The following is a 72089-nucleotide window of genomic DNA, read 5'->3' as shown; positions in this document are numbered from 1 at the left end:
CACGATCCGCTGTGGAACTTTTCTTTGGCTGTCAGAATATGTGTGGACATGCGTCTTCCCAACGTTGCCATCAAGAGAGAACACCACATCACACCCACCATCGATGACCTCATAGGGGAAATGGCAGGAGCATGCTGGTTCTCAAAACTAGACCTCCGATCAGGATACCACCAACTGGTCCTCGACGAGGAGTCGCGGAATATAACAATATTTGGAAATTGTATTATTTATATGTGTATATAATGTTGTAACTATGAAATATTTACTGAATTCACAAGTAAAAATGTATGAAGCATAAATGCAAATGTAATATTCTCGTGATACTGAGATATTGATGAAAATAAACATAACGGTAAAAAGGAGAAACATAATTTGTAGAGTAGTGCGTACTAGAGTCCTGGTGATTCATTGCACTAGGCCTTATTCATATTGTATACAAGTGGGCAGGCACTAATCTAGTACAGCACACGTATCGGAACAATAGGTCTAAGCAAGTTAAAACTGAGTGCAGTACCCTTCCTCATTCATTACATCAAGAGAGAACGCCACATCACACCCACCATCGATGACCTCATAGGGGAAATGGCAGGAACATGCTGGTTCTCAAAACTAGACCTCCGATCAGGATACCACCAACTGGTCCTCGACGAGGAGTCGCGGAATATAACAATATTCTCGACACATGTAGGGCTCCGAAGATACACCCAACTCAGTTTTGGCGTGTCCAGTGCAGCGGAAGTATTTCAGAACGTGATCCAAGAACTGATTGCTGACATCCCAGGTGTCATCAACATCAGTGACAACAACATGGTTCACGCCCGCACCATACCCGAACACAACCAGAGAATGGCCCAAGTATTTCGAAAACTGAGAGACGCGGGTCTCACCTTGCACCGGGAGAAATGTGAATTCCTGAAGCAAAAAATAGGATTCTTTGGGTACACGTTCTCCGCTGATGGAGTCAATACGGACCCCGAAAAGGTGAGAGACGTCAAAGAAGAGGCTCCCCCCACCTCAGTCACCGAAGTTCGCAGTTTCTTAGGAATGGGAATCTACTGCGGACGATTCATTAGGGATCTGGCCAACTTGACATTGCCACTGCGAGAACTCACGAAAGAGTCCATGCCCTGGTCATGGGGACCCGAGCAAGTAAAAGCTTTCAAGGACATCAAGGCGGTGCTCTCAGACAACACCACCCTGGCATTCTTCGACCCCCGGAAGCAGACCCTCGTGGCAGTGGACGCTGGGCCAGCAGGATTAGGGGCGGTCCTCATGCAGAAACAGCGAGATGAGATAGACTGGATCCCCGTTGCATTTGCCAGCCACTCACTTACGGACACGGAACAACGCTACTCACAAATTGAAAAAGAAGCCATCGGCATACACTGGGGGTGTAGGCACTTTCATCTGTACTTGTATGGGAAACCATTTACAGTAGTCACGGATCACAAACCGCTGGTCGCCCTATTCTCAGGGACCTCAACAAAGCCCCCTCCGCGCATAGAAAAATGGATGCTCAAGCTACAGGACTACAACTGCCAGATAGAGTATCAGCCAGGGTCCAGAAACCCAGCAGACTACCTTTCACGACACCCAAGAGCAGCCACCCCGGAGGAAATGGAAGAGGCTGACGGCAGGGAAGCCTATGTCAGGTGCGTCATCGCACGATCCTGCCCGCGGCCCATATCCATTAGCCAAATTGCAGAGGCTACCCTGAAAGATGACTGTCTACAGAGAGCGAGGAGAGCCCTTCAAGGCGGGAACTGGCGCAGGGCCAAGGAGGAGTGGAAGCTATTGACACCACACGCACAACGCATCATGGAAAGCCTCTACCATGTGAGGGAAGAACTGAATGATGATCAATCTGGATGCTTGCTAAGGGGTCACCGGCTGGTGATACCCTCTGCCCTGACTGATCAGGTGGTGCAACTGCCCCATGTCGGCCACCAGGGGATGGTGAAAATGAAGGCAAGACTGAGGACCAAGGTATGGTTCCCACTGATGGATGATCTAGTGGAGGAGACTGTAAGATCCTGTGCGGCCTGCCAAGTCGCTGGAGACGTCCCGCGAGAAGCACCCATCGCAGTTGAACCTCGACCTCAGAAACCATGGGAGTGTGTTAGCATGGACTTCGGAAGCCTTCCCGACGGGCGACACACCATGGTTGTGATAGATGATCACTCCAAGTACCCAGAGGTGGAACTAATAACTACCACTCGCGCCTCGGAAGTCATACCCAAACTAGAAAAGACCATAGCAGCTCACGGAGTAATGCTGGAGCTAAGAACGGACAATGGTCCTCTGTTCCAAGGCCAAGAATTGGCCAACTACTTACAAGCCCTAGGAACGCGGCATCGCCGCATCACTCCTCGCTGGCCACAAGCGAACAGGGAAGCGGAGCGATTCATGCGAACTCTCAATAAGGTCATCCAGATCGCACATGACAAGGGACAATCACTAGAGATGGCGATATCCACATTCCTGCGAAGCTATCGCCAAACACCCCATACCACCACCGGAGTGGCCCCGGCACATGTTCTTATGGGACGAGTAGTGGCGGACTCCATTCCACATCATCCCCAGTGGACTCCCGAAAGGGCCAATGAAAGCCGAATCGAGGCAAGGCGACAAAAGCTATATGCCCAGGCCAGCCGGCGGAGGAGAGCTAGCCACGCCTGAATCCAACGGGGCGATCTGGTGCTACTAAAGAACCGAGTAACCAGTGGGAAATTCAAACTAACATACGAAAAGAAGCCGTGGAAGGTCATCAGTGTGAAAGGCACCCGCATCAGTGCCACCCGAGGCCGAGAAACAATAACCAGAAACATATCACTCTTCAAACGATTTCACCAGGAGGTGCCAATGACCCCCAGTGCGGAGTGTATAGCCCCGCGAATGGTTGCGAGCTCAGCAGCTGAAAACCTCCAGGAGCTGAGCACTGACCCCGTAAGAGAGGCTCCATCCCCCACGGCAAACGGACATCCAGCCGAAGATGAAACACATGGCGCAGACCTTGAGGTTCCAGAGGATGAGCCGGTCAGCAGCCTTCCTGCTTCCCCGACTGTAGGAGAGAGTCCCTGTACTCGTGGGACCGCCAACTACAAACTGAGAAGTAATCCAGCACCTTCCTGCCGCCTACGGGACCACGTCATGTAAGACTGTTCCAGTATGTTATACACATGTTTTACAGTGCCTTAGTCTCTGTTCTTCGTCATGAACCTGATCAGTGCTACAAGTAACCAAGAACAGTATGGTACAGCCAAAGACTATCATGATGCTACTGAAATTTGTTGATCTTATTTTTCTTCATGTTTTAGGAGGAATGTTGTGTTCTAGTGTCTGCACGCCTGTGACGCAACAGGCGTGCAGCGCGAGGAACACGTGACCGGTTTCCTAATAAAGGGGCCCCGCACGTACGTCGTCACTTGGCGGCGACGTGCAGAGCAACACAGTCATCCCAGTGTCCGAGTGTTATTTATGGTAGGGCCCACTGAAGGCCATCACGTGCAATCCAGGTGCCCCTTTGAGAGTAGGCCCCCAGAGTCTAGCCCTAGCTATCCCTGGCCCCCGGACACAACAGGCACCCACGCAATAAAGTTATCCGAATCAAAGTCCCAGCTTGCATTGGTATGGCAGACATTTCTGAACACATGTGCAGTACATATGCCAAGCATGCGCAGTATTTACTCTGTCTGCAGTATCCAGGCACTGTTAGTAGTAGTTCCTACGGGTCCTGATATCGAAGCGCGATAGAGACTCACTCTGTACGAATATTTTATTTTAAATGGCTGCCCTTTCCTCGGGTCGGTACTACGACGGGGTATCGACGGAGAGGTAAGGGAGAGTGTTTGCCATGGGGTCATGGGCGGTAATCTTAAAGGAAGTGAGGCCCGTTTTTTCCATACTTTAAATGGGATCTTTAGTTGGACTCTGTGAACTATCGCTAGCCATCGTAGATATAAATAGACTGGTCACATCTTTTTTTATAGGTATATTTGTGAACGACAGAGTTTTCCTCGAATCTGCCACTGGTTCCAATATTTCCCGATTATAGAGATACATCCGTTATAGTGAAAGCGACGTTGATGCAGTTTGGTGGTCCAGTTTGACAATTGAGTTGTATTTTGGCTACAGATATTGATGCCACTAGACTCTGGCATTCCATAATCGAGCAGCGCAACGTCTTCCGGCTATTCTTGAAACCGCTACATGTCAGACCACATGGCCACTTAGATAAGTTATCCCTCCACAGGGGCCATTTGTATATCGCGTCTTTGACCTTATTTTCTGTCTAATAATGCATTGCACCTCCTTCTTGCTACCGTTCAGATGGGTAAATGCACAATTTAAGTATGATCCCTTTGTCCATGATTTGGTCATAATGTAACCCTGTTTAGTTAAGATCTCTGTGTGCTTTAAGATGACATATCAGCCACATGCACTGGTTTTTAGCGATATATTTGTCTGCTCAGGTATACAGTCTCCCTACACTTGTTATCCTGAATGGTCGTTTTCCACACACATATTAGTTCTTAGATCAGTGCCCAGATATGTATTTGCAAGGTGTGACACTAGGTCTTATTTTTTACAGAGCGGGGCCACCTTCCCTGAGCTGTCACCAGGTAGAGGTGTGGCTACTTATCCTAAAGTTCTGGGTAAGTGTATTCTTCTCTAACGAACGAATGAGCACCTGCTAATGAGGATAAGGCTTATCCTTATAGCACTATCTGCAACACATTATAACTGAAGGATTGTTATTTGACTTGTCACACTTTTGTCTCTTGTCTCACCCTTACAGATAGCTTCCAGTAATACCCGTGAGCAACTTATATGATTTCTGGTTCGCTATTGTTTTCTTTGTTTTTCACATTTTTGCACTAGCAGCAGCAACTTTTTGGTTCATCCTGGTCCTGAAGAAAGCCTAGATACAATTGTTAATCATTAAGGCTGAAACATTTTGACCTTTTTTATAGAGTAGTTTTAAATCATTACTACTCTTTGCACTGTGTTTTAATCCTACCAGTGCAAGCAATATTAATAAAGGTTTTTTTGACTCCACTAGGTAGTTTTAACCTCACCACTGCAATTTCACTCAATCACACCCAATTGCGCTGCACTCTCACCACACCTATTATTCACATATGGGATTTTAGCATCCTAGTATAGGTCTTTACCATCTTGAAAACATCCCAGAGCTCCTACCTCACAGTCAGGGAGTTGTAGCACTCAGTGAGACTAGGTCTCCCACTGGGAGGAGAAACCCATATGATGAAACATGCCATCCATGGTGGGTGAGGGTTTTCGTCCTGAATGGGGTTGTCCCCCTGTTTCTATGGGACATTTTGTGAGACCCCAATCCTTCAAATCTTTTGATGCACATTGGTTTTGATGCATTTTTGTGTGCAAGCATAGACCAGAGGATTTCTTGCGTTACAATAATCATATCCTTCACAGGAGTAAAACTACAATTGAGTTGTACTGATAACAGTAATCGAAATACCATCAGTATTCAAGTTCGTTCTTAAAGTCTCATAGAACTCCACTATGTCTATCTTACAGTGTTAACCAGGTAGCGTCCGCTAATGTCACTGTCTGTGTGGATTGTGGGTTTTCTCGCACTCCAGAGCTATCTACGGATATCATGACTACTGCCTCATGCACTCAGGGTATCATTAACGCCTGCCTCATTAATGCAAGATCTATGAGGATGCATTATGTTGATATTGCAGACTTGGTCTCCGATAATCAGCTAGAACTATTGTTTATCACAGAGACCTAGCTTGATATGTTTTCAAACCCCATTGTAGCATTGGCCACCCCTACAGGCTAAAAAATCCATCGGTTGGACCACCCAGTTGGCAGAGGTGGGGGCTTGGCCATCCTTTATAGAGACGGCTGGTCCCTGCATAGTGAAACATCCACCATCTGGGGGGGTTGTGAGGCTCTGGACTTCAGTCTACAACTATCGGCACATTTTACACTGGGCGGGTCTTTATTATATCAACCATCGGGGCCAGTTGGTGCATTTTTATAATCCTGTGGGGACGCTCTGGCAGACAGATCATTATGTTTCTCGAACTATTTGCTTCTTGGGGACCTTAATATCTATCTTGATCTTAGAGTCGGCGGACTCAGCTGCCTTTCTGGATATTCTCCAATTGGCCCTGCTATCTCAACGGGTCAAGGATTTGACCCATCAAGGGGGACACACTCTTGACCCTATCTGTGCCAATTTCCCAATATCAGTGATGAAGCCACTACCTGTCGCTTGGTCGGACCACTTACCCATATTCTTCTCTTGGGTTGTTAAGCGTCCACCCCGATCAGTTAGTTGCCATCGTTCTCCCACTTCCACGAAAGTGGATGCCGGGCAACTTAGTGGTCATCTGGCAGCATCGCGTCCTCTCCTTCTCGGGGACCTGGAGGATAATGTGTCTAGGTTTGCCGATTGGATCACTGATTCTGTCAGCGCCCTTTCTGCTCCAGGTCACTATAAGCTTAGGAGAGAGTCTCCTTCTAAGCCAATGTTTACTTAGGAGCTGAAGCTGCTGAAACATGCCTGTAAGGTTTTGGAGAGAGCTTGGCATTCCAGTGGTTATTGTTCCACTGCTAAACAGGCCCTTAGACCCAAACAGAAACTTTATTATTCAGCCATTGGGATAGCCTAGGGCCGATATTTCTCTGCTCGCATTGACCGGGCTAACCATAATTCTAAAGAAATATTCGCTACTGTGCTGAGTTGTGTGGCTCCCAGTGCCCAGGCTGCGGTGATACCCTCCTCAGATACCCGGTGTAATACCTTGGAAAAATTCTTTAGGGATAACATTATCAGTAAACAGGACTCTTTTTCGAATATATCCAGGTGGGCCATGGCCGCCCGTTGGGGATACAGGAGAAAGAAATGGGTTGCTCCCTCTCTGCATTTAGCCCTGTGGACCCGCCTACTTGGCTTAGAATTCTTAAAGCACATAAATCTGGTTTGCCTAATGACCCATGTGCTGCTAGGCTTCTGGCGGAAGTGGCTGACACGATTAATACTGAAGTAAATCTAGTGGTCAATCAGTCACTTTGCGAGGCTTATGTCCCTCTGCCATGGAAGCAGGCATTGATCCTGCCTCTCCTTAAGAAGCCGTCTCTTGATCCTTTACTCCCTGTCAATTACCGGCCCATCTCGCTCTTGCCAAGTTTGGCTAAAGTTTGTGAGAAGATTGTGACGACTCAGCTTACTAACTTTGTAGATATGTCTGATTTGCTACACCCAGCGCAATCTGGGTTCCGTGCATCTTATAGTACGAAGTCAGCACTATTGGAGGTGGAAGAGGTGATCCAGGATTGTCTGGATGCCGGCGGGAAAGCAGCTTTGATTATGCTTGATCTCTCTGCGGCATTCGACACGGTGCCTCACTCTCGACTCCTTGATCGCCTAATGTAAATTTGTATTTCAGGCTCGGCACTGAGATGAATTAGGTCCTTCTTGGAGGATAGGTCAGAGCAGGTCTGGCCTCCCCCCTGTGCTTCTGCGCCGATGCAGTTGTCAACTGACGTTCCGCAGGGGTCATCGCTTAGCCCTCTCTTTTTTAACATCTACTTGACTCCGCTGGTTCATCTTGCGGAGTCACTGGGGGCTAAGGTGATGACCTATGCGGATGATACGCAGCTCCTGTTTTCTTGGAGGAGGGGTGATGACTCGGTCGGTGCTGAGCAGCAATGTTTTTCCTCTGTGTTCCATTGGCTAGCAAACGCACAGCTGAAGTGCAATGAAGAATAAGTGCTAATGTATTGTTCGTTTCCAATGAACTTCAGAGATAGGCTGAGGCCTCCTGATTTCCCCCGCCCCAATGCGGGTAAGGGCACCGCCAAAAATCTTGGGGTCTGGTTCGATGAAAACTTGAACTTCTCGACGCAGGTGAAGAAGCTGACAGGGACCTGCTTTGGCACCCTGAAAAACTTGAGAATTTTTTTTTCCCTTTTGCCAGCTAGCGCCAAAGGGACTGTGGTCCGGGCTCTGATCTTGTCCCGATTAGACTACGCCAATGCTCTCTTGGTGGGCAGTCCTGAATACTTGACTAGGAAACTGCAAGTAGTCCAAAATGCAGCAGCCAGACTGCTTATGGGACTCTCATCCAGACAGAGTGTTTGTAACCATCTATGTAACTTGCACTGGCACCCAGTCGAGTTTCGCCTAAAATTCAAAATGTTGACCATTCTTCATCAGGCCCTCTATGGGCTAGGCCCTATCTATCTACAGAAGAGATTTGTCTTCTACAAACCCACTAAACAACTTCGATCGTCTGATCAGCTACTAATTCAGACCCCTCAGTTTAATCGCCGTAGGCTGGGTGGGAGCTCTTTTGTTCGTAAATCAGGCTTGGCTTGGAATATGCTTCTGCTGGCTCTTCGGAGTATCCATGATCCTTTGCTCTTCAAGAAAAAATTAAAAACGCTGCTTTTTTAGCTTTTGATCTGAGTGTGGACTAACCTCCTGGAGCAAGCGCCGGGACACTTTGAGTAGCCGTGCGCTGCACAAATTTAATATAATATAACATAACAATTGACGGTACAAATGTGCCTACCATACATGTGTGTTTATCTCAAAACATGCGCATGAACCTTTTTTGGCTGATGTACCTACACTGAAATATAAGATTTGCTTATATGGAGCATTTAGCCACATTGTTATAGTGTTTTCAGAGAAAATCCACATTTTGTGAATCACTTTAGTAAATTTGAACTCTAAAATCATGGTATTAGAGCACATAACCTGAACACTGATTAGTATATCCCGTCCAGATTTACAAATCTTTGCATCAGGTTTGTGTTACCTTTTCAATGAAACCCGCCGCAAATATGTTAGTGGTGCTGATGTTAAGCTGTAGAATGTCTCGCCTTGTGTTACCTTGCATCAAGGGGCTGTTCCATGGGTAGTGCATGGAACCTTTAAGGCAATTCCATCATCACTGTTGTCCAAGAAAATGTACTGACAATCTACATGTCAATGTGAATAAACAGGGGAAATTGCATTTACACTTGGTCTGACAATAGTTTCTTCCAATCTTGTGAGATGTAATCTATAACCCCTCTAATCGACAAAAGCAGGTTACCAACCACTCTAATCCGCAAAAGCTGCCAGATTGCTTCAGTCTTTCCAATTTACTTTGTGGTCATTTGCACTACATGCTATGTGTCTTCATAAATATCTGTCACATCTGTCAATTTCAAAACTGTCATTTGTGCATTTTATTTAGTGTATGTTGTATTACTCTGTTGTGCTAACATGCCTTGCAGATCTGCCTGGACAGCACTCTTTGGGGCCTAATTAATTCTTAGTAATACACTAGGAAATACAGGTTATAGTGTGGTGATTGTAGAATATGCATAGTGTTGATACGTGCTTGGGTACCTGCGTGAGTCATGAATTGCTACTTCTGCAAGGACACAGTGATTGTAACACAAGACAGGGGTTCGCGTTCGGTTTTCTTCAGCCTGATGGACCATGAAATCTGCGAGTAGCTTCACCCTTGTAGGGTTCTGTATTACATCCGGTAGAGTTGGGGGATCCACAGACACATCCTACCGGTCAAAGAGATCTGCAGCTGAACAAAGTACTGGTTCTGCCCAGTAGTAGCTCACCCCTGTTCAAGATGTCTTGCATGTGCCTGTCCCACAGTCCATCCTAGTAACCAAGAGGGCTTCCACTGGGAAAACAAGTGGAGAGAGTCGTCAGATTGTAAGGACTGTGGCTCTTCATTAGACTTTCTTATGACCTATATAGCCTAAGTGGCAACCAATAGATTTCACCCCATACCAAATGCTAATTCATTTAATCATTCCTATTCATTCCCCATCCTAGTTCTGCCCTGCCCAGCAGCTTTTCGCAGTATGCGTGTGCTCCCTAGCTTGGTTGAAGTAAAAATAATTAGGTGCCAGATTTACCATACTTTCATTCAACACGAGGCAGCAAAACACCTTGCTGTGCTGCATGAAAGGGAGAGGGCCTGAGCGCACCATATTTAACACTATATAGCACATTTCTAGGCTCTCTTTCTGCTGGTGCCCAATGTGTTGTCTTGCACCATAGCAGGCATTCTTGCGCTGTGGGTACAAGGATACCTGCGTTGCAAGCAGGATTGATTTTGTGCAGGAAGGTGCACCTTCCTGCACAACAACGATCCTCAGAGGCATTTTCTTTTTCACAGTGGGATGTTGAAAGCAGCACAATTTGAAAGAGGAAACAACGAGGAGAAATAAAGATATTTTTTTCTTGTTGCGCCTCAGAAGAACTTTCCTCTTTCAAAGTGTGCTGCAACAATTCCAGGGTCACCTGTGTTAGTAAATCTTCAAATGTGGGAAAATCCATAGGTGGATGCGTGGGTAGACCCACGCCTCACCCAATGAACGCCTTCCCAGGGCAAAGTAATGCAAGGTAGAACTTGCATTGTCTTGCATTACTCCATATTTACCAAGTAATGCAGGGCCAGGCAGGGTGGCCTTACGTTGCTTGGTAATTCCGACTTAGGGTTTGCGTGGACCTTGCAATACCCTACATTAGGTAAGGACAAACAATCCCTTGATGAATCTGGCCCTACGTACACCTCTTGCATTTTGCCATCTGCTCAAACAAGCAGCATTCTACTTTTACAGAGAGATTGAGTCCTTAGACTTTTTCCTCCCGTCCCTGGCCACGCTACTCAACCTCTCCTTTTCCTCGGCTGTGGTCCCTACATGCTGGAAACAAGCATGGGTCACCCCTATTATCAAAAAGTCTACTTTAGACCCTACAAAGTTGGAAAACTTTAGACCCATCTCACTGCTCCCCTGGGTATCTAAACTAGCTTAAGCTCACGTGAATAATGTCTTGTCCCACCACATGGTCCAAAATAACATCTTGGACCCATCTCAGAATGGGTTTAGGCCAGGTCATAGTACCGAGTCTGCCCTTCTGTCCACCACCGAATAGCTCCGGAAGATACTGGATGCCGGTCAGAGTGCTGCGCTGATTCTGCTTGATCTCAGCGCAGCCTTTGATACGGTCTCCCATAACATATAGGCTATAGGGATTAGTGACCTCGCCTCTGACTGGTTCCGTTCATTCTTGAAGGACAGATCCTTTTGAGTCTCAGCCCCTCCGTTTATCTCCCAATCCCATACCATCGGCCAAGGAGTCCCCCAGGGCTCTGCACTCAGTCCATCCCTTTTTAACCTTTTTAACCTTTATGTGCAGCCTCTCTCGACAGTGGCCAAAGAGTGGGATCTCACGCTGGTGTCGTACGCTGACGAAACACAGCTGGTCATCACCCTCACTGAGGCCCCCTCAATTTCGGCCACAAGATTTAGGGAGGGCCTGGCTGCAGTTGCCCAGTGGATGACGGGCAACTGCTTACAGCTGAACGCAGGGAAAACGGAGGTGCTGCTCCTCGGAAAAAACTTGAGCTACTGGAGTGATCACTGGTGGCCTTCCTTGCTAGGCCCCAACCCATCACCGAAATCGCTGGTTAAGAACCTGGGCGTCTGGCTGGACTCCTCGCTCAGTTTTCAGACCCACACAAAGAAAGTGACTGCTACTTGTGTGGGCCTGCTGAGAAGCCTCAACCCAACACTCGGCTTCTTTGATTCCAAAACACGCCAGCTAATAATCCAATCCATGATTCTCTCTCGGTTGGATTACGCCAGTGTCCTACTTCTAGGCGCCAATAAAGCAGAAATAGCACGGCTGCAATGGGTACAGAACTCAGCGGCAAGGGCCGTGGTGGGCCTCCCCCGTAGGTGCTCCGCCAGAGCCACTATCCAAAGACTTCACTGGCTCCCTATTGAATCTAGAATTCAATTCAAGTCCCTCACTATTGTTTTTAAAATTCTTAACTCAGAATGTCCTGAAATTCTACCCCCACTCTTAGTACCTTACATCCCTCAACGCAACCTGCGTTCCTTAGGTCAACATCTTGCGATTGTCCCTCAAACGAAACTCTGTTGTGTTGGAGGCCGCTCCTTCAGAGTTCTGGGGGCAAAACTTTGGAACTCCCTGCCACCGAACATCCGCTCCCTGACTAACTTGTCCGCCTTTCGGAAGGCAATTAAAACTCATTTGTTCCCACTGTCTTAGGCCTTCTGTCTCTCCCTCTCCATCCCCCTCAGCAGATATTTTTTGGTTCTTAGCGCCGGGACACCTTGTTGCTGGGGCAGCTGTTCGCTCTTAATCAAACTTGTGACATAACATAACATAACATAACATAACATAACATAAGTTTGCAAGGTGTCCCAGGCCAGTGTGAGTACCTTGTTCAGTTCTGTTTTTTCTTTGCATCCGGTCACGAGAAGTCCTACTTATATTATGGGGGGGGAAATCTACCAGAACTTGTAAGAGCTGGATAGCTAACTTTATATTTTCTGGAATGAGTTATTCCACTGAAAATATATGCAGAGGTTTACAGTATTTTCCTTCAGGCTTTCTCATCGGTACTGCCGCCAAACGTTCAGTATGACATAAACAATGGGCAGGTATGGCAGGTTCAACCACAGCCGACACCCCTATGAAGCAGCCAAGAAAAATGTCAGGAGTAATTGGACAATGAAAGCAGGGAATTACTGAATATAATTACTGCATTGAATAAAAGAGAATTGTCCCGGGCGTGAGGTTTCAATCCAAAGCATAGTAGGTAACAAAGACCTCTGTGCTTTTCCTCCCATTGCCTGGTCACTCATGTCAGAGGATAAATCTAGATATTTTAACTTCACAGTAGGTTCTTCGGAGCAGCCTGTGAGATCCAGGGCTGCAGAATGCTGTGATTGATTGATTGAGAAGTACCTTCCTTGTGGCTCAGGCAGGAGTTGCCCTCAGATCATTGTCCATGGAGATCCAGGTGTAGAGGCGGCCACAACCCATTCTGCAGCAGTGGTGAAAGAAGGAGGGCAAAGAAACGACATTAAGGGGAAGCCAGAGTACTGATCAGAGTACAAGCGAGAAAGGTATTGCACGATTTTGGGGGTAGCAATGCTATTGTCTATTATCTGTTATTTTGACTGGCAATATGTGTATAATATGTTAGATTGTGTGTTTTTTGTCTCTTTGTGTTTTTCTGTATGTGTGTTTCTGTGTGAGTGTGTATTTCTTTGTGTGTGTGTGTGTGTTTGTTTTTCCATGCGTCCATGTGAGTGTGTATGAGAGACAGAGATAGAGACTTCACATTTTCCAAGGCGAACACTGACTCTCATAAAGCCTATCCCTTGAGCTCAGCAGACAACACCTCAGCAACATCTATATAGGTCAAAAGCACATCCTTCACAGGACCACGCTCAAACGTTGCTCCCCTGCATACCTGGAACTGCACAACGTCATAGCAGCATCAGAAAATCCACCATGACCAATCTAGAGCAGTGCCTGATAATTGAATGACAGACGTTTATTTTGACATCTGTTTACCCTTCCCCCCTCCCTCCGGTGAGCATGCAGGCCTTGAATGCTAGACCCCTTGCAGGTTCAAATCATGTACACTGCCCAAATAATATTGTAGAAGAAGCCACGAGGACACGATAATGGTATGATTTGCAGAGGTGCATGGGGATTACTGTTGGGCTTCTCTCTTTTTTAAAAGCGCAGACCCATCAGGTATTTAGGAAATATACGGTTCACTCTATCTGTATGTCACAGAAAAAATAAGAAATTTGGGGCCAGATGTAGGTCGCCAATTACCGGTCTGTAACGGCCGATTTCGTTACAGGTAATTGGTTTTTGAGATGCAGGGGCCATTACTTTACAGAATTGGTAAATTTACCGATTCTGTAAAATACTGAATCGGTAATTTTACCGATTCGGTAAATCCCAGATGTAGGTAGCACTGTTAACAGTGCTACAGGCCTTCAGAATTCTGTATTTTACCACCCAATACAATTGGGTGGTAAAATACCGAATTCAGGTGTACATGCATATCTGTGCATGTACACCTGTGCCATGTGACACACAGACATGCCCTTAGGGCATGTATGAGTGCCACATGTGACACAAGCCTGTACTTGGGGTGCTAGACGGTGTCAAAGTGACACCCCCTGCACCCTTGCAGGATTCGGTATTTACTGATTCGGTAAATACCGTATCAGTATTTCCCATTGATTCCTATGGGCTTCAAGGCCCATAGGAATCAATGGGCAATACCGATTCGGTATTTACCGAATCTGTAAATACCGAATCATACCGATTCGGTAATTCTAAAATAAGAATTACCTACATCTGCCCCCTTCCTATTTACCGAATCTTAAATACCGAATCGGTAAAATTCGGTATTTAAGAGTAGGTAAATCGGAATTACCTACATCTAGCCCCAAATATCTAATGTTTACATTTACTGACATTATGCAATGCACATGCAAATCCTTTTTTTTTTTTTTTTTTTAACAGTGAAGAAAAGTTGTTTAATTGGCAGAAAAAGGTATACTGATAAGTGGGGTATATCTCCTCAACAATAAACCAGCTCTACAAAGCTGCACTATCTCTGCATCAACTGAAGTCAACAACATTTTTTTTTCTTTTTTTTTTTTAAACCTTTATTTATGGAGCAATCAGGAAAAGTACATCCCTTACATATGAAACACATACATACATGGTACACATCTGCGATGATTGGTCAATACTGGGCGACTTTTCTAACGGGCTAGGCATCAATGACAATTCACATTATCACATCAATATTCACAATGCGCGATGTGCATTAATACATCCATTTTAAAAACTGGTAGGGGCTAGCAATTATAACATTGTAGTCATACCAGGTGCATCATGTATCATAGCAGAGCAACTAGTCCATGTGATATCACCATGTCGCTCAGGAACACAAAACAGTCCTCATCGGATATTCTTACATATTCAGATCGGAAGCGGCTCAGTTCTCAGCAGGGCAAGCAGAGCCCCCAATCCCCATTATATGAAGGGCCCAGCTATATCTCCCAATGGTATGTAGTGAGCACAGTGTAGTACACCCAACCATGTACGGTATGGGGATCAGTCAATGTGCGTGATTATGACACCCCTGTACCATCTTAAAACGCCCGCAAGGGGTATCCCGCCCGTGCTCTGCCCCACAGCGTCTAAGGAACCTTCATTTCGCAGCCGCGCAGTGGAGTGTGTTGTCAGTAGACCTCTTAGTGATCTCAGGACAGCCGTATAGCAGTGTTATGACTATTCCCGGGGTGCATCAGTAGGACGGGCGGAGCCCCGCCCGCATCCCCAGTGAACTATAACCTAATCCTTAGACATCTCCCTGCTCAGGACCCTCCTCTCAGACTATCATCATCAGAGCTCCCACTCTGGTTCGCTTGAGACAGCCAATAGAGCTGTAGCGGACTCCAGATATCCTTAGGCCGACAACGCACAGGCATGAGCTCAGCATAGATATTGTGTTGTTCCTGACAGTACGTCATATCATCAATCCATTCCTTAAACTTCGGAGCCCTGCCCCTCCCCCATCTGCAAGCCACTCTCCTTTTTGCCAATAAGAGCGCTACATCCACAAATCTACGAGATGCCTTAGGGACATCTTTAGTATAGCCCAGTAACATCGTGATGGGGTCCAATGGAACCACTCCGTCAGTCATGACCTGAAGCGCCGCGTGCACCTGGGTCCAATACTCTTGAACCGCTCCACATTCTAAAGCAAGGTGGAGAAATCCTGCTCCCTCTGCGCGGCACCGAGCACATCTGTCGTTATCCGCTAAGTGTAGCTTTAGCTTCCTGACCGGTGTAAAATAAAATCTCTGTACAAATTTGTAGTGGATAATTTTAAGTCTGCAGCTAGACGAGACGTTTGCTGTGACGGAGCAGCAATATAGCCACTGTTCGTCAGTTACTTCAGTGCCTAGGTCTGAACTCCAACTGGCACGCGCTCGGGGTGTAACAGACACTTTGTGCGATCTGATGTTGGTGTACAGCTTCGACACCAAGTGTCGGCCATCCGATATCAGCAGCACATGAAGGGGCAAGACCACACCCGGCTCATCCGGAAAGTGTGGAAGGATCTCTCGCATCCCATGTCTAAGTCTAATGAAATAGAAAGTCTCCAGCGGCGTCGGGGAGCCACTCTGAAATATCTGGTCTATAGTGCGGAACTGCCCATTGATGAACATATCACCCCACGTGTTCAATTTGATGCGTTTGCACATTGAACGGAATCCAGGTTCCTGTAACAGGGACAGTTGCGGATGATACGTGAGTGGCATATCCGGTGAGTATAGCAAAGGGGCGTCAAGTGCCCTTACCACTCTCCGCCAGGCGTCCACAGTACACATAACTGTGGTAGCTGGTGTCTCAATGTCTCCTGTTCTGCCCTGTAGCATACCATTGAGCGGGAGGGGGTGCACAATCCATTCCTCAGCCGCAACCTGTGGCATGAAGGGCTCAGGGTGAATCCAGTGGTAGCGCATGTTGCGCCTGCGCGCTCAAGTAATAGGTTTCAAAATCTGGCACATCAAACCCGCCTTTGTCATATGGCTGCATCAGGGTGGACCAGGGCAGCCGTGGTTGTTTACCCCCCCAGAACAGTCGCAGTAGTTCTGACCGCAGTCTCTTAAAAAATATGAGCCCGGGTAGTAGGGGACAATTTGAAAGATGTATAAAAAGCGGGGGAGCACCACCATCTTTATCAATGAGGTCCTGCCCGCCATTGAGAGCGGCAGGGCCATCCATCATGTTACATTATCGGCCAGTTGAGAGATAGCCACACCATAGTTAAGTCTAATCGTTTCCTCTCTATTGAGCGAGATCGTGATGCCCAGATAGCGTAGGTCTGAACTCCACCACTCCAGGGGGAAGTCTAATTGGAAGTGCTGCACCGCCGCCGTGAGGGGGAAGAGTTGCGATTTCTTCCAATTAATGTGTATTCCGGAAAGCCTGCCAAATACAAGGAATTCCCTCAGCAACGGGTTGAGATTCTGTTGTGGGTCTTTCACATAGAGCGTTACATCATCAGCGTAAAGCGATATCCCTATCTGCCTCCGGAAGCAGTTGAACGCGCTAAGTTTATGCAACTGCCGAATCCGACACGCCAATGGCTCAATTGATATGGCAAACAGGAGGGGGGACAACGGGCATCCCTGCCTGGTTCCCCTCGTGATCGGCATTTGGGAGGACAGCACCCCATTAATGACAACTCTGGCCACAGGCGCGGTATACAACAGCTCCACCCATGCGATAAATATCTTGGGAAACCCCATCCTGCATAATATGGCCATGAGGTATTTCCATTCCACCGAGTCAAATGCCTTAGTGGCATCAAGAAATATCGCAGCCACCGGTATCTCAGGGGCTATGGTGGGGATGAGCGAAAATAGAGTGCGTAGATTGTGCGATGTGGCCCGTCCCGGCACAAAGCCAGCCTGGTCCGGGAGCACTATTGTGGTCATGAGTAGCGACAACCTAGCCGCCAACACTTTCGCCAGTATCTTCGCATCACAGTTAAGGAGAGATAGCGGTCTGTAAGAATCAGTGTCTAGAGGGTCCTTGCCGGGTTTCAAAAGCGAAGTTATCCCCACCTCTCTCATCGATCCCGGCAGTCTCCCCACCTCCATCGATTCTTCAAAAACTTCCTTGAGTACTGACGCCATCGTGTCCACATAACATTTATAAAATTCGACCGGAAGGCCGTCTAGCCCTGCCGCTTTGCCATTGCTCAAGGACAGTATGGCATCCCGTATTTCCTCCACCTCTAGAGGACCTCCAAGGAAGGCTCGGTGGCCGTCTGTGAGCCAGCAAAGTGCAATGTCATTCAGAAAGTCCCCGAAATCCACTTCGCCCTCTTGCTGTGTGGAGTACAGTTGCTGGTAGTGTTGTAGGAAAGCCTCCTGTATCCCCCCAGTGTCCTGACATCTCTTGCCCTCCTTAGTGGTGATTTCTAGAATATGAGTGCTGAATCGCTGGTGTCGTGTGATGGCAGCTAGAACTTTACCTGGTCGCTCCCCTTCACAATACCTCCTGGCCGTCCAGTATTTTCCCCTGAATTTCACTTCCCTAGCTGCCTCCTCCTCAAACTCCGACAACTTCTCCCTGAAGGCCTGCCTCAGTGCCGGGTCATTACCCCCAACCATTCTATCCTCAAGTGCCTTAAGTTCCGACTCCAATCTGGCCAGTGTGCGTACTATGTCCCTCAGTATCCCACAGCTTTTGGCGATTGTGACCCCTCTTATAGTGACCTTAAATGCCTCCCAGATCACCTCCACGCTATCCACCGATCCCTTGTTTCTTGGAAAAAAGGCCTCTATATCTTTGCCAAGCTCCGTCTTAAAGACCGGATCAAGTAGCGCCGATGGAAACAGACGCCAAGGCGGACGAACCCTATTCAACCCTGGCACAGCTAGTGTAAGCAGAACCGGGCAGTGGTCCGAGTAAGTCCTGGGCAAGTGTTCCACCTTGTGTAGTCCACCCCCAAGCCCCCGCGATATAAAGCAATAATCAAGACGTGCCCATGTTTGCGCATGTGCTGTGAAATGTGTGCCCTCTCTGCTCTCAGGATTTGTAAACCTCCAGCTGTCTAGTAGGCCCGCCTCAAGGAGTATCCCCTGTAGTGTATCGCGCGCTTGGACATTGTACTGACCGCTCCCGTCTGATCTGTCTGCGCCCGGCCTAAGTGCAAGGTTGAAATCTCCACCCCAGATAATATGTGTGGCATCAATTTCCAGTATGTGCCTCCAAAGTGTCGTGAAAAACCCTGGCGTATCTACGTTGGGTGCAAAGCAGTTTACAATTATCACAACATCCGTAACCCAACCGCCCCCACAAAACAACGTATCTCCCCTCGACATCCAACTTCGCCCCTAGTTCCTGAAATGCAAGCGATTTCTTAATCAATACTGCTGTCCCTCTAGCATATGTAGAGTACGATGAGAATTTCCTAATGAGGGCCCATTTACTGGCAAACCGGGGTTCGCTCCGTGGACGGAGATGGGTGTCTTGCAATAAGGCTATTTGCACCTGATGACGATCCAGATACGCAAGTACATTCCTACATTTCCTCGCGTCATTGAGGCCCCGCACATTCCAAGATATCACTGATATTCTACTCAAGGCACTATCACCCATTACACAAGATGAGACTCAAGTTAGCCAGCCCTCGTAGGCGCCCAGCCCACCAGTCACCCACAGCACCCACCAGTAGCATATATCTCTTGCAATTTCCATTCTGTACCCCAGCATGATCCTTGAAAAACATCCCCCCCAGACTCTCCATGTTCAACTCTCGTAAGCCAACAGAACCGGAGCAAACGTGCCCCACTAAGAGACAGCTCCCTTGCCTCCCCCCCCAAGAACAGTCCAACATCCCCATACCCAGGCCTCCCACCTCCCACTGAAGCAACCCCAACTTGCCAGCATTCCATCTCCACCCTCCGCCCTCAGACCCCACTTTCGGAAATAACAACAAACAATGAGGGGAACTCCCTTCGAGGGACAATCAAGGTGCGCACCGACTCACCCCCACATCTCCATCCTGCCCCCCATACCTCATAAGGGAACAGTTAGAGAGGAGAGGCGGTGCCTGGCTGGTATCACCACCTGCAGTGTCATACCCGTCAGTAGCATTTCGGTCTCTCATGGCTCCCCCTGACAGAGAAGAGCCACAGTATGGTCTAACTGAGTGTGCCGCTGCATCACCACTCTAGTACAGTCTGTTATTAGAAATCAGCTATCTTCTTGTTCCGCCGGATGACCCTCAGCTACATCCTCGTCAGCATTGCGCCGCCCCCCTCCAGCTCTCCTAAGTTTCTTTATATAGTCCTCCACTTGTTGCGGAGTCGTGAAAAAGTGTTGCGTGCCCTGATGAGTGACCCTGAGTTTGGCCGGATAGAGGAGGGCATAGTCTATCTGCATATCTCTAAGCTTTCTTTTGACGTCGAGGAACTTTCTACGTTGCTCCTGCACAACGGGGGTGAAATCCGGGTATATCGAAAAATTCACTCCATCACATGACAAGTGTCTATTTGCCCGCGCCGCTCGAAGTGCAGTGTCGCGATCTCGGTAATTGAGAAGGCGGGCAATTATAGGCCGCGGTGTGGCTCCTGGCTTGGGGAGCGGACCGAGGGACCGATGTGCTCTCTCAACAATGAATTGGGAAGGCGTCCTTCCCAACCGCCGCCAAAAGGATTTTCTCAACGTAGTCCTCCATACGACCAGTGTTGGTCGAATCCGGCACACCAAGGACTCGTATGTTGTTGCGCCGACTGCGCGCTTCCAACTCCTCATTTTTTGCCGCGATTACCCTCAGTACGTTGTCCATCCGTGACAGTCGTGTTTCATGAGACGCAGTTGTGTTTTCAGTCCCCGAGATGCGCCTCTCCGCCTCAACCAGGCGTTCCTCATGTACTTCTATCTTTTGAGCGACGGCATCCATCCTAGATGACAGGCGGTCTACCTTATCGACAATAGTGGCGAAGCCTTGTCTCATCTCCTCCATCATTAACCGCATCTCCGGGGATGGCGACGTGGTAGAGCTGGCTGGAGTGGCGGGGCCACGCTCTCCCCCGCTCTCAGCAGTGTTACGCGTGACTTTCTTTACAGCGGCAGGTTCAAAGGACAGTTTCGGCTGCTTATTATCTTGTTTCCCCATGGCGCTCCTTTTAGAGGGACTAGAGGCCGCCGGTGAGACACGACTGTTGCAATCCACCCTACTAGATGAAGGTCCCTTGTGTGGTCCCAGGTCCAAGCACAGTGTCGAGTAAAGCAGCGGGCCAAAGGCTCCTGTGTAAAGGGCTGAATTGTGTGCGGTGTTCCCAAAGCGCACCACCAATGGCCAGCTCTACGGCTCTACGAGCAGTCTCTTCTGTGGCCACAAGCCTCGTCGCAGGATGCTTGAAGGAACCCAACGTGTGTAGTGCCTCCAGGGTCAGGAAGGGATCAGTGGCAGGCCCCCGATGCGCACATTCACTATCGGTCGTTCCTGCAACGTGGACCCACCGCGTGTGGTCAAGAGGGGCGTAGGGAAGTGGTAGCACCCTCTCCAGCCCCAGCCCGTCACCAATGTCAGGTCTGCGTGCGGAGGTCACTCAACTCGCACTGCGCCGGTGGTCCGTGGTGGTCCGCAGGTCCCTCTCGCCAATAGGCCCAGCGTATCTCTCTGCGGCAGTCACGATCCCCCTGCTACGCCATGCGCTCCGATATGCCACATCCCAAGCGATCTCTCACCAGCCTCAATATGTTAGTCCACTCCTCGCTATGCAAGCGGCCGGCTCCTTCCAGTGCGCCCACAGTTAACGGCAGGGCACAGCAGCCTGCTCCACACGCGAATGCGGCCCTCCAGCGAGCAGCTCGATCATCGCCCGTACAATCAGCGCGGGCCCGCCTCACCAGCGCTGCAGCGTGTGTCCTCCCTCCTTTCGCGGCTCTATCTGGGAGGAGCGGGTCTCACTCCCTGGGTCCGCTCCCCGCCCAGACCCCCGGTGGAATGAAGGCCGGTAGGTTCCGGTCCGCAGCGCTGCATCGACAGGCCGGCAATGTAGGTCTGCAAGCCAATCTCTCCCCCCCCCCCCGGGAGGCTCAGGCTAGGTGTCCACTCCCCGCGTGTTGAGGGGGTGCTGGATGTGCTAGTAGCGGGGGTGGGGGGGTGCGCCATACCTCTCGGCAATGTACAGTCTCTCGGGCGGCCGCAGCTGTGCGGTATTTCTGCGGGCGCCTTCACGGCCTTTCACCTCGTGGCACGCCCCGGCCTCTCGTGAATGTCCGCCCGGCCAGGCGCAGCAGCAGGCTCCAGAGGTAGGGTGCGGTCAAATTTCAAGCGGCTCTAATTCCGCCATACAGCAGCGCTGAACCTCAAAATTCACACCGAGGCTGCTACTTATCTCGGTGCACACTCGTGCAAATTTTAAGACGGGTAGCTACAGGTTAGGAGGATACATTTAGGATGTTAACAGCCAGGCGGCTGGTGCCTCACAGGAGTGCGGCCATTCAGCTCGTGCGCCCTCTAGCGCCCCCTTGCACATGCAAATCCTTTCCGTTCATTAATAACTTTATATATTTTACAATGGAAGGAGTGTATTGTATAGGCTTAGGCAGAATTTTAAAAAAAAAGAATATGATGAGCTCTTCAGAGAGATTTGATCGCTTTCTCGCCTGGAATAACAGCCAGAACAAATGACTTCTCAGGACAGTTTATAAAACTGGGTTAGCTTGAGGTGTGAAATGGCCTGGTGCCTCTAATATCTGCTGCCAATCAGATTATATTCAGGACTTTCTGGAGCTCTAGACTGTTACACTGTAATATGTAATTTTAGAGCAGCGATTACCCGTTGATAGTGCATCACACGTATTTTTCACAATATTTAATTTCCCAATTAAAAGACCACAATAGTGAGAGTACTGTGAAATATATGTTGTATTTTGCATATATGTATAGTATGACTATTAAGTTTTTACAGATAAACGATTTACACCGGATCAACAACTATGCAGCGAAATCTGGGAATTATGGCTTGCCCGTGAAGGCAATCAATCCTCATATATGGCTAATAATTCTATTATTATAATGAATTTACAACAAATGTAAGCAGTAATGAAAACATACTGGTGGTATGTAATAATGATGTGAGTAGCTATGCATGTCCTACTGTGTATTCGAGTGGCGATGATAAATCTAAACCTGCCTGCAGTCTATGACCAGATACTGTATATACTTTAATTTTTCCCTGCTTAAAGAAGTCAGTAGATTATTTTCATATTACCCTAAACGGCTGTCCAGGATCGCACTACGCAAAATCGTGAAACTTTAGCATAACTTAATCTACGTTAGTGTAATATTTCGATTCATTCCGATACATTGTTGCTTTATTGGTACTGATTACCTATGAAAAGAATATCATAGAAAGCATCTTTTACATTATTTACTTTCCCTGTTCACTCGGGAACCCTGAGCATTCACTGGCATTTAGCACTGACTGGCCCTCAACGCCCCTTAAAAAAACACTGGTATTACTATTCCTGCGCTAGGTATTTTTTTGAAAGGCTTAACTTTTTACCCTTTTCGAAGTAAATGCGCAGCCTACGCTGCATAGTCTAGAAAAAGCGCTGCATCTTCTGTTTGTGTTTCCTCGCCTCGGAATAATTTATTGTGGAGATGATCCGAGCAGTCTTGGAGGGAGAGGCGAGGCACCTATGTGGTATGTTCGCCCACACACACCTATCTGATTGCTTTCAGCAGAACTGGCAGGGGCAGAGTGCATTTTTTACTGGAAATAAGAGCTGCCTGTGATTGAGAGTTGTGTACGTTAGAACTGAACAGCAAACATTAGGCTTAATTTTAATATTTAACATTATTCAAATCAATAACAGATGAGGGCTATAATATTTAAGCAGGCACCCGAGAGACAGAAGCGTTATCGCAAGAATAGAGGGGCATATTATCAAGGACCGGTGTTAAAATTATCGCCGTTTTATCGGCAGGAAACTGTCGATAAACGGCAATAATGGGCTTGATAATACGCCCTTGTTAATTCCCATAGAAGCCCATGTTCTTGTGTGAATATGGGCTCTGTGGGAATTCTCAAGGGCATATTATCAAGCCCATTGTCGCCGTTTTATCAGCAGTTTTCTGCCGAAAAAAGCGGCAATAATGTATCGCCTCTTGTTGTTAATATGCCCTCACGTTCACTCCTATCAGCCGTTCTTCAGTGCATTTTTATAGGGTACTAGCAGCCCGTCCCGACGTTGTCCGGGTATGAACTGCTGCCGGCCAGTAGTATATTGTTTCGTAGGATTTCATTTTGATAGCATTTCTTATCTGTGACAGGCCTGTGAAACTCTCCGATTCACAGTGCACTGCTGATGCACTTAAGAGTGCGCGTTCAGTAGTGTGTGAACTCGAGTTTCCCTATTTTATTTCCCTTGCAATATTATATAGCGCAAACTCGGCAACATGGCATGAGCACAATTTACATTACAGAAGAACACATTGATTTGTGGTAGGCACGGGGAGACAAAGCGATTTGCCTGGAATCACAGGATGTTGAGCTGATGCCGAGATTCTAACGTAGCTCCCCATCTCTAAAGTTCGCAATTCTAGAACTTGTGGTGGGAGGTGTGTCTAAAAGTGTATGTCGGTGCTGGGCATCAATGAGAGAGACCTGTGCATTTTTCCAATTGGTGGTGAAAAAATATGAGTATGTTGCTGGAAATGTGGGCCGCCGTGCCACCAATGTACTTACGGGGGAGGGTAAACACCCATTATTCCGTAAATTTCTTACCGCATACCATCACTCTGCATACTTTCATTACGAAAGTACCATGACTCCGCAATGCCATTATAACGCATGGCATTACATTTTATATGCTTTTACCACGCATACATTTACAACGAAATTCGTTGTAAATAAATGAATGGTAAAAGCATGTTTTTAAAAAATGTTTGGATAAGGCAAGTATGGGTATAGGGGTATATGTTTTGGGGTACTGAGGTATATGTTTTGGGGTGTTTGGGTATTTTAATGGTTCAGATATAGTTTTGGGTTATGGGGTACAGGGGTATTTTTAGGGTTCAGGGCTAGGTTTGGGTTTTGGGGTATAGGGGTATTTTTAGGGTTCAGGGGTAGGTTTGGGTTTTGGGGGACAGGGGTATTTTAAGGGTTCAGGGCTAGGTTTGGGTTTTGGGGTACAGGGGTATTTTTAGGGTTCAGGGCTAGGTTTGGGTTTTGGGATACAGGGGTATTTTAGGGTTCTGGGCTAGGTTTGGGTTTTGGGGTACAGGGGTATTTATAGGGTTCAGGGGTAGGTTTGGGTTTTGGGGTTCAGGGGTATTTTAAGGGTTATGGGCTAGGTTTAGGTTTTGGGGTACAGGGGTATTTTAGGGTTCAGGGGTAGCTTTGGGTTTTGGGGTACAGGGGTATTTTTAGGGTTCAGGGATATGTTTGGGTTTTGAGGCACAGGGGTATTTATAGGGTTCAGGGCTAAGTTTTGTTTTTGGGGTACAGGGGTATTTTTAGGGTTTAGGGATAGGTTTGGGTTTTGGGGTACAGGGTAGATTTATAGGGATAAGATGGGTTAGTGTTTAAGGGTGTTGGGGTATTTTATAGAGTAAGGGTGGGTTATGATTATGGGGTGCAGGGGCATTTAAAGTAGGGGTGGGCGGAATTGGCGCAAACTTGGTACAATAAATCCGCAATATTTCGTTCTGTCAGATTTCCAATTATTAAAACAGAAACCTCATATATTCAAGGTAAAATAACAAGTATTTCTACATGCTAAAATGCATATAGTCAATTCACAAAAGTGAAATTAGCTTCCAGCAAGCAGTGAGAGAGGTGATGATTTTGAGATCAAGCCCCTGCAAACCATTATGGGACGAGATTAGCAGTGGGAAGTGAATATTATAGTATCCAAATAATTCTACAAAGAGCTACAGTTCACCTCGTTCTCCCCAGTTGTCCCCAAGAGGCAAATGCAATAGCATTTAAAATATTATACATCAAGCTGCAGTTCACCTCATGGTCCCTAGATGTCCCTGATGAGGCAAATGCAATAGCATTTAAAATATTACACATCAAGCTGCAGTTCACCTCATGTCCCTAGATGTCCCTGATGATGCAAATGCAATAGCATTTAAAATAGTATATATCAAGCTGCAGTTCATCTCGCCGTCCCTAGATGTCCCTGATGAGGCAAATGCAATAGCATTTAAAATATTATACATCAAACTGCAGTTTACCTCGTCGTCCCCAATGAGTAAAATTCAAAAACATTGAAACCCTTTCATGAATGCTAAAAATTATGCTAAGCTTATACCATAATGCTTTGCAGGGCCTTTTAGTTGTATTTTTGCCCATAACTGTGCTTGGGGTGGTTCTAAGAGAATGGGACCTCCACTGAATTACTATTTAAAGGGAGCAGGAATTTATAGAACCTGGGAAGAAAAAACAACACTCGTGACGGAATGCCCCCAGCGATTGTCACGCCCCCAGCACACACCCACAGCACAATGCAGACACGCCCACAAGGGACTACTTTGCTGGCATGGTTCTTTTACATTTTAATTGTATATGGTGGGCGTCTGCATAGCCTATGTCCTTCTGTTGCAACTGTCCTTTCCAACGCTGTATTGGGTGTTGTGATTGGTGCTGTGGTTCCCGAGTTTACCTGGCCAAAAGGTTCCCGAGTTTACCTGGCCAAAAGGTGCAAGTTCTCTCTTTATAATAGTAGTAAAGATAGATCAAGCTGCAGTTCACCTCACCGTCCCTAGATGTCCCTGATGAGGCAAATGCAATAGCATTTAAAATATTATACATCACGCTGCAGTTCACCTCGTCGTCCCAAGATGTCCCTGATGAGTAAAATTCCAAAACATTGAAACCCTTTCATGAATGCTAAACATTATGCTAAGCTTATCCCATAATGCTTTGCAGGGCCTTTTAGTTGTATTTTTGCCCATAACTGTGCTTGGGGTGGTTCTAAGAGAATGGGACCTCCACTGAATTACTATTTAAAGGGAGCAGGAATGTATAGAACCTGGGAAGAAAAAATAACACTTGTGACGGAAAGCCCCCCAGCGATTGTCACGCCCCCAGCACACACCCACAGCACAATGCAGACACGTCCACAAGGGACTACTTTGCTGGCACGGTTCTTTTACATTTTAAATGTATATGGTGGGCATCTGCATAGCCTATGTCCTTCTGCTGCAACTGCCCTTTCCAACGCTGTATTGGGTGTTGTGATTGGTGCTGTGGTTCCCGAGTTTACCTGGCCAAAAGGTGCAAGTTCTCTCTTTATAATAGTAGTATAGATAACATCAATCAATCAATCAATCAAGACATTTGTAGAGCGCACTACTTACCCGGAGGGTCTCAAGGCGCTTGGGGGAGGGGGGGTGCTGCTACTGCTCGAACAGCCAGGTCTTGAGCTTCTTCCTGAAGGAGAGGTGGTCTTGGGTCAGGCGCAGGTCGGGAGGGAGGGTGTTCCAGGTCTTGGCGGCCAGGTAGGAGAAGGGCCTTCCTCCTGTTGTCGTTCTTCGGATGCGGGGGACGGCGGCGAGGGCGTGACTGGCTGATCGGAGATGGCATTTGGGTGCGTAGAAGTTGATGCGGTTGTTGAGGTAGCTCGGGCCTTGATCGTGTAGGGCTTTGTGTGCGTGGGTGAGGAGACGGAAGGTGATTCTTTTGTTGACGGGGAGCCAATGCAGGTTTCTCAGATGTCCGGAGATGTGGCTGTGTCGTGGGATGTCGAGGATGAGTCTGGCTGAGGTGTTCTGGATCCGCTGGAGTCTCTTCTGGAGCTTGGCGGTGGTTCCGGCGTAGAGGGCGTTGCCGTAGTCCAGTCGGCTGGTGACGAGGGCCTGGGTGACCGTCTTCCTGGTCTCGGTGGGGATCCACCGGAAGATCTTCCGTAGCATGCGCAGGATGTTGAAGCACGACGAGGAGACGGCGTTGACTTGTCTGGTCATGGAGAGGGAGGAGTCCAGGATGAAGCCCAGGTTGCGTGCGTGGTCTGTCGGTTTGGGTGCGGTGCCCAGGGCGGGGGGCCACCAGGTGTCGTCCCAGGCGGAGGGCGAGGAGCCCAGGATGAGGACTTCCGTCTTGTCTGAGTTCAGTTTCAGGCGGCTAGTCGTCATCCACTCGGCTACGTTTTTCATCCCTTCGTGAAGGTCGGCTCTGGCGGCGGCGGGGTCGTTGGTCAGGGAGAGGATCAGCTGGGTGTCTTCAGCATAGGAGATGATGTTGAGGTTGTGTTGGCGTGCGATGGCCGCGAGGGGGCTCATGTAGACGTTGAAGAGGGTGGGGCTCAGTGAGGATCCTTGAGGGACGCCGCAGATGACTCCGGTGGCCTCTGACTTGTACGGTGGTAGACGGACTCTCTGTATTCTTCCGTCGAGGAAGGAGATGATCCACTCCAGTGCCTTCTCCTGGATTCCGGTGTTGCTGAGGCGCTGCACTAGGGTGCGGTGGCAGACAGTGTCGAATGCCGCGGAGAGGTCTAGGAGGATGAGGGCCGCTGTTTCTCCGTTGTCCATCAGGGCTCGGATGTCATCAGTGGCAGCGATGAGGGCGGTCTCGGTGCTGTGGTTGGCTCGGAAGCCAGACTGTGAGCGGTCGAGGGATCCATTCGTCTCGAGGAAGGCGGCTAGCTGTTTGTTGACGGTCTTCTCGATGACTTTGGCTGGAAACGGGAGGAGCGAGATGGGGCGGTAATTCTTGAGTTCGGTGGGGTACGCTGTAGGTTTCTTGAGTAGGGCGCTGAGTTCAGCGTGTTTCCAGCTCTCCGGGAAGGTGGCGGTGTCGAAGGAGGTGTTGATGATGTCCCGCAGGTGGGGTGCGATGACAGCGTCGGCCTTGTTGAAGACGTGGTGAGGGCAGGGGTCGGTTGGAGATCCGGAGTGGATGGAGTTCATCATGCGGACGGTGTCTTCGGTGCTGATCGGAGTCCAGGCGCGGAGGGTGGTGGTGGGGGGCGGTGGTTCGGTCGTGGCGTGCGTCGGTTGAGTGCTGAAGCTGTTGTGTATGTCCGCGATCTTGTTGTGGAAGTAGGAGGCGAGGGAGTTGCAGAGGTCTTGCGATGGGGTGATGTCGTTGTTTCCGGCATTGGGGTTGGAGAACACCTTCACGATGTTGAAGAGTTCCTTGCAGTTGTGTGCGTTGTTGTCCAGCCGGTCCTTGAATGCAGTTTTCTTGGTGGCGCAGATCAGTTGGTGGTGCTTCCGGGTGGCAAGCTTGAGGGTGGTCATGTTGTCCGGTGTTGGATCCCTTCTCCAGGCCTTCTCGAGGGCTCAGCAGTTCTTCTTGGAGCTCTTGAGTTCGTCGGTGAACCATGGGGCCTTCTTGCTGCCGGGTCTGCTGGGCGGGGTCCTCAGTGGGGCGAGTTCGTCCGCGCAGTTGCTGATCCACTTCGTGAGGTTGTCGGCGGCCTGGCTGGGGTTCGCTGAGCTGGCGGGAGGGTGCTGGCTCAGGGAAGCAGCGAGCTGGTCGGCTGTGATCTTGTTCCAGCTTCTTCGAGCAACCTGTTGCTGGTGGTGGTGGATCGTCGTTCTTTTGAAGGTGAAGTGGACGCAGCTGTGGTTCGTCCAGTGGAGTCCGGTGGCGTGGCTGAAGGCGATGTCTTTGCTGGATGAGAAGACGGCGTCGAGTGTGTGTCCGGCGAGGTGGGTGGGGGTGGACACCAGCTGCTTGAGACCTAGGTTGGCGAGGTTGTCGAGCAGGGTGATGGTGTTGCGGTCGTTGTTGTTCTCCAGGTGGAAGTTGATGTCCCCCAGGAAGATGTAGTCAGCGGAGGGTAGGGCATGCGGGCTGATGAAGTCGGCAATGTCCTCGCTGAATTGTGTGCGTGGTCCCGGGGGTCGGTAGATCAGGGTGCCTCTGAGGGTGGTTTTGGGGTCCGGGTGGATCTGGAAGTGCAGGTATTCGGCTGTTGTCAGGGTGTCGGCGGTGTTGGTCTTGATGCGGATGGTGTCCCTGTAGATGATGGCGATGCCTCCTCCAGTCTGGTTGTCGCGGTCTCTTAGGGTGGTCTTGTAGCCCTCTGGGATGGTGATGGCGATGTCGGGCGCTGAGGAGTCGTTCATCCAGGTTTCCGTGAGGAAGGCGACGTCAGGAGCTGTGGTGTCGAGGAGGTTCCAGAGTTCGATGGCGTGTCTGTGGACGGAGCGGGTGTTGAGGAGGATGCACTTCAGGTGGTTGCTGCTGGTGTTCGGCTTGGCGGGTGCTGGTGCGGGGCAGGTCCGGATGCAGGTGAACTTGCAGGCGCGGCAGCTGAAGGGTCCGTGGGTTCGTCTCGGGGTGGCTCGGTAGCATTCCGGGATTCGGCCGGTGTTGAGTGCATTGAGGGTGGTGGCGTCGTAGGTCCGGCGGGTGGGCTGGGGTCTGCGAGGGCCAGGGGTTCTGGCACTGGGCGCGGTCCAGGCACGGACGGGCGCAGACGGGCTTACCTTTGGCGCGCCTTCGGCGCTTCCGCTGCGTGTGACCGCTGCGCGTTCGCACGGTCGCCATATATGGCGAAGTGCGAGGGAGGGCGGAGCAGCTGGGAATGGGGAGGGCACAGAAAAGAAAAGGGGGCGTGGTTAGCGGCTGAGGCGGGAAGCGGGGAGCGAGAGCAGGGGGACAGCCAATAGCAATACAACAAAGCATAAGACAATCTAACTAAAAGTAAAGGGGCACACAGCAAGGAGAAACGGGGCACAGGACCCTAGAATCACAGATGACACAGCACTCGACCGTAGGAGACCACGCCGCTCGGTGGCAGGGGGCGTGGTCAGACGGCGGCGGCAGGGTCAGCGAGGCAGGCGGGTGGCGGGAGGCACACGCAGCAGCTGGTGGCCGTGCGGCGCTGGGGTGTCCCAGGCTGGGTCACACTCACCTGCGTCGCACGGTCGCCATATATGGCCAAGTGCGAGGGAGGGCGGAGCAGCTGGGAGCGGGGAGGGCACAGAAAAGAAAAGGGGGCGTGGTTAGCGGCGGAGGCGGGAAGCGGGGAGCGAGAGCAGGGGGACAGGCAATAGCAATACAACAAAGCAAAAGACAATCTAACTAAAAGTAAAGGGGCACTCAGCAAGGAGAAACGGGGCATAGGACCCTAGAATCACAGATGACACAGCACTCGACCGTAGGAGACCACGCCGCTCGGTGGCAGGGGGCGTGGTCAGACAGCGGCGGCAGGGTCAGCGAGGCAGGCGGGTGGCGGGAGGCACACGCAGCAGCTGGTGGCCGTGCGGCGCGGGGGTGTCCCAGGCTGGGTGCATCGGCAGCACATTATTTTGTATGTGTCTACATTAGTCTATTCAAGAGAGTTAGTAGAAACTAGGGGACATATTATCAAGCACGGTGTTAAAATTATCGCCATTTAGCAGCAGAAAACTGCAGCTAAAGCGGCGATAATCGGCTTGATAATATGCTTGAGAATTCCAATAGAAGCCCATGTTGACGCCAGCACATGGGCTTCTATTGGAATTCTCAAGGGCATATTATCAAGCCCATTATCGCCGCTTTAGCGGCAGTTTTCTGCCGCTACAACGGCGATAATTGTAACTCCGTTTCTTGATAATGTGCCCATAATATTTAAATAATTGGAACTCCGGAGATAGTGAACATATTGTGCTGGCATGGGTTGAAGATAACGGCCAAGAAGACGCGGGTAGAGTCTTTAAGATGTCGTAAGTATCACTGATTATAAGATTTCACACCCTGAGATAAGGCCCCAGTTCACTTTATGTTTCAGGCTTTTATAAAATGTTGGCTTATCCCTTCTATAGGGTCTTGGCGCTAATTGGACTGTTAGGGAAAAACGCCAAATATGCAGAAATTAGCCAGGTCCTCATTGCTTCATGACAATAATACAGACCTTGACGATCACAATTCATGTTGCGCCTAGATTTCTACTGCATGTGGATAATACAGAATAAGCAGCTACCTATGTTATATGACCTCTCTTTATTAATGTAATAACTGCACTTTCACAATTGCTTTATTAACCTTCCTGCTTTCTCAAATTTGCGTGAAAATGCACCATTTGCCACTCTTTTTTTAAACTTTTCTCCCCGTATGTTGTTCCGGCTTGCTCGCTACGCACACCACTTTCAAATGTCACCAGCCGCCACTATGCAATTGACTTCATTGTGTCAGAATAAAAAATGGATACTGGGCAATTAGAGGTTATTGAATGCCACCGGAACAACTGGAGTAGATCAGATCAGATCAAATTGTTGTTTATTTAGACCATAGTCTATAAACATTACCATAAAGACATCCGGAAATCATGCATTTAAAAGGTATTTAAAAGAAGATGGCCAACAATATACATACAGCAAAGTAACAAAAAAAAATGGTGGAGGTCTTATACAAGACCCATGAATTCCCTGACAAATTAATCGAGTCTTTTTAAACCCACATGTATTCCATTTAAAAATCTCCCAATTGCACATACAACAAGGGCTTGATCCTGATGAGTGATTCCAGAGGTGAAAAATATAGGTTTAGAAACTCTTTCCATTCGAAACATAGACAATGAAATGAAATGTGTGCCTTTTACATTTTGCGTTCAACCCACATGTGCACATACCCTGCTTGTTTCTCATTATTTCTTTTATCTCTTGGGGTGGAGCTTGCCTGAGCCCAAGATGGGGGTGTAAGCCAAGAGCTCAGTCTGACCACCAAATGATACAACATTTATCCTGCATCAATCCTGGCAACTCAGCACAAAAAAGTGGCTTCCCTGGTCGCTGACACCTCACTGACCACTTTGTGCTATTTTAGGGTGGCCCACATTGCCCTGAGATGACGCTTGGTGGAGGAAAGAGTTCTGGCCGTACGTCACGGATCTAAGGCTGGACTGGTGATGTAGCCTGTGGAGGCGCCATACACGGACTCATCGAGGCCTCTACCAGCCCACGTGGTGGGTGCTTCGGGGCAGACATGACTTGCAGTGCAGCGGACCCTCGTGAGGACCCTGGAGCGATGCGGTGCGCAGATCGAAGGAAGTGTCCGACGGTGCCCGGGTGAGCGGCGTTCCCAGCAAGGCGGAGGTTAGCACGAAGCCCCCAGTTTAGCCCCTTCTACGGATGGGTTACGAGAGCCGCAAGCCTGGGCTCATTATCTTTGTTGGTCACCAGCCCTCCTTTTGTTGGCATTTGGACATGCGTGAGCTGCGGGGGACAGTTTGCAGCAATCGGCGCTGGGCCTAACTGCGCCATTTTTTACCTGGGCCACAAGAAGCTCCACATTGTGCGAAACTTGAAGCACTGCAAGGGATAGAGTCATAGTGCAGCGGCGCTGTGGTGCGGAGACTGCTCTTTGAGATCATGTTAGCAGGGTTGTCTTCGTGGCGAGGGTGAACATTGCAACTACACTTGTGCCCCTTTTGCTGATGGAATACGTCAGACTCCTGAGGCGTGAGCCGGGAGCATTGATAGCGCTATATTAGAAATTATTCGCGCTAATTTTACTTGTGCTCTTACTGTGTGGGGAATTTATTTTAATTACCTCTACCTCATCGCATCGTTTTTATAAGTTGTTGGTGCGGTTGCTGCCCTTGGGGATCCACTGCTCGGGGAAAGGGAGGGAGTGTGTCCGCCATCTTGGGTGAGGAACGACGAGGTCGCAGGCTAGCGTTTGCTGACTTGCCTGCCTGGCCACCTCCGGGGTTCCTATAAATGACGACACTTAGGTGCCCACGCAGCGGACGCGTGCACCGGGCGCGCCGCTGGCGCGCCAAAGGCAAGCCCATTTGCGCCCGTCCACGCCAGGACGACGCCAGACGCCAGGACACCCGCGATGAACTTTTGGGTCTGGCCACTAGGTGCCCAGCAGCACTGTGGGCCTTTCAAGAGCCATACGTTGTGTGTAAACTCTGCGCCTTTAAGGTCAACTCTGAGGTGCAGGCTATTTGTCCATCTAGTTACACGAAATGTAATCTCTGTAGCTTAAATTGTCGCTCTATGGTGAGTCATTATGCAGATGTTTTTGATCTTTTAATGGCTGAGGCCCCTGATGTCCTGTTTCTCACAGAACCCTGGCTGACCCAGGATACAGTGGCGGAGCCAGAGCTTACCCTTCCTGACGGCTATACGATATATCATATCAATAGAGAGGGGGGAAGAGGAGGGGCGGGGCATTGCGGTGATATCTAAAGTTACATTTGCTGTCAATTTGGCGAAGGAAGAAATTGCGGGCTGTTAGAGTGCTCTCTTTAAAATAAAGCTTAGCTGCAACCTGACCATGTCCGGTCTTTTAATCTATAGACCCCCCCCTGGGCCTTCCGGGAATTTTCACGAAGATCTAGCGAACAAAATTGGACTTATGGCTAGCAAAGCGGCTAATTTTACCATCTTGGAGGATCTTAATCTGCACCTCAAGCTGGAAGGAAGGGCTGAGATCTCTAACTTCTTAGCAGATCTAGAAGCTTTTCAGCTGCCGCAGCTGGTCTCGGAGGGCACACATGTGGCTGGGCATCTGCTCGACCCCATTTTTTCCAATCTTGGCTGCTTAAAAATCCTCTCCCTGGTCCTGCTGACATGGACTGACCATTCAGTAATTCCATTCTCTCTACTGTGGCAGAGTAGAGTTGAAGTGGTTCGTCCTGCTGTGGCATAAGCCAGACCGTGGCATAAGCTAGCCGTGGCATAAGCTAGACCGGGAGGTGCTTGCCGTGTGGTTAGCGGAACATAGACCCCAGCTTTCCACAGATATCGAGGAGGCACAGGCGTGCTTTCAGGACTTGCTGGTAGCTGGTCTGGATAGCTGTATTCCAGCAAAGCGAGGAGGTAAGGGACGTGGGCCATCTAATCCTTGGTTCACAGATCTACTAGCGCAGGCAAAGAAGGGGTGCAAGCAACTGGAACGTGCCTGGAGGCGCTCTTATGAGCCGTCTGCCAAAGCTGTATATCAAGGGGCAGTCAAGGAATATCACAAGCTTATCCGCAAAACATGGGCCGAGTTTGTTGCTGATAAAATCTTGACAAGCTCCAATCCCACCAAAACCATCTTGAAATTGCTTAATAATATGAAGAGTGCAGGTTTGACCAGTATCTCGCCTGTAGCGGCAAATCATCATTGCGAGGCTTTAGCACTCCATTTTGTGGAAAAAGTGGAGTTGATTTACCAGGGCCTCTCTACAGGGAACACCCCCATTGAAAACGCGGTGCTAGCAGGGTCAGACAATGGGGTGAATGATGGCTTGCTATCCCTGCCATTGCTGTCGCCTGAGGAGTTTGAGATCTTAAGTGCTAAAATCAAGTCGGGCTCGCCAGCTGACCCGTTGGCGGCGAGTCACTTTCGCCAGCTTCAACCTCTTATCTCCCCGGTGGCTCTAGAACTGGTCAACCTTTCACTGAAATCAGCCTCCGTCCCAAGAGCGTGGAAGCATGCTAAAATCATTCCATTTTTAAAAAAGCCATCACTTGACCCGGACGACCCAGGCAACTACCGCCCCATATCTCGGCTCCCTTTCATGGCAAAATTGGTGGAGGCACATGTAAATTCCATCTTGTCTAATTACATCGATGAACATAACATCTTCAACCCATCCCAACATGGGTTTCGCCCCCGCCACAGCATGGAATCAGCTCTTCTTGCGGTCACGGAATCCATCCGTAGTAGGTTGGATGCAGGTGATTCTGCGGCCTTGGTCCAATTGGATCTTAGTGCCGCATTTGATACGGTGTCACATGAGATCCTTCTTCAACGTCTCTGGATGGTCGGCATTAGGGATGTTGCCCTGGATCCGGTCATTTGTGGCTGGGCGGTCGTTCCAAGTGTCTGTGCCGCCGTTCCATTCCCAGGAACATGCCCTGGTCTGGGGGGTTCCTCAAGGTTCCATCCTGATCCCGTTTTTATTCAACCTGTATGTGGGACCCATGGCGGAGGTGGCCAGAGGCAGGGGGATGTCCTTGGTTATGTATGCAGACGACACCCAGCTGGTGATCGCTTTCTCTAAAAAATGCCGTACCAACCTGGAGAATTTTAAGGAGGATCTATCGATTATCTCGGACTGGATGAAGGCTAACTGCCTTCAATTAAATGCCAGTAAATCTGAGATTCTATTGTAAGGAAAGGACCAGGAGCTCTGATCAGAGCAATGATGGCCTGATCACAAAAGGAGATGGTAAAGAACTTGGGTGTTTGGTTCGACACTGGACTAACATTCGATAAGCAGACAAGAGCTGTAGCCGCAGTCTGCTTTGGGCTTTTGAGAGGACTGAGGCCCTTGCTTGGCTTCTTTCCTCCCAGAATACGCCAAACCATCTTGCAGGTTTCCATCCTTGCGAGGCTTGATTATGGCAACGCATTATATTTAGGTGCCAATAAAGCTAGCATCAAGCGCCTGCAGAGGGTCCAGAACGCGGCAGCATGTATGCTAGTGGCACTCCCAAGATCTCACTCAGTGGCCCGGGTGCTCTTGAAGTTGCACTGGCTGCCAATCGAAGCCCGCATTCAGTTTAAGGTGCTATGCTTTGGGGGCGGGGTTAGTTTGCGATTCCTGCAGTATTATGGACGCTTTGCTGAAGTATTGAATGGTTTTGATATATTAAGGGGTCAATTTAATGGAGATTTGCATGCTACTGTTGAATTCAGATATTATATGATCTTGCTGATCTGTCTGATTGATGCAGACTATGTGCTAGTGGGAGGATGGATGGGATGCCTTGCTAGTTGAGAAAGCATAGGTAGCGGGCTTGGACAACATCTGTTCATGCGTGAATCCCACAATCTGGATTTTTTTTCAATTTATTTTCTGTTTGATATTGTTTTGATTTTTGTTTTTCTTTTTTTCATCACTGGGATATTAAGGTATACTCACCATTGCAAAGCTGGGGTATGTATTGCATGGGTGGAGGATGGAGGAGTGCAGAGACCTATTTGGGGCTTTAATATCATTGTGGTGCGTAATGCTTATTTGATACATAGCTGCTGTGGCAAACGATGTACGCAGGATGGCAGGCATGCATGGACCTGGACAGATGCTCGTCAAACTCACCAATTTTCATGACACAAACACAAGCACGTAAGCTAAAGGTATTGACAAGGAATGTCCGTGGACTGAATGACTTCAGGAAGCTGAGAAAGATGTTTTCATATCTTAATGGTCATGCTTTTGACATCGCATTATTGCAGGAATCGCACTCGCCCCTAAACAGTTGATTGCTTAACTACAAAGGACTTCAGGGGAATTCACATGTTGCGGGGTACACAACACATGCAAGAGGTGTCATTACCTGGGTCAACCTGAAGGCGGGTCTCAAGCTGGTACCAATCGACACTGACTCCGGTGGGAGGTACACCATAACACAATGTAACGGGAAAGGGCTTGACCTAATACTTGTCAATGTATATGGCCCAAACTATGACAATCCTCAGTTTTTCCTGGACTTGCTTGATAAACTGCAAAGATATAGGGAACCTCACCTGCTAAAGGGTGGTGACTTTAATTGTGTTTTAAATCCTCAACTTGACAGATTGGGGGACCTGGACAGGAGACTCATGGCTGCAGCACGTGCTCTCATAGACGCAGAGACACCGCTGGAGTTATGCGATGTTTGAAGCATGAGATCCCAGGGTAAAGGAGGATTCACACACTACTCTGACTATCCCAATTTACACATTAGAATTGATTACTGGTTCTCTACTAGGGAACTGTTTCATCTAATCTGAGATTGTATGGTGCTACCTCGCACCTTCTTGGATCATTCCCTGATACAATTGGTTCTAGACTGCCCGCACACACAAATACCCCCGCTCACATGGCGCTTTCCTCCATATTCCCTACTTGCTACGGTTTTTAATTCAGAACTGTTGGAAGCAATAGAAAACTTTTTCGATTGTAACATAGGGTCGGTGGACACTTTCTCTATGGTTTGGGATACGTTTAAAGTGTACATTAGGGAAATAGCTATGGCTAAGCACTGTGGCGTCCTTCGGTCTCTAAGTAGGTGACTCTCGGAACTGGAGAAGTAACTGCAAGCTATGGAGTTAGACCTCCTCAATGCGTTGATGTCTCAATGACGGAGGAGTTTAAGGAGCGCCTAACAGAATACCATGAGACAGCCAACTCTGAGCTTAAGCATATGGGTAAATATGTGACAGCTCGTATCTATGGAGAGAGAAAGTGCCCTGGCTTGGTATTGGCCTCCTTGGGTCTGATGTAGGTAATCCTGTAATACAGAGTCCTTATTAGCGAATTTTACCGATTCGCTATTAAGAACTCGGTATTTCAGATGTATGTAAAAATAAGTAAATATTAGCGATTCGGTAATAATCGTTATAATTAGAGATTCGGAATGAATCGGTAACAATAATTACTGATTCCCCTTTACCGAATCGGTATCAACGATTCCTTAATTAGCGAATCGGTAATTAAAAAAAATCGGTAATTGTGGAATCAGCCAATCCTGTGCTCCCTCGTTACCTCATTACCTCACAATCAGGATCAGGAAGTGGCCACGCCCATGCAGCTGCACTGATCCTGAAGCTGTTTGAGAGGCAGGGAGCACAGCAAACAAGCCAGAAGCAACCCTTCTAACTTTTTGCTGACAACACTGAGCAAATATGGCCAACCAGGAGAGGGAGAAGGAGGCAGCTGAACGCAAAAGAAAGCATAAATTCAGTGAGAGGGAGCTGGAGGCCCTTTTTGAGGTAGTCACAAAGGATCACGATAAACTTTTTGGCAAACAGTCTCTGCACATGCCTGGATCCCAGAAGAGACATATATGGCTGGTCATCCAAGAAAAGATCAATGCCATTGGAGTAACCCAGCGCTTAATTGAGGAACTCAAAAAACGCTGGTATGACCTGAGGAAGCGTGCAAAGGAGAGGCTGGCAGAGAGAAAGAAGCAAGCCAACCTTACAGGTGGAGGGAGAAACACAGCGCTTGCACCAACTGCCCTGGATCTCCTGGTCGAGTCCACCCTCCAGCCGGAGAGTGTGAGGCGGATTGGGGATGCAGACAGCTCAGCCAGAGCTGCCAACAAACAAGGTAAGATGCATGCACTGCATGCACTGCCCCCCACTCCCTAACCCCAATCCCCATTGAGGCATTGTGAATCCCACTCCAGTACATATTTTACTTAAAACCAGCAATGCATTTTGGGAGATGTAGGCAGAAGTAACAACTGTCAGAACAGTCAATCCACTGAACCCAAAGGCATGTGACACACATCAGCAATCAGCAAGCAGAGGACAGTCAATTTGATTGGCAGGCATGACATTTATTATTATGCAAATGCTGCTAAATAAGTGAGCAAATGTACATTCTGTCTTCACAGGCGAGCCATCGTGCAGGGCTGCAGCGGGGAGCAAAGGAAAGCCACCCAGGACAGGGGAGGAGGAGGTCCTGTCGCCTGCAGGGCACACCACCCCTCCACCACCACCACCATCACCACCACCATCACCACCATCACCACCATCACCATCATCACCAGCATCACCACCGCCACCATCAACGCCACCAGCACCAGGGCCAGGAGGCATGCAGTGGCCAGCCTCTAGCAGATGGAAGTGTCTGAGGAGGACAGCATGGGCGGACAACAGTCCACGGAGGCTGAGGATGCCAACGGTGCAGACTCACAGTCCCCCACAGAGCACGCCCACACACGTGCCAGATGCCGCAGGGCAAGGGCAGCCTTCCAGCTTCACAGGGCGAGGATGAGAGTGTGTTTGCCGGTCTTGAGGGTAACATGCTCAAGTTGTAGCACCTGCAAGGCAAAGCAATAAGGTCAGTCCAGCAGCAGATGATACAGATGAATGGGCACATGCTGCAAATAGAGAAGGGCAACTGTTCAATGAACAATTCTGTGGCTGAGGGCATGAGGGACATGTCTAAGCCAGTGAGGCTGCTGTGCAGCAAATTGGATAAGGACCGTTTGGCGAGGCGCAGGGAGAGGCAGAAACTTGATAACTACACCAAGGCGGTGAACCGCCTCCCCACTGCCACCTCTCTGCTCTGCAGGCGCACGTTGGCCATGCAGAAGGAGATGGCCCACTGCAGCCGTGATGTGGCAAGGGAACTGGTCAAGGTGACCAGTGCACTAGAAGTGCTACAGACCAACCAGGTAGCCACTACAGGTGATGGGGGATAGTGAAGAGGCTACTAGCCGCAGTAGCATCACTCCCCCTATCACAGAGTCCAGGAGGCACAGCGAACGGCACAGCGCTGCCACAGGACAGACTGCCAGTGTGGACAGTGTGGCCAAGGAACTTAGCAGTGCTGCGCGTGGGCGCAGGAAGTAATGTCAGCCATCACATGCTTTACCAAAATGGGTGATGTAACCCATTTTGGATTTGGAAACTGCATTTAAATTAAGCCTGGCATGTGACTCCCTTCATGTTGTGGTGGTGTGCTATGCTAATTAAACACCGTCACACACTTACAGTAACTGGCTGTGTCTCCTTACTTACTCAGAAATAGTTGCGTGTTATCTCAGTCCGTCTGTGTCTCCCATCTGGTGCTGCTGTCACACCTGCTGCGCTGTGCTCTGGCTGTGGACAGTCCTCCCCCTCGTTCTCAAAGTCAGTTAGTTCCACTGCTGTTCCTTTCTTTGTGGCAAGGTTATGCAGCATGGCACATATTGCTATTATTTTGCAGCAGATGATGGGACGTTGCGCGTGCTTTTATGTGCCACATTGTATCTTCTCTCACTTGGGGTGGAAGGGTTGGGTATGGAGTAAAGATAAATGCCCGCATGGCATATGCGCTGTCACCTAAGTGGGAAAGGAAGTGCCATTAATAAGAGTCAACAACACATTCATCTAAGGTATACATCAGGGTGTGTCAAATTGATTTACCTAGCAGGTATCCTTCTCCAAATTCACCCCCAGCCAGACGAGTGTAGATCCCACTGTTCCTGAATATATAGGAGTCATGGGTATTCGCAGGAAATTTGGCCGCAATTTCAGTGATGATGTGGTCCCCATCGCATATCACCTGCACGTTGATGGAATGAGTAGATTTGCGGTTGCGGTATATGTACTCTGTAGCTACAGGTGGGCAGATTGGTATGTGGGTCCCATCAATGGACCCTACTACATGTGGGAACTGTGCCTTTTGGTAGAAATCCAGCTTTGTCTTCTTCAGTTCCGCTTGTGTGCTGGGGAAGCATATGTAGTGGCATATTCTTTGCATCATGGCATCCAAGAAAGAGTTGAAGAAAAGGGACAGGCAACTCTGGGACACACCACCTGCCACAGCTATCACCCCCTGGTAACTTCTTGATGCAGCAGGTGCAGTGTACAGAGCACCTGAACATGTGTTGGTATGGCGTGCGCCCTTGGTGTCTGATGCTCCAGTAGTGGGTGGAGGTCCCGTATCAGGTGTAGGATGGTTTGGCGGTGTAGCTTGTACCTCCCTTGGATTTCAGCCTCAGTCATTTGGAGCAGTGTAACGCGTAGTCTGTACATGCACTCCTCCCGTCTCCAGATCCTCTGTCCTGCTGCTCGCAAACGTAGCCGCCTTGCAATTACGTAGAGGGCCGCCATTGTGTTCACACTGTTGCATTTTGGGGCTGTTTAAATGCAGAGCACCTGATTACCACCTGCTTTGAGTCAGTGGTAATTAGCGACTCCTAAATACCGAATGTTCGGTATTACCGATTTTTGGTACTTCGGATTTGCGATTATTTAAGGATTTCTTATTTACCGATTTGGTAGTTAGGGGTTTCGGTGTCTGCTAATTACAAATTAAGGAATCAGTAACTGGTTTCCCTTATTTTTACTGATTCCTTATTTGCAATGGCGTTTGGTGTTACCTACATTGCACATGGCTAAATACCAGTCAGTAAAGCAGAAATTTTATGAATTTCGGCGTTACCGACCGGTATTTAGCCACCTACATCTGGCCCCTTGTTAAGAAAGCATAGGGAGACAACTGGGGTGAGAGTTATTAATGACGACCAGGGAGTCCCTCTGAAGAGCTTGTCAGCTCTAGCTAATAGATTTATGCAGTCCTACATGAAGCTCATACCTCTAAGATAGATTGTCTAGAGGCCGATACCTGCCACATATTAAATTTCCTTAGCTGACGAATGCTCATAGGGAATTTTTTATGTGTCCCTTAGACGCGGAATAGATTACAGAGGCCCTGATGGGGATGAAATCTGGCAGTGCCCCTGGGGTGGACTGCCTCACTGTCTCGTTCTACAAAGAGTTCAAAGACGTTCTCATCCTACATTTAAATACATTGCTCAAGGAGAGCAGCACTAGTGGCCAGATGCCTCCCTCGATGAAGGGAGCTCTAATTGTTGCGATTTTGAAACCTGATAAGATGCCAACTCAGTGCGCCTCATATCGCCCCATGTCACTTTTAAATGTGGATACCAAGCTATATGCTAAGATTTTGGCGAACGGACTGGCCCCACTTGTGCCGCCACTCAGGAACTTGACTTTTAATATACGAGCGGTATTTGGCACAATCCAACATGCGAGGCAAGATGTCCATGCTGTTGCTATATTTCTAGATATGGAAAAGGCATTCGACTCAGTCGAATAGAGATTTATGCATCAAGTGCTGACAAGATTGAGTTTGGGTGACATCTTTTTGCAAATGGTGGGCTTCTTATACAATGTAGTTAAACGACAGGAGAGAGAGGGTATTCAAGACTCTTAGTCCCCCTGGAACATTATTATAAGCAACTAAAAAACACGACTAACAAAGTGCCAGCAGTAGAAAGTCACTTTAAAATTGTAAAAAGAACCCTCACTCACCTACCTAGTTGGTGACATGCTTCATCATTGGGTTCCCACCAGAGTGGCCGAGTGCCTCCCTGGTGTGCTACGATGCCTGTTTACAGCGGAGCAGGTTATTGTGTGTGGTGGGAGTGTACAAAAGTAGTGAGTGCAAAAAGGGTGTGATTTAAAAATGCCTAGATTGTATTCAAAAAACGTTATTGGTGGAAAACCAGGCATATGCAAAGGATATGTAACAACTTGTTAACTATACTAGTTTATTTATTTATAGAGTTTTATATAGCATGAACATGATCCGAGGGTATCAGAGCGCTTCACAGTTACATGTTGTCAATTGTTTAGATTACAGCGTGTATGTCAATACTAATATACATAAAGGTCCGGTTTGTGACTTTCTTATTAGTTTCAGCAGCACCTGAATAATATCAGTTACATTTACAAATGAATATCAGTATTAATTTGACATAGGATCCAATGTGTACTTTCATATCTTTTACATCAGTATTACAAGTAATATCCCAAAGTTGCAATCATCTATAGTCCAAGGAGTCTTTTGTAACTTTAGTCTTTAGTGTTCTTTTTTTTGTGTGTAGGGTGCATCCATACCTACAGATGTGCGAATGTCCACAATGCAGATGAAGAGCAATCCATGTTTAGGGTAGGAATGTGTTCATTAGGAAGATTTTCCCTCTTGAATAATGAACTGTTTGGAAGTTTTCTCATATGTGGAGGGAGTGAGTTCCAGATTCTGGGGGTAGGTCAGGAGAATGCTCTGCCATATGTTTTCTTCTTCTGAAAGATGGGAGGTTTCAGCATCGGATAGCTCGATTTTCTTGGCTAAGTATGATGCCGTTTTGTAGCGGATTGCTTTGTGGTTGATACATGCCAGTTTAAGGTGAATCCTGGCTTCATATGGAAGCCAGTTTAATGCCTTCAGATGTGGGGAAATGTGATCATATTTTCTTGATCCTGTAATGAGTCTTGCGGCCGCATTGAGACAGGCTTTTAGTGGTGCTGTGGAGATTTTTGGAAGATCTGTTAATGATGTACATCCATATTCAATTATATGATTAAGGACTGAACTGCTAATTTGAGGTCGGATGTAGTAATGAGTGGTTTCACTTTTCTGAGATAGTTAAGGTGAAAATGGGCATTTTTTGCCATGGAGTTGATCTGGGCTTTCATGTCTAGGTTCTTAACCAGTGTGATTCCTAGTCAGTTGGCTGAGTGTACTAGCATAGGGGTGCAGTTTAGCGCTGTGATCAGTTTGGTCCATTCCTTCACATCTGCGGAATTTTTGGGAGGGGATATTAATAGGAATTCAGTTTTTTGCTCATTCAATTTCAGATGATTGATAGTTAGCCAATGTAATGACACTTTCAAGGCTTCATTCATTGTCTTGATCTCTTCTAGTGACGAGATCTTAATGTAGATCTGCATGTCATCTTCGTACATGTGTACGTGCCTGAGAATTTCTGTAAGGGGTTCGACATATAGGTTGAATAGTGATGGGGACAATGTTGATCCTTGTGGAACTCCCATTGAGTTAGGGGTGGGTTGGGCGAGCGTCTGGTTTACCAAGAATCTTTGTGTTCTATTCTGTAGGAAGGATTTAACCATTTTAGTACAATGGCAGTTAGTCCCATCCTGTTTTCAATCCGGGCTAGTAGTTTTTCATGATTTACCATGTCAAACGCAGAAGACAGGTCTAGAAGAACTAGTAGACATGCTTCATTGTGATCCATGGCCTATAGAGCATCATCCACTATATGTAACATCGCTGTTTCCGTACTGTGCCCTGGTCTGAATCCAGATTGACATTCATCCAATAAATTGAAATTAGTGATGTGGTGACTCATTTGCTTTTGCACACATTTTTCAAGTAGTTTAGCTACTAATGGAATATTGGTCACTGGGCAAAAGTTGTTTGGGACCCCTGTAGGTTTTTTAATGATGGGGAGGAATTGACCTGTTTTTAGGCATTCTGGTAGGGTGCCTTGAGACAGTGATGCATTGATTATTTTTGTCCATGTGGAAACGATAATGTGATTGATTCTTTTCATGCATTTTGAAGGGAAGGGTTCATTGTAGTGGTTATTTGGTTTGATTCCAGTGAGCGATCCAGGCTTGACTGGGAGTGAATCTATAATACCAAGGTTTAAATCGAGGCTTGGAGGATGCTCGTTTTTTTCCACCTCTGCATTGATCGAGCTTGAAGGCGGTGATAATAAGGAGGTTGAAGTGATTAGGCTCGTTGTCTGTACAGATTCTGCCGGTGGTACGGCTGTCGGGCCCTCGTTTGGTCCTTCAGGTTTGATCGTTGTCGAATTGCACCCCTCGGTTGTTGGTCCAGTCGTGGTTTTCCCACTAGTGGCTGCAGTGTGTTTAATCCGATTGCCGGGTATTTTGAACAAATTACTTGAGTTGCTATCTGTCTCTGTTAGTTTCCCCTGGTCGGATTGCTCTTTAATTACTGGGGAGAAGATGGTCGAGATCCGGGGTTGAGCATCGCTAGCCTGACCACTAGTTCTGGCGGCAGACTTTAGGTTTTAAATAGTTTGAAGCCGCTTGGCTTTTTTTGCCAATAGTTCCATCTTGGCCGCTGCCACTGTCTGCTGATTATCAGGACCCACGTCTGTATCATGCTCCTTGTCTTTGTGTTTGTCTTTAGCCTTGTCCTTCTCCTTATCCCTCTCCCTATCCTTCTGCTCCTTCTGTTTCTCTTTATTCTTTTCTCTGTCAATGGATTTTGATTTTTCCTCTTTCTCTTTGTTTTTAGCCCCCCTTGCCTCGGGCCGCCTCGTTAGATTTGCCGGGCCTTGTATACTTACATCCTCAAGGCGCTTTCCTGTCACCTGTGTGTCAGTTATGGTAATCTCGCTATGAAAATTCTCACTGTACTGTTCGTGCGGTACATACCCGAGACTGGGCTCCTCCGCTTCTGCCATGCTGGCCACTTTTCCCGACGTTGGTTTCTGGTTCTGTTGTGGTTTCTCCTGGGCCTCTGTACACTGGCTAGAACAGGAGCATAACGTTCTCTCAGTAGTTCTCGATGTCTGCCTGAAATTCCTTAGCCTTAGCCTTGGTGCATTCCGGCAAAAAGACCCGAAAAAGAGCCGTTTCAAGAAACCTCTATACCCCAGGTGGGGCAAGTACCTCAGGAGCGCTACAACCTGGCAACCAAAGCAACCCAAGCCACCGGGAGCGCAACCTGAATGGAGCCGCCCTGATCCCGTTCGAATATTCCCTTTGTGTGTGCTCTGCATTGAGCACTGGTCGCTCCTGGTAGTGTCAAGCGGCGTTTCCTTGGAAACAGAAGAGCAGCGGAGCGTCGAGTCTAGGCAGCCGTCGATCCGTCGATCTGCCTCGAGGCTTTCAATGAGTCGGGAAAAAGCAGGGCGAGAGACAGCATCACCGGACTGCTTGGAGTGGCGAAACAGCGGGGGTAACGGGGCAGACACCCAGACCTGACAGTGACAGTGAGCGATGATCCAGGAGCTTCGGGGCTGTGCGGCCATGCACGGCTGGTTGAACACTGCTTCAGGACCGCTCCAGGACCGCTTCGGAGTTCTCAGAGCCGCCTCAGAGCCGCCGTGCCCCCGTGCCGTTGAAGTCGCAGAACCTTTGGAGCCAGCTCGGTTCGGAAAAATATTCTGCAAAGGAGCCTCAGAGCCCTTTTTTTACCGGGGTTGTCGTGCTGCCACACAAGTATAGAGACAGATGCGGGAACGTGTATGGGTACGGATATGAGTTAAAGTTCCGGTGATGTAAATATTGTTTGGTCCCACTTGATCCCGCTTAACACCGCTTTTGGCAAGTCTATTTTCTCCCCCCGTCGATTTGCCACCGTATTGTCCGTTTCACCGTTTTCCCCCGTTACTTGCCTTATGCCTTGTCTTGTCAGTCGAACAGTCTGGACACTGTGCGCCGTTCACTGTCAGCCTCCAGGCCTGATGTTTTTGACTGAAGCTTTATAGTTAACGCCGTCAGATTTCCATCAGGACCCGCATCAGGGATACACCATCGGCATTTTCTCCTTCCCCTTTCCTGCTTCTTCTATGACCGCTGGATTTTCTCTTGCTGGACTTTGCCAGATTTTGGCCGTTCTCGCCGTTTTTTACCAGGTTACCAGATCATCAGATCACCGATTTCATGGGAGGGTCACCGTATTCAGCAGTAGTGCTTAGCAGAACCCCGGGGGATAATGCTCTTCATCATAGCACTACAGGGGTCTGGACCTCGCGGAGCACAGCTTGCCGTTCCGATCACACCGACGCCATCTTGCCTCTGAACAAATGATTCCTAACACAACTGCCTCACTGAGACTGTGTGAAGCTATAATTTTGCTTCAATTGTCAGACCCATCAGCAATCTACTCAAAAAAGAGGTGAAGTTTGAGTGGTGCTGTGTGTGTGATGCTGCTCTTAATTTTATTAAGTCTTTCTTAAGAGATGATTCTTTACTCAAGCTGTTTGATCCTAATCATCCTTGCTGTGTCACGGTGGATGCCAACCAAGTGGCCTGGGTGCCATGTTGGCTCATACTGACAGAGGAGTTGAGAACACCGTGGGCCAGATGTAGGTAAATCTCATTTACCGATTTTTAAATACCGAGTCATACCGAATCGGTATTTCAGAATCGGAAAACGAGATGTAGATAAAAAATCGGTAAAAATTACCGAATCGGAATCAGTCGGTATCCCATATCGGTATTTACCGAGTCGGAATTTACCTACTCGGTAAAATCCGAATCGGTAAAACCCAATCACACCAACGGCTCCATGGCCCATAGGAATGAATGGGCAGTACCGAATCGGAAAATACCGAATTGGTAAAAACCGACTCGGTAATTCCCGAATCGGTAAAATCCGAGTCGGAAATCTGAAACTGACAAACATGTGAGCCTGTGAACCAATCAGGAACTCCAACCACACCCAAATCCAAATCCACTGGGGAACTAACCAATCAGATCCAGGCACCCCTCCTCAGTACCTGGGACTGGCCACGCCCATGCAGGTGCAGAAACCAACAGTCAGGAGAGCAGGAGGACTGGAGCAGGCTTCCCTGAGCTAACCAACACAGCGCCATGGAGAGTCAGGAGGCACAGAGGGATTCTGCAGAGCGCAAGAGGAAGCAGAAGTTCAGCCAGGAAGAACTTCATGTGCTTGTATCAGAGGTGACAAGCAATTACAGCAAAATGTTTGGCAAGCAATCTCAGCATGTAGCAGAATCCATCAAGCGCAGCACCTGGATGGAAATACAAGGCAAGGTAAATGCCATTGGTGTCACCCACCGTGACCATGAAGATCTGAAAAAACGGTGGTATGACATCCGTATAATTACAAAGAAGAAACTTGCTGCCCACCGCAAGGAAAGTGATGCAACAGGGGGAGGAAGAAACCGAGCCCCTAGACTCAACGACATCGAGGAGATGGTGGCATCCACCCTTGAGAAGGAATGCATCCACGGCATCGGGGACGCAGACAGCTCAACAAGAGGCGCAAAAAAACAAGGTAAGATGGAAGTACATTGTCATTTACCCATGTACCTATTCCCCTCACACACTCTGTGTGCCCAAATCAGACTCCAGAACAGGTGTAACTAATGTCCTGCAATGCATCCTGGGAAATGTAGTCATGTGTAGATACCTCAGAGCAGTCAGCATGCATTGCAGCAAGGGGACCAACAGACAACTAGCATAGGCAAATGAGAGACAGGCAAAGGTTCAATCGAATTGTGTATTATCATGAGACACAGGTGAACAACTCCAATGACACAATGTCCATCTCTGTCCACAGGAGAGTCAATGCGCAGCACAGCAGAGGATAGAGAGAAGAGGAAGGAAGGAGCAGGACCAAGCACATCACACGGTGGGAATGCACAAGAGCAGGCAGCCGTGTCAGCAGAGGAGCCTACATCACCACATCCACAGTCCCCTCTCCTATTCGAGAATCAGGAGACAGGAGCGACAAGACATTCAGCCACACCCACAACACCATCCCCAGTGCTGGGAAGGGCAAGGTGCCATGAAGGGCCCCCTCGTAGAATATTTGAAACATCTGAGGAGGAGGAGGAGGAGGAGGTCAACACACAGGAAACAGGCAACACCGAAGAGCTTCCCACTCCCAGAGTTACGCGGGCCAGTGTCCGAGGGCGAAGGCCACGGGAGGCAGAGGATGTGCGTCAGGTTCAGGGTGTCTTCTGCGGACTGGAGGCCACCATGGTCAAAGTTCAGCGCCTGCAGGCAAAAGCCTTGATGGGGGTTCAGAGGCAGGCACACACAACAAACAAGAAGCTTGATGCAGTAGGCAAAGGCATAGGGGAAATGGTAGAGAGCATGCAGTCTATGGCGTCTGGAATATCTGACATTACACAGTGCATGACTGTCCTGTGTGGCAAGTTGGACAGGGACCATTTAGAGAGACGCAAGGCCCGTGTGGATAAGCGGCAGCAGATAATGGCCCTGAACAGGTTTGCCACTGCTACCAACGTGCTGTGCAGACGGTCAATGAGGATGCAGGATGCAATAGTGCAGTGCTGCAACAATTTATCTGAAGGAATGGCCAGGATGACCTCTGCAATGGAGCTTGTGCTCGCTCAACAGACTGTCACTGGAGGCGACACTTGTGTGTTGGAAAGTGAGGGGTCTAACAGCAGGAGTGGTGCAAGCACTCCTGTGCAAGACTTACGTCGGAGCGGCAGGCGTCGTGTAAGTGAGACAGGCAACACTGAGCACATTGGCTCACAGCCACAGCAGTCCCGCCCTGTGGTCCGTGGCCACAAACAATGACATTGCCCTCCACCCAAGGAAGAAGTCACGGTGGTGTTAACCGTGACAACACAGTCATGGACTGTTTGACATTGTGTGCCCAATGTGTGCTATCAATGCTGTGGCGTAGTGCAAATTAAACTACTTAAAAAAATTACTCTGCCTGCCTGTGTATCATTACTCACTCAGAAATATTGCTGTGTAATCTCTTCCCATCTCAGTCTCCCATCTGTAGCTGCTGCTGCCAACGTAGCATGGGGCTCTGCCTCCTCTGTGTCGTCATCAATGTCCTCATGATGTGTAATCTCCACCTCTGTGCCTTCCTTTGTTGCGAGATTATGTAACATGGCACATGTCGCTATGATCTTGCAGCAGATTAATGGGGTGTACTGCCGTGCCCCTCCACTCTTGTGGAGGCAGCGAAACCTGCTCTTAAGGAGTCCAAATGTGCGCTCCATCACGTTGCGTGTAGATCTGTGAGCAACATTGTAGTGCCTTTCACTCCTGGTGGATGGGTTGAGGTAGGGAGTGAGCACGAAGGACCGCAGGGCATATGCACTGTCGCCTAGGGGGGAGAAAGAATGACATTAATTGCATGTACATGAGACGTAGATCTGCTGTGAGTGTTATGGTGTTTCAATGTGAATTAACTAGCAGGTATCCATTTCCGAATTCTCCGGCAAGTAGGCGTGTGTAAATTCCACTATTCTGGAATATATACGAATCATGGGTACTCCCGGGGAACTTGGCGACGATGTCTGTGATGAGGTTCCCTGCGTTACATATGACCTGGACGTTGATGGAGTGCGTCGACTTACGATTCCTGTAAATGTGCTCTGTGGCTGCAGGTGGACAGAGTGGGATGTGAGTTCCATCGATGCAGCCTATCACGTGAGGGAAGTGTGCCAGGTGATAGAAGTCTGTCTTGGTGTTTGCCAATTCTGCTGGTGTAGCAGGGAATGAAATGTAATGCCCCATCCTCTGCATCATTTTTTTTTTTTTTTTTTGAAATATATTTTTATTGCAGGAATCAGTAAACTGTTACAATTATGACCAGCATCAAAAATACACTGAAATCAATCGACTGCATCCCGTCCACCCCCCGCAGCACGTTTTTATACACTAGACTCCAGCCCACAGTTCCAAAGTCGGGCGATAAAATCCAGTGGGGGTTCAGCAGGAGCGAAAGGCTGGTCCGGATAATCCACTGTCCGTCATCTGCTTTTCTAAACAAGCCCCCAAACCCAAAAGAAAGTCCCACCCACAAAACACTAACTTGCAAAGAAACCCCTCCCCCACCCAACCCCGCCATCAGTGTATGGTAGCTACCGCAATAGGATTCGTGAGAGGACCCAAGATGTGCGTACCAGTAACAGTAAACACCATCGCCTATCGGGACTCAGGGCGCGCTGCTATCTCACTATCAGAGTCGCTGGGGGCGCAATAGTCTCTGAGGGCCTGCACTAGTGTCTCCCATTCCAGCGCTGTCTCCTGTGCTCGTTCGTTACGTTGTCTCCCAGCCAGTTGGTATCTCAGCGTGCTCTCCCCCGCCGCCCACTTCAATAGTTCGCTATGCCATCTGCTCCCAGTCGGACCAGCTCGTGCCTTCCAGTTCCTGGTCACCTCTCGTTTGGCTAAGAGAAGCCCTAAATCAATAAATTTACTGGAAATTTTGTTTTTGGGGGTATGTGGAAACCAATGCAACAGACCCACCGCCGCATCAACCGATAGAGGTCTCCCCGTCACCTCCGTCAGGGTCTTCTCCACCTCCACCCAGTAGGAGGATAGACCCGGGCAGGCCCACAACATATGGAGGAGGTCTGCCTCTGGCGCCGGGCATCTGGGGCAGGCTGCCGAGCCCATAGCGAAATACTGTTGGATTTTCGCCGGGGTCAGGTATGCCCGATGGAGTACATAATAGTGGACCAACTGAAAACGTGCGTGACGCGTCCCCTTCCAAGCTCGCCGCACGAGCTGAGACCAGGTCGCTTCCGGGATTTCCTTGCCTATGTCCGCCTCCCACCGGGTCTTGAGGGTCGTAAGGGGGGTCAACCCTTCATTGATCAATCTACCGTAGAGGCAGGTGACCGCCTTCACCGTGCCCGCAGACATCATGACGTATTGACACACCGGAGACGTAGGAGGTTCCTCCTGTCCGCCTTTCCAATGCGCCTGGATCGCACGGACCAGGGCCGAGTGCAACAGGAAGTCCCCTGGGGGAATCTCGAAGCGGTCAATGAGCTCCTGGAAAGGCAAGAGTACCCCGGCCTCATAAAGATCCCCCACCAACTGCAGCCCCGCGTCCTCCCAGTCCGCCAACCGTGACCAATCCCCGCCATGGGGCAACGCCGTCAGCATCCCCAATGGTATTTCCGGCGCATACGGTATCCGGAGTTGGCCCCTGGCGTGAGCTCGGTTCCAACACAGGCGAATGGTCTTTTCCTCCAACGTCAGGTCCTGTAAGGTCAAACGTTGGCGTAGAGCTATGAAAGATAGGACATGCCTGGCCATCCCTGTACCTCTCCTGTCCTCCGGGCCTCGGAACTCCCTGGCAACCTCCTGGGTGAGAGTCTGGAGCTGCGCCGCCAGATAGTATTTCTCGAAGTCCGGCACTGCAAGTCCCCCTTCGGCTTTCGGCCTCATCAGGGTCTTAAGGGCCACTCTACGGCGGCCCGAGCCCCAAAGGAATCCAGTCATCGTCGACCGTAAGAGCCTAAACGTGGCTGGCGGGATCCAAACTGGCAGCGCCCGGAAATAGTATAGCAGTCGGGGGAGAGCCACCATTTTGAGGAGGGCGACCCGCCCCGCCAACGAAAGCGGCAGTGTAGCCCAGAAGTCCATGTTCCCCCGTAGAGCTCGACTACATCTGGCGATGTTTCCGTCCAGGAGGTCAGATGGATCATGATAAATGTACACCCCCAGGTATCTGAAACAGTCAGGTTCCCATCTAAGTCCTCCAATGAGGACTGGACTAGGGGTGCCTCTACGGACCGGGAAGAGGCATGTCTTGCTCCAATTTACCCGTAGGCCCGAGACCGCCCCGAACGCCGTGAGCGCCGTCTTAGCGCCTAGTAGGGCCTCGACTGGGTCCTCAAGGAAGAGTAATAGGTCGTCGGCATATAACGAAACATGGTGCGGGCCTAGTGCTCCACCACCGGGAGCACTAGGGGTCGCAAATAATCCTCAAGAAGGTCGGGGTCTTTGGCAGCGCGACTGCGATACAACTGATCGTAGTAGTGCCGGTAGCAGCCGAGAATCTCCGGTTGAGTGTGCACCATGGTCCCGTTCGCCATACGCATGGATGTCGTCAGTGAGGTCTGGCGCGTAGGGTTTGCCAACCATGCCAGCAGTGCACTCGATTTATCCCCTTCTGCAAGGGACCGAACTGTATAGGCCTTGTAGTCGAAGCAGCGCAGCCGCTCGACCTCAGCCGCTACCGCCTCCTTCGCCTCCGCCGTGCGTCCCTGGAGTTCAGGGTGCCCGGGGCGGCGGAGTTCCAACTCCCGAAGCTTCCGGTCGGCCGCCTCCAAGTCATCGAGGATAACCCGCCTCATACCTACCTTCTTGGTGATGCAATAACCCCTCACCACCACCTTAAAAGCGTCCCATTCCAGCGCCCTCGAGCTCGCAGAGCCCCCGTTGGACGCGAAATACTCCTCAATCTTATCACCTAAGTCCGCTCTGAAGACAATGTCCTCGAGCATCTCAGGGCGTAACTTCCAGGTGGGCACCGCCGGCGCCCCCGGAAACCAGCGAAGGGCCAGCAGGAGGGGGTTATGGTCCGAGATGGTCCTAGTCAAGTATTCGGAACAGATGGCCGCCGAAACCAGTTCTGTCGAGCCAAGAAACCCGTCCAGCCGAACGTGCAGCTCGTGGAGGCCCGAAAAGTAGGAGTAATCTCTAGTGTCGGGGTGCTGCGCTCTCCAAATATCCGTCAAACCCCACCGTGTCTGCCAGTCTCTACGGCCCTTGGCCACGCGGCGAACCGGAGAATCAGGGAGGGGCGGGTGCGAGCGATCGGTCTCCACATCCACCACTGAATTAAAGTCCCCACCGAGCAGGAGGGGCCCCGTGAAAAAGTGGGCTAACGAGCCCGATAACCTAGAAAGGAAGGCAATCTGGTCCATGTTAGGTGCGTAAACACAGCAAACGTTCAGGTCCCTCCCCCCCAGAGTACCAGAGATGGCCACGTAACGCCCCTCGGGATCTACCACTGAGTTTGTGACCTGAAAGGGAACCCCAGCCCGGATCCAGATTAGCGCCCCCCTGGCATACGCTGAGTACGACGTGTAGAAGACCTGTCCCCTCCATCTACGCTGTAGCGCCGCCCCTTCCGCCTTGTTCAGATGGGTCTCCTGCAGTAGCGCCATTTGTATTCCCCTACGCACTAAATAAGCGTGGACTTTGTGCCGCCTAGACATGGTGTGAAGCCCCCGCACGTTCCAAGTAATACACTTCACATTAGCAGCGTCAGCCATTGTCCCATACTGTGCGTGCAAAGTCTCTCCATCTGGGTCTCAGCAATAGGCAAACAACAATCCCTCCAACACTGATGGCGGCCATTTTCCCCAACCAAAACTCAACAAATCTTACGTTACCCAAACCCCTGCCCACCCCCCCCAGAACAGGACCCAAATAACTCCATCTAGTTCCCATCCAAACCATGCCCTCAAGAAATCCCCTCATCCCAAACTAATCCTACAGTCGCCACCGTAGGAAGGCCTTAAGGGCCAGGTGCGGGCTGGGCGGTGGCAGTGGGCCCTCGACGCCCTGGCTGCCAGGACTAAAGCAAGCCCTAATCAGTAACGGAAACCCTCGGGGCAAAGGCAGGGCACCCCACCCCCCCGCTTCTCCCGTAATCATGTTGAACCATCGGCACCCTCCACCCCCGCTACGGGCCCCCACCCAAAAGGATACAGCTCACCCCATCAACCCTGTCCATCAAGAAGGTCCTCCACCGATTTTGGTGTAATCACCGGTGTGCCGGTACTATCTGTCACCGAGTTCTCCGAGTCCGTCGATGCCCCCTCGTCACCAGGGTTCTCTTCTTCTGCAATAGCGTCCTCTCGTGACCCAGACAGGGCAGACAACACCTCCAATACACCTTTCCGCTCCGTCGATGTCTCTGCAGTAGTAGGGCCGCCTGAACGGCCCCGGCGACTCCGCACCCTCGTGGATCGCCGTCGCTGTCCCGGCTCCGCCGTTGTCTGAGATGTGGAGGCAAAGCCATCTTTCCCAGCCCTATAAAGTTCAAGCCAGTTACAGGCCTCCTCCGGGGTATCAAAAAATTGAGTCTTGTCGTCAACAATGACGCGGAGCCTTGCAGGAAATAGGAGCGAGTATTGAATACCCTCGCTCCGGAGCTCACGCTTGATTGCCAAGAATGAGTACCGCCTACGTTGGGTTTCATAGGTGTAGTCCGGGAAGATGTTTACCTGGCTGTTCTCCACCTTGAAAGGGCCATTATGTCTAGCGGCATTGAGGATGAGGTCCCTGTCGCGAAAATGTAGGAGGCGCGCCACCACCGGGCGCGGCGCCCGGCCCAGTTGCGGTGGCCGTGCTGGGACTCTATGAGCCCGTTCAAGGGTGTAAAAAGAGGATAGGCCCTCCGGGGCTACCGTGTCTCGGAGCCAGGCCTCCAAGTAGGCCACCATGTCGCCATCCTCGATCTTCTCCGGCAGGCCTACCACTCGGATGTTGTTGCGCCTGTTACGGCCTTCCGCATCCTCCGCTCGCTGTTCCAGGGCAGAAATCCGGGTTAGAGCATCTTTCATTGCCGCGGCCAGGGTTCGCTGCGCCGGCTCCAAGGTTTTCACCGAGCCTTCTACTTCTTTGACCCTGTCCGATAGCTTGCCATGATCCGCCCTGAGGAGGCCCAGACTCGTCGCCACCTGAGCAATGTCCTGCTGGAGGGCCGAGCGTGTGGTCGCAATCGCTTCCAGGACGCGGTCAAACTGTTGCTGCAGCGGAGCGCCACCAGCGTCCCCCGGGTTGCCGCTGCCTTCCTTGTCTGGGGTCTCCGAGTCAGAGGCGGCCGGGGTGGGCCCCTTGGCCCCTCTCGGCTTCCCCATAACGCGGGAAGCGCACAGTGTGGGCTCAGATAAAGGTGCCACCGAGTGCGGACGCCGACTATGACTCTCCTGAATGGAGGTCCTCGGGGTGAAGGCCGGTGATCCTCTTCTCCAGGGCCAGGTGGATCTCCGCAGGTTCGGCTCGCGCCACCACCGTGTCGTCTGAGAGCGCTGAGGAGGAGGCGGAGACACTCGGCGCCAGGCCGGGCAGGTCCGTCTGGTTGACGAGGATCCGGAACGAGGGCCACCCACACCTCCAACGACTTTGTGGCACCAGGGGGTTATGCTTCCCATGGGATCGGGACGATCGGGGGATGCAGCCAGGCGCCGCGTCGGAGGTCGTCACCACCGCCGGGACCTCCAGTCGTCCGCGTGCCAAGGTTCACTATGGTAGGAGCTCCGATCGCCCGGGCGCATTCATCAATACCAGGGTCTCAACAGGGCAGAGTCCAGCTCCTCACTCTCCTGGAAAACACAAGAGCGGAGGGCACGTTATGACCAGCGGCGTTCCTCCAGGCTAATGGCCCCGTCCAAGGGGACAAAGGGGTCCGGGCGCCATATTGGGTCGCTCTTCCCGGGACCTCAAACTTCGTGTTTCGGGCAAAGCACCACTCGTCCAGGCCGCGCCGGGCGTCTCAGCGGGGTCCAGGTGGGCCGAGCGACGATTTGCGGGGGCTAGGGTGCCCCGCGGCCTCCGATTAACAGGATAATCCCGGGCTCAGTCCCGGAGCCGAGCTCTCAGGCGACCATCGCCATCGGCGCCCAAGCCACGCCCCCCCCCCCATCCTCTGCATCATGGCGTCAAGAAACCTCCTGAAGAAGCGGGACAGGCAGCCCTGGGGCACACCACCGACTGCAGCTATCACGCTCTGGTAGCTCCCAGAGGCCAGCAGGTGTAAGCAACATAGCACCTGGACATGGGGTGGGATGCATGGGCCCTGGGTGTTGGGTGGTCCAGGAGTGGGTGTAGGTCCCTGATCAAGTCCTTGATGGTGTCAGGGTGTAGCCTGTACCTTTGGAGTATTTCAGGCTCTGTCAGTTGGAATAGTGTTATCCTTTGCCTGTACACTTGTTCCTCCCTTAGCCATTCTCTCTCTCCTGCTGCCTGTAGTCTTAGCCGTCTGGCTATGACGTAAAAAGCCGCCATTATGGGTGCAGAGGTGCATTTTGGGACTCTTTTTGTAGCCCTCCCCTGGTTACCACCTGCATTCACTTCATGGTAAATACCGACTCATGAATACCGAATTTCTGCAAAATCGGTATTTTTGGGCTTACCTACATCTCCATGGCCTTTTTTTACCGTTTCTTATTTACCGATTCGGGAACTTAGAATTCGGTATATATGAATTCGGTAGATTCCGCCACGGTAATTTTGCACTTTCATGTTTACCGAGTCGGTAAAATTCCGACTCATATTTACAGAGTCGGATTTATTCCGACTCGTGTTTTCCGATTCGGAAATTTTTGGCCTCCTACATCTCATTTCATGGATTCCGGTCGGTAACGGCCGATTTAACCGATTTTTGGCCGATACCGACAGGTAATAGGCGACCTACATCTGGCCCCATATGTTTTGCTTCAAGAGTCTTGAGATCTGCTGAGCTTCAGTACTCAGGAGTTATTGGTCTGCACAAAGGCTATAGAGAAGTTTCGCTCACACATTTGGGGAAAAAGGTTTTTGTTGCAGACTGATCACAAACCTTTAGTTAATATCCTTGGAGGAGGGATGAGCAAATGTTCTACTCCCAGGATTCTACGCATGGCTTCAAGGCTCCTCCAGTATCAGTTTGACGTCCATATCTGGGGGAAAGAATGGACGTGCTTGAAGATGTCAATTAACATGAGTTTTCAAATGAAGACTGAAAAGATTGTTTGATAGCAGCTTTGGAAGTGCCTTGCATGAATTTATGCTCAGAGAATGAATGGATGGGGGCCATGGAATCTGACTGAGTGCTTTAAGAAGTATGCTCTAATCTAATTGAAGGGTGGCCTAGGGAGAAAACAGTTAATTCTCTTGTTCAACCTTTATGGAAGGTTCAAGATGAACTCACCCTGGAGGATGGGTTACTCCTTAGAGGTGATAAATGTGTTCCTCCGCATGTCTTTCGTGTTGAAATAATACAGAGAGCTCACGAAGGTCATCTTGGCTGCACCCTCACAAAGCATCGTATAAGAGACACTTACTGGGGGCCAAGGATGGACTCTGAAATTGATGTTGTCTCAAAATGTTATGTCTGTGGTGCAGCTGACAAAAGTTTCAAATTGTCAGTTCCTCCTCACATGCCGATTGAGTGCCCACAGGAACCATCGTTGAAACTGGGAATAGACATCATGGGACCTTATGACAATCTTCAAGGGAGTTTAAGGTTTGTGTTGGTTCTCATGGACTATGCATCCAAATGGCCTGAGGTTAAGTTGGTCAAGGAAGCTAACACCAAGGCCATTATCTCTTTATTGAAAGAAGTGTGGTTGAGGGAGGGTTGTCCTGAAATCCTTGTCTCTGACAATGGCACACAGGTTTTTAGTTATGAGTTCCAAAGTTTTCTGTTGGAATCAGGAATCAAACACTGTAAAACGTCTTTATATCATCCCCAATCAAACGGACTTGTGGAGAGAATGAATCGAGTAATTGGGGAGTGCATTCGATGGGCTAGAGCGGGGAACCATGATGTTCAGAAGGCGCTTGACAGTTTAGTTTGGTCCTACAGGATCACGCCTCACTCATCCACTAAAATTTGTCCCTTCGAATTATTAAGGGGGAGAAAGGCCAATACCAGTTTTAGGCCTGGTTGGATGAGTAAGTGGATAAAGTTTGATGCTGATGTTTCCAAACTTATTTCTACGGTGGTTGAGAATATTACTGATACTCAAGTCAAACAAAAGGAATGGTTTGATGTTAAAAAAGCAGCGAAGTCCATTCTTCTCGTGGTAGGGGAAATGGTCAAAATAAAGTCTCCTGTGCATATAAAGAAAGATGATTCTAAATTCAGTGAACCTACTAAAGTTATTAAAATTGTTGGGAAGGGGGGCGTGGCTAGCAGCCAACGATGGCGGCAGCAGCTTAGGGAGGCTCCGCAGCTAGGCGGCTTCCCACATATATCCGATGCATTAATCCGATAAATTTCTTACTCTGCGGGGCGGACTGGGTCTGGCGACCGTGCGGCACCCGACGTGGCAGTTTTGAGACAGCGTCGGCCCGGCAATCGGCAAAACAGCAAGGTGCGAGGAGGGGCCTACTATTCTCATCGGCGCACCGAAGTGGCTGGCAGGCTGTACCCGGGCGGAAGTGGGGCATCAGCGGGCGTCACCAACCGGAGGTTTCGGACCCCCGGCCGACGCCTCGGAAAAGATACGAAAAGCCTCCTAGGTACACAAACAGACTGGCGGAGGGTGAATATTGCAGGTGCTGCCACTAAAAGCAAACGCAAGACACCGCAGAAGTTGCCGCGGCTCTGGGGGCGGGGCCGCCATCTTGAGCAAGCGGATCAGTCCCGAAGGCAGACACCCCCTGGAACAGGTGCAGGACCCCCTGTGCAGTCATGCCTGGGTCTATGAGACCGGGAGGAGGACGCCGGGGGTGTGAGGAGCGGTAAGAGATCCCCGCGGGCACCCGGGGAGAGCCATCGGCGGAGCGCGGTGAGCCGCGTGCAGCTACACCCCCCCCCTCCTCCGATTGCTGAGACAGCGGGCTGCTTTCACACGAGGCTCCTTCCTATAAGCTTGCGCTCCAGGCCTGAAGCACACCAACACACTGGGCAGGGCTGGGGCAGGCGCTGCAAACTCTCCTTAGGCCAGAAATTTAACTGTGTGTCCTCAGGTGGTCAGGAGAGATATCTTATCGCGACACCGTTCAGGGGCAGCGGAAAGGGGTGCACAATGTAAGTAACTTGGAACAGGTCATAAGAAATACCCTGATTGTCAACGTCCTGCGCGGGATCATACCCGAACCTACATCATCAGCAGTGGGTGAACCAGCAGACAAGTGCACACGTGGGGTGGCCTGTGTCAAGATGCACACAGTTGCTGTTGCGGCGTTTACACAGGCACCACCCAGGAAACGCGAGTGGAATCCCTTCTCTGATTGGGTGGCGCTCCCCGGTGGTCGAACAGAACAATCATTGGCGGAGTAGCATGGCGAACAGGGGCCCCAGACACAGCACCACGCAGGCTAAACTCGACAAATTCGCCTACAACAAACAAACTCCCCCGCAAGAGCAACGCAGACCCGCGGGGAAAATGGCGGACACCGAAGGGTCGAAAAAGGCTACACTGGACGACGTCCTGGCGGCATTGGCTCGGGTGCAGGAGACGGTGGGGGCGACGGCGACCGAAGTTACCCTGATACGCGCGGACCTCCAGAAGATGAACGAGAGAGTGAAACAGGTCGAAGTGGTGACCAAATCCTTAGTCGAGGATGTTTCGGAGCTGCAAATCGAAATGGGTAAATTGAGAACGGACAACAAACTGCTTAAAGAAAAACTGGACGACCAAGAAGGGCGCTCACGAAGGAACAACGTCCGAATTTTAGGTGTACCGGAGTCGGAAACTACGGGAGCAATGGACCTTTACGTGGAAGATATGATCAAAAATCAACTGCAGCCCAAAGGCCTCTCGCATTTCTTTTCAGTGGAAAGGGCGCACAGGGTGCCAGGGGGAAAGCCGAAGACAGGAGGCCCACCGAGGCCGATACTAGCAAGACTCTTTAACTTCAGAGACCGGGACGCCATTTTACAAGCGGCTAGGGTGACTCCTGCCATCCAGATCCAGAACTCCAGGGTGGCCTTCTTCCCAGACTACACGGCGGAGGTCTCGCGGAGACGGAGAACTTTTCTTGAGGTGAAAAGAACATTAAGAGAAAAAGAATTGCCTTATTCCATGCTCTTCCCGGCCCGACTCCGAGTAGTAGCTGATAAAAAGGTCTGGTTGTTCGACTCCCCAGATGCGGCCAGGGACTGAGGGCTGGCACACTACGGACCGGCCACGGAAGACTCATAGACCGAATCAAGGGCACCGCGACGACAGCCGGACAGGGTCACAAGCATCAGGCAGAGGGGGACCGGGACGATCCCCGACTCAGGACTTCGCGGAGGCAGACGGAGAAGGGTGACCCGGAATAGAAGGGACAAGAATGATCGCTGTCTCTTGTTAATGGAACTAATGTTTTACAGTCGCAAATGGACGCTGGCTTGATTTGCCCCGGAAGAGAGCAGGGATGCCGCCTGCTTGGGGAGACACTCTCCCCCCTACACGCAAGTACTCTGGTTTTGGGATGGGTTAAGCACTCTGCTCAGTTGGGGAGACAGTTGGAAGTCCGATAAGCAGGGGGAGTAGGGAGGGGGTGTGGGGGGGGGGGTTGTTTTGACGTTGTTCGGAATACACATGTATGGTCGAGGAATAATGTTAGGCGTTCGGGTGCTGTAACAAAAGTTTGGTTTGTAAGAAGCAGGTCTAGCTCTTCTGGGAGGAATCTATGCAGTCTACGGAACAGGTGTTCAGATGACATTCGGGGCACGACACAGGTTCGACGCACTAATGACTTCATAACCGCAAATGATAGACGACCCAACGACCAGTACAGAAGGGGTTGACCCGAATTCGCGGGGCTTGTCCCTCCGAATACTAACATGGAATGTGAGAGGGCTAGGAGATAAGGTAAAACGGGGACTGGTGCTGGCCGCACTGAAAAGGCAGAAACCCAATATAGCACTACTACAAGAGACGCACTTAACGGGGGGCCTCCAAAGCCATGGATAGGAAAGGGTACAAGATGATAGTCCATTCAGACTTTACGTCAGGGTCTAGGGGAACTGGTATCCTAATGCAGAAAACCTCAAAGTTCATTCCCACTGCAAACTAAGACTGACGATCAGGGGTGCTTCGCGGCCCAGCAAGGACAGTGGGAGGGTAGACTCCTCAATTTGGTTTCAGTATACATTCCCCCAGCGCTCCACTCGGTGCAGCTTCCGAAACTAGCTGATTTTTTGCTGACTCTTCCTGAGGGGGATGTTGTTCTTTGGGGTGACTTCAATGCCATTGTGGACGCTCAGCTAGACAGCTTTCCGAGACTGGCCACTATAGTCGCTATCCCCAAACCGGGGAAACCACCAGAGGATTGCTCCTCATACCGCCCCATTTCGCTACTTAATGCGGAAGTCAAAATCCTCGCCAAACTCTTGGCGACCAGACTTCTGCCTCATCTGCCCCATCTCATACATCTGGACCAATCGGGTTTTATGCCTCATAGAAACACGGCGCTAAATCTGTGCAGGTTACACGGGGTGCTGGCTAAGGCAGATTCGATCTCAAAGCAAGCAGTAATACTGGCACTTGATGCCAAGATGGCCTTTGACCTTGTAGAGTGGAACTACTTGTTTGAAGTTCTGTCTCGTTTGGGATTCGGCCCCAAGATTATTGCATGGATTAGATTATTGTACGCTGACCCGGTTGCACAGGTGGTGGCGAACGGCCATATCTTGCGAACGTTCCCTCTGGGGAGGGGCACTCGTCAGGGATGCCCGCTCTCGCCGTTGCTATTTGCAATTTCATTGGAACCGCTAGCCACCTTAATAAGGACCACGCCACTACTGGCGGGAATACGATGGGCAGAGGGCTGGGAAGACCGGCTTTCCCTCTATGCGGACGACATGCTGGTATACCTAACAGACCCAGTACATGGGGTGCCGGCACTCTTACGTCTCTGCGACAGCCATGGTAAAATATCAGGATATACGTTAAACTGGAGCAAATCGGAGATGTATGTCCTGAAGGGTCCGACTCCAGCGTTGAGTACAGAATGCCCTCTACGGACAGCTGGATCCTCCTTAAGTACTTCGGTATCCATATTACAAGGGACCCAGCGGAGTTCATGTCTAAAAATCTGGGACCTCCCATGGAGCAACTTAAACAGGATGTTAAGTTTTGGGCGGGGCTGCCTTCAACACTACTGGGGAGGGCTGCACTATACAAAATGATGTCCTTGCCCCGTTTTCTGTATGTACTTGAAAATACTCCGTATCCGGTGGCTCCTAGATTCTTTCAGAAAGTAGCGGCATTGGTATCAAACCTTCTGTGGGGGAACCTCCTGCCACGCATTGCGCAAACCAAACTACACAGGGGATGGTACGACGGCGGAATCGCGTTGCCTAATCTGAAATTGTATTATTGGGCGGCACAACTGAAACCCATCAACCACTGGATACATACTCTGCAAAACGAGCCAGCCTTTCAGGCAGATAGGGCACAACTAGGCACGAATAGTCTACTAGCCCCGTTATATGACCAGAGCAAAATGCGTAAATTGGCAGGGCCTACCAGACTAACCGCGGCACTGTGGCATATGGCGACAGCGGCATTAGGTTGGAAGGGGAGCTTACACCACTGTGGGACTCCCGAGCCTTGGGTAACATGAGAAACAGCAAAGGCTTCTCCCACTGGGATACTATAGGGATATCTACAGTTGGAGATCTCTGGGAAAGGGGCAGTATAGTGCCTTTTGACAGACTGAGAGAGTTATACGACCTGGGAGAGAGGGAATTATACAGATATTTTCAGATACAACATGCGTTGCTCGCTGCCATACCCCCGGACACGGAGTTGCCGGACTCATCCCCACTTGAAGACCGACTTCTCACTGATTATATGATTGAGCGTGCGACATCACTTACATACCGTAAACTACTTAACAACCTACCGGACCCAATGACCCGGTTGAAGGAGAAATGGAAGGGAGACACCTGTGAGATAGACGAACATGAATGGAATGAGGCGATAGCATCGCCTAAGGAAGTAGGCATCTCCGCACGACTGAGACTTGTACAACTGAAAGTTCTACATAGGGTATATTACACTAGGACTATGCTACACCACATTAACAGAGCACAACACCCTTACTGTCTTCGTGGGTGCGGGGAGGAGGCACATTCTTTCACACTATCTGGGACTGCCCCTGTATCCAGGAGTTTTGGAGTCAAATAATGTGAACAATATCACAGACACTAGAGATCTCATTGCTGCCCGATCCACAGAGGTGCCTCCTAAATGTATTGGAAGCTACTGAAGTGTCCAGACATGGTCAGACCTGGGTCACGGTGGGCTTGATAGTAGCGAAACGTGACATCGCACAGAGATGGGGGGCGGCAGAAGTGCCAACAAAGACACAATGGTGCCTCAACATGGACAGGGTTATGGTGACAGAAAGGGCGGTGTACTCCAACAGATCCTGTCCGGGAAAGTTATACGACCTGGGAGAGAGGGAATTATACAGATATTTTCAGATACAACATGCGTTGCTCGCTGCCATACCCCCGGACACGGAGTTGCCGGACTCATCCCCACTTGAAGACCGACTTCTCACTGATTATATGATTGAGCGTGCGACATCACTTACATACCGTAAACTACTTAACAACCTACCGGACCCAATGACCCGGTTGAAGGAGAAATGGAAGGGAGACACCTGTGAGATAGACGAACATGAATGGAATGAGGCGATAGCATCGCCTAAGGAAGTAGGCATCTCCGCACGACTGAGACTTGTACAACTGAAAGTTCTACATAGGGTATATTACACTAGGACTATGCTACACCACATTAACAGAGCACAACACCCTTACTGTCTTCGTGGGTGCGGGGAGGAGGCACATTCTTTCACACTATCTGGGACTGCCCCTGTATCCAGGAGTTTTGGAGTCAAATAATGTGAACAATATCACAGACACTAGAGATCTCATTGCTGCCCGATCCACAGAGGTGCCTCCTAAATGTATTGGAAGCTACTGAAGTGTCCAGACATGGTCAGACCTGGGTCACGGTGGGCTTGATAGTAGCGAAACGTGACATCGCACAGAGATGGGGGGCGGCAGAAGTGCCAACAAAGACACAATGGTGCCTCAACATGGACAGGGTTATGGTGACAGAAAGGGCGGTGTACTCCAACAGATCCTGTCCGGGAAAGTGGAACAAAATCTGGACCAAATGAAACGTGTACAGAGGGGAGATCTGTGATCCCTTGCCGGAAGACGATCAGGATATGTCAGATGAGGAAGGGGAGGAGGGATAATAGGCCTCACAGAGCCCAAAGGGAAGGGTGGCCACGGAACTCGGGAGGAAACAGGCTTTACAGCATAGACTTGAGAGATAGATAGGCGAGGATACCAAGGAAGTAGCGTCCGAAGGGAATCTGAGCACTCACAATATCATGTTTTGGGGTAGTATTGGAAGATTCGGATGGAGATGACAATGGGAGGACGCTTCCCTACTTAGCTAAGGCGACCGATAACCAAACAATGAATGACCACACTGTAATTCCTCAAAGCTTCTTTTGTTTTGTTGTTGTTTTTGAAAAAATAGAAAACCAAAAACCTGTACTGATTGGCAGAATAGTGAATACACAGTACCTTTTCCCTAAAGCAGTCATAAAGATTGTAAATAGAATGACATTCGGATCCCAGTTTGATGTTACTGCATAGTGACTGTAAGAATGTGATGGCGACCAGCCCCAGGGGTTGTAGGCCTACAGCTGTGTAACTTCAAAGGTGCAATAAAGGTTTTTGGAAAGAAAAAAAAATGTTGGGAAGGTGGTTTAGGTCTTGGGAGGACATTGGTGGAACCTTAATAGGTTTGTCAAGGTTGGCACTAAAGCCTCAGTCTGTCTAGCCTCTGAACCTTCCTGCTCAGACCAAGCCAAATAGTTAAACCGGCTAGTTATATAAATTAACTCTTTCCTTTGTATTGTGTTTTGTTTTGGAAAGAAGGAAGATATGTTATATCTCATGTATCTGTTCATTTCTTGATTGTGCTGTGAATTCCTTACTTGCAATGTTCTTAGAATATTTCTAGCTCCTAGCCACTGTACTGTGATTCAGTTGAGCTGGAGATGCTGTGGGAGTTGGTGCTCGCCTTCTCTCTCTTCCATGTAGCATTAATAAACTACTAAGCTTCAACCACGGCCAGCGTGATTACTACACATTCCGTAATGGTAGGAGCCCTCCTCTTCAACCAATGTACAGCCACACAGTGTTTTGCGAAAAGAAGCAACATAGCATGTAGTTTCCCAGTCTTTATTGGTGTGTCTCTCACATACCCTAGCAGCCCCTGTGGCAAATCCGGAACCTCAGGTGTGCCTAGTATATCATAAGTATATGCCTTTAACATTACTCTCAGGATAGCGAGCCAGGCAAGTTGAAGGTTTACTCTCGGAGGCAATGTGGATTAGACACTTGAAGCATGGACATCAATTCACCAAAACGCCTGAAGTTGCGGAAGTGACATCACAAATCATTTGACCTTTACTTTCACTCACACACACATGCTCACACAAACACACACATTCCCTCATACGTACACTATCTATTACATAAGCAAACTCTGACCCGCAAGCACACATTTTTTTTTATTAACCTAGGTTGCCAGGGAGGGTCATATTCCTGCTAATTGTGCTCCATTTTTTTTTATTACACAAATAGTGAATACTATCTTATTAGCCACTAAACTGACTGATAGCAAGGAAAGTGGAGCCCCAAGTGAAGTTCTTAAGGACTAGCTGTTCCTGTGTCTTGGCAGTGATTTTGCTACCTGTGATGCCAGGGGTTGCAATCGTAGTGTCAGGGTTCACAAGGTGCAATCTAGGGGCTGCAGCTGCAACTCCTGGTGGCCCCCATGCTTGGAAGTCAGTAAAACAGCCAAATTTCCGTCAATGAAAGAAGGACCGATCACTGCTTTACTTTTAATAAACATGAAAGCTCCTTCATTATAAACAAATATAAATACTACATTTAAAATTAAGATGAACATTGTAACCCAGACTTCTTGAATTCCTTGTGGAGTATCCAAGTCAAGGCCAAGAATTTCCTCTGACACTGGATTGTTACCTAGTTTTTGGGGTCTGGAGACAGACAGCTTTAGACATAAGGCATTGCAACCAATACTTTCACACATCTTGCTCATGATTAGATAGCTTGCTTGCCCATTCCAATGCCTTGCTTCTGAATAAATGGCTTACCTCCCATCCCATTGTTTAACTTACTCCTTGAGCATTTAAGCTCCATCCTGTATTTTTATTCGTTGAGTATATCCTTCCACTACTGACATCAGGGAATTCTTTATTTTGCATGTTTCTCTGGCATTTGAGTTGAGGCACTTGATGGGAGTGCATGTCCTACTCCTTTCTAGCGTTCTCTACTTTTATCTGTTTCCCTCTAATTATCCCACTCTTTCTCTCCTACCCTTTTTCTATCACTCCATCATCCCCAGTTATCCTCACTTCTGCATTTTGTCTACTGCCCACTGGCTCCTATCACACTCTTTCCCCCTCTCTCTACACCCTCTCTATGCTAAGAACGAGCAATGCTGCTTTTTGATCTCTCTCTCTCCCCCTTTCTCCCCTGCTGCTGCACAATAGGCAGGCATTGACAGAGGCAATAAGCTACGAGCATCTATCTTTGATGGTTATTTTTTCTTACAAAATGTCTGGTGCATTGTGTCATAATGTAAAGTGGTGGCCATCTTGGAAGTATACAGAGTAGCATTTCAAGAGGGCTGCCTGCCACTATTATCTTTGTCAGTGCTTACGGCGCAATTCTACAAACATCACAAACATTTGCAGAGCCAATTGCAGTGGATGTACATCTTGGAATTAAATTTTCTATACTTTCAAGATAGCCACCAGACTTTTCCTAATGACCATCTATCACTAATGGCTTTAACAAATCTTGTGGTGCAATTTTGCAAGCGCTCGCAAAGCCAACTATGGCAGGCGGCCATCTTGAAATGTTATCTTTTATACATTGAAGATGAATATCGCGATAGGCAACATGGCCGCTAATTTGTAACAGAATAATCTTTGTTGTTTTTTACACTAATTGTTAAACCATTCCAAGACGGTGTTATATTTAATCTAGATCCTATGTGACAGTCATCCTGTATGTTTATTAAATAGAATTTCAAGATGTGGGGAGAAGATATCTCCTAATGGTTAGAGCAGCCAACATAAGAACTTGCGTAGCTGGTTCGAGTACCGGCATTGGTTAAACATCTTTTGATTCTGGGGAAATTAATTAATCTCCCTGTGTCTTAAAAAATGTAATCCGCTGTTGTGTAATGTAATCTGATGCTAATGTAAATTACTCTAATGCCCTGGGGCAATATGCATTACATAAAATAGCCCAACATAAATACCTCCTTCTGCTATCGGTTTTGCCAATAGCATCACCACTCTTCTACAAGCAATGGAAAATACAACTGTGGCATCAATTATTTGATAAAACAAGCCCTACTGGCTTTGTCAATGCTTCCTTGACGTGTCTGTCACGAAATTCTTATTTGATAGTTCCCAGCACTTTGGACGATGGAAAAGATGCTCGGCAAAAATGTCATTAGCAATCTGCTGTTAGACGAAGTTTCAGACAAATAGTTAAACCTGCTAGATATAGAAATTTACTCTTTCCTTTGTATTCTGTTTTGTTTTGGAAAGAAGGAAGATATGTTACATCTTATGTATCTGTTCATTTCTTAACTGTACTGTGAATTCCTTACTTGCAATGTTCTTGTAAAAATGTCAATAGCAATCTGCTGTTAACCTTTGTACCTGGGAAACCCTTGGCTACTAATTCACTCAACTCATTTTGTTAGAGGCAGAACTACCCGAGGCTCAATTCCAGATCAGTCCACATGAATTCCTCTTTTTTGGCATTCCACCATATGCCCAAGATTCATGCATGACCTTTTTCGTTTAAATGTGTTACTGAAATTAATATTCTTGCACCTAAAGTGAGTTTTATCTTCTTTCTCAACAGGCACTTGAAGAAACCATCATGGCAGATACTGGAAGGATTCCACGTAATATCACCAATACTCTAGATTTTGATACGCCAGAGGATGACACTCCAGTGATGGCATCTTCCACCAGTTTCATCATTGCGGCTGGTTTCATTTTGTTTATCAGCTTCTTTGGGATTATTGGAAACAGTTTGGTCTTCTGTTATCTATGTTTTAAAATCAAAAGAACTAAGTACACCATATACATCATCAACCTTGCTGTCGCTGACTTAATCTATCTCATCTTCATCTCCTTGGTGATGTCCATCACAATCCCTCTTTTTCTAAAACAAGAACTAGCAGCAGACCCAATGACAGTAATGTTTGCACTGGAGATCATACTTGGCCTTGGAAACTATGCTGGTATGTTTCTACTGACTGCCATTAGTGTGGAGAGATGTTTGGCCATCTATCACCCCATGTGGTATCGTTACAAACGGCCAAAATTCCAGTCCTTGCTTGTGTGTGTCATAATTTGGGGTCTTTCAATTCTTTTGACTCTGGTGGACAACGTAGGTTGTCCCCCAGAACTATTTGGGACAGTGACTGTGCGATGTACCGCAGTCCACACATTTTTATCAGTGTTGGTTTTCTTGATACTTATACCCACTATGGTTATATCCAGCCTGATTATGCTAATCACGGTTAAAAAATCCTCAAAGAAAAAGCATCCACCAAAGCTTGTCATTGTCATTGTGGCAACAGTCATGGTCTTTCTCATTTCAGTAGCACCCGTCCGAGTACTGTGGTTGCTACTTTACCTAATGGTCCTTCCATCAGGTTTCTCTTCTGCTACTTTCTTCTTTGCAGTTTACATGTGTATCTCAATCAACAGCAGTGTTGACCCCTTTATCTACTTTTTGGTGGGAAGGCAGAAAATGCAAGGAGTCCAGAACTTCCTAGAGAAAGCTCTGAAGAAGGTCTTTGGAGAAGAGGAAGATAAAGAGGAAGGAGAAAAAGGAGTGACAAAACACCATGAAGAAGGAGAAACCACAGAGCCCAACATCAGTTAGACTGGACTTTCCAAACATTTCTCAAAAGCTGATGAGTGGAAATGCACACTTTAAGTACTAGAGAAGACATTCTGTGTTCCCTCTGCTGAAAAGATATACCAATTATCTTCATGGCCTCATCATGAGGCCCATTCTCTATTTATGCAGTGGAGGCTAGAACTTTCCATTAGTTCCCAGGGAAAATACATATATGTATTATATACCCTCTGGAAGCCAAGAGAGAAACATAATGCTTAGTATATAGAAAATATACTGTATGCATGTGAGGAGATGCAAAAGCATGATCAACACAATTCGAACCTTTCCCTTGCCTGGTAGAACACCCACATAGTCAAATGTAAAAGAAGGTGACTCCTGCCTATAGGGACCAAAACTAATAGTTGATTTAATTGTCTAAAGCAACTGCTTCTCTCCTGAACAGCAAAGAGAAGGCAGCTATAATAAAAGATGCAGGGGCATGTAGTGCAGCTCTGCAGCAACTTTTGCAGCGCCTCGCTGTCCTTTTTACAAAACGCAGGGATGCTTTGTGTTTACAAGAATACTGGGCACCCATGTTTTCCTGAAGGCTGGTGCTAAAAGTAGCTGTCTAGCATCAACACAGACACCCATTGCACCATAGTGCAAGAGTGCCTGCATTGCAGGGATGATTGTTTGGATGCAGAAAGTGGTCCCTTCCTGGACTTAAACAATCAATAATGGTGGTTTGATTATTTCTATGTGTGCTGCATTTTGCAGTACTTACAGAAGTAGCAAATCTCCATTATTGCATTATTGTTTTTGCGCTTGAAGGGACACTTTCATGCACAGAAACAATGAATAATGGCATTTTGCTCTTTCTAAGAGTTTTGCAGAATGCAGCATACATAGAAAAAGTAAAATTGAGGACAAAATAAAAGTGGTTCATATCATTGCGCCAATGTAACGCCTGCCTCCGCATGGTATTAGTGTTTGGCGCTGCCTCAGATTTATAGATCCTTGTAAATCTAGGGCAGCATAAAAAGGCAATGGGTGTTGCGGTAGAACACCAACAGGAACATCAATTGCACGCCCCTTTAATGCAGATACCTGCGTAAAAAGGGTACCATATTTACAAAGTGGTGCTAAGCTTCACAAAGTGGCTTAACAATAGTGATGCTATACAAGGCTTGCAGTGAACTTAGAAAGTCAGGTTTTCTGTTAAGGAGGATGAGAGAAAATTAGTAAAATGCTTGTCTAGTACCTAGTGTACAGTGCATTCAAGTAGGACATAATGTGTCCTGTTATGTTCTGAGAAGACAAAACCAGTCAGAGGCCACAGATCACTACAAACACAAAGTGTATACATATGTTTATTTGTCTAGCACAGAAGTGTATTCATAACAGAGACCCTGCATTTCTGCTAAACAAAATCTCTAAAACAGCACTCCATAAACCCTTCAGTTTCCACCTAGTTGGCCAAGCAAGTTCTTATGTATTTTGCATCTAGGAAGCCCAACTTGTGGATCACCATGACAGATACAGTTCTGCAAAATTGTCATATAAAGATTTCTTTGCTTTGCAAATCCCCTCCATGAATGTAACTTCCAGAAACCTACAGCCATTTGTAAAGTACACTAAAACGTGTCTTGACTCACACATTGTCTTCTAAATAATAGAAATTACAAACTTTTGAAAAGTCTTGGAAAACTAAGGTCCCCATTAGGATGGCCGGCGGATCGCCCCCGCCGGCCCGGCGGGGGCGATCCGCCCGCCATCCTTCCAGCAAAGACCTTCCGCTATATTATCAATATTACATATCGACCGGGCGGAAAAGGGTTCAATATGGTGGCGGTGTGTGTCATATTTAAATGTGGGCTGTAACATGCCTTTCCGTGGCGGCACCGCGCAGTATCTGCCATGTTGTGCATAGAAGAGCACGACATGCCTTCCTGGCATTGTGGCGGGCGCTACACTCAGCACCCATGTGCAATGTCAGGAATGCAGGATGTGCCCGCCTGTGTGGCTGGCGCATCCTAATGTATGCGACGGGACCCCTGCAATGATGGCTGGCGGTCCCATTTCCACATTAAGATGGCGGACGGACAAAGTCCACCCGCCATCCTAATGACCTCCTAAGTGTGATGGTGGTAGGAGAGAGATACTGAAAAACAGCCTTCTTCTAAGTGTCTGGCCCTTTTCTGTCTGTTGGACCAACCTGTTTCTGCTGGACCAAAGAGTGCCTATAGTGTCTAATTTTTTATCTGCCCCATAGAAATATCAATGAATCCAAAGTGTGTTTGAGTATCCTAGTGGATGATTGAGAATGCTTAGTTAAGAAGTTTGATCCTTATTCATAGAGATAACTAGGAAAGAGATTGATTTTGAACTTACAATTTGGCCAGCGGCAATGCCTAGAACCATCTTGAAATGCATCAACGTGAATATGTAGGATGTTGAATCTTGGGATCTCACACCTTTGGAACCGATTTGTGATAAAGTCCCTTTTGATGCCATTGATCATAGAGTACTTGAAGACAGGTTCCACTGATAATTCTATACATCCCATTCCAAACACTTGCTTTAATATATCTATTCTTTCATTCCTTCCAGGTGATCACTGACAAGCAACTCTATGAAATATTTGTCAAAGATCATCCTGATATCTTACAGACTTGTATAACAATTCACCCTCCATTAACTCCCCCACGGGATAACTAACTACTTAAATGGAGACATAAAATAATTATCTTATACACATCACTTTCATGAATACATTTTCCATAAAGGGCCACCTATTTAAGTCACGCCATCAAATGGAAGGGTGAACTGCTATTTCGAGGCATAAATCACCTTGAAAGTTGCAGGTGGCGCAACCTGATAGAGACGATACTCATCAACTCACTTAAGCACTCTGGGGCTGATTCACAGAACTAACTTAAGACAAAATCCTAAAGGTACTACTTTTGGTATTCACAGAAGTTAGGATTTTGTCTTAAGACAGACTTAAGACAGACTTAAGACAGAATCCTAACTTAAGTCTGTCTTAAGTCTGTCTTAAGTCTGTCTGAAGTCTGTCTTAAGACAAACTACTAACTTCTGTAAATACCAAAAGTAGTAAGTTTAGGATTTTGTCTTAAGTTAGTTCTGTGAATCGGGCCCTGACACAAGAAATACCTTGGCTGGGGCAAAACAATCCATTGAAAGGTCCCTGAGAGGACCTTGTGAGTAAATAAGAAGCACATATGGTTATATGCCTTTATGATATGTTAAGTATGTTGATAGGAAAGTTATGTATGATTGGTAGGTATGGCCAGTTGTTATAATGAGAAGATGGTTGTGATATGTATAGTACTTTAAGTGT

General features: G+C 48.8%; 1 protein-coding gene across 1 annotated transcript; it reads left to right on the top strand.

The window, feature by feature from the left end:
• Nucleotides 1-12832: 12832 nt before the first annotated feature.
• Nucleotides 12833-69631, top strand: LOC147734903 (proto-oncogene Mas-like). Its single transcript, XM_086953674.1, has 2 exons — nucleotides 12833-12963; nucleotides 67736-69631. The coding sequence occupies exon 2, from the start codon at nucleotides 67754-67756 to the stop codon at nucleotides 68768-68770; it is 1017 nt and encodes a 338-aa protein (XP_086809800.1). The 5' UTR covers nucleotides 12833-12963; nucleotides 67736-67753; the 3' UTR covers nucleotides 68771-69631.
• Nucleotides 69632-72089: the final 2458 nt, after the last annotated feature.

This window comes from Lissotriton vulgaris, chromosome 1_2, assembly GCF_964263255.1.
Source record: "Lissotriton vulgaris chromosome 1_2, aLisVul1.2, whole genome shotgun sequence".
Taxonomy (NCBI): Eukaryota; Metazoa; Chordata; class Amphibia; order Caudata; family Salamandridae; genus Lissotriton; species Lissotriton vulgaris.
Note: the sequence above shows the minus strand (reverse complement) of the source record. Positions and strands in the feature narration are given on the sequence as shown.

Excerpts from the sequence above, each read along its gene's own strand:
- LOC147734903 (XM_086953674.1), top strand. The coding sequence starts at position 67,754 with ATGGCAGATACTGGAAGGATTCCACGTAATATCACCAATACTCTAGAT.